At 43.3% G+C, this 72,089-nt stretch overlaps 1 protein-coding gene across 1 annotated transcript; it reads right to left on the reverse strand.

Annotated features, from left to right (window-relative positions):
• Positions 1-25,201: 25,201 nt before the first annotated feature.
• On the reverse strand, positions 25,202-26,177 carry LOC123412147 (NDR1/HIN1-like protein 1). The gene has a single exon (XM_045105098.1). It carries the CDS (start codon positions 26,067-26,069, stop codon positions 25,281-25,283), a length of 789 nt encoding a protein of 262 aa, XP_044961033.1. The 5' UTR covers positions 26,070-26,177; the 3' UTR covers positions 25,202-25,280.
• Between the last annotated feature and the right edge of the window lie 45,912 nt (positions 26,178-72,089).

Genomic DNA, 72,089 nt, shown 5'->3' on the forward strand with positions numbered 1-72,089 from the left:
TTTCTAGTCGTCGGCTTCAGCCCCCTGTAGATGCTATCAGGGGTGTTTCCGGCTTCCAAATTTTTACCCTTAGCCAACGTCTTGGTGCTCTAAGGCGGTAGTGCGGGAGGAAACAAGGCAAACATACTATGTGGCTTTAATTCTTTCACTTAACCATAGGAGCTTGACAATGGGGACTAGTTAAGAGCCCCCTTGTAGTTTGTGATGTTCGGATATACTGAGGTGTAAAAAACTATTATTATTTGGTTCGTATAACTCCAAACCCTCCGCATAACATGGTGAACCTCTAGCATCTCTTAATTTAATACTTGTCATCGGATCACAGACAAGTTCTCGCTTATTATGAGAGTCATCCTTCGGCTTTCTCCGCTGAGGTACTTAACGAGACGAGCTAGAAGCATAATCGCAGTGGTTCTCCCTTTATCCTTTTAGCCAAACAAGCGGAACGTAAAGGAGTAAGCACAGGAGCCGGGCAACCCAAACTATTGACCCAAGACATAATTCGGAATCGATGCGTATAACGCAATATCCAAGACGCCGCACACACGTAATACAAAATAGTGTCGGAATGATGCTTAGGGTGAGCGTGTAACCCAAGCACCCGGTCGATTTAACCATTAGCATCTAACATGTGTATCAAACAAACTTGTGATGATGTTGAAAAAGAGATCGGAAAAAGGAGAAAAAAGAAGTAAAAATGTCAACAAACCATAAAGAGTGATCTTTATTTCGGATTAACTCATGGTATCTATACATACAATCGGAAGTGCCCAAGAAATGGTTATGAATATTGAAAATAAATTTACAAAGGAAAGGTTTATACAGGGTCTCTTGTGGATGGCTTGATGTCCTTTACGGTTCCCTGCTGCGAGTATGCGCCTTTACTCTTTGGGAAGTACTCCTTTATAGGGGGAATAGTTGGCACAATCCCAAACGCGAGGTCGGGGAGGGGACCCGAAGTCGAGGCTTTGGGATTTCTAGGCTCTTCGGACGAAGCCAAGAACCCAGCGAGGGCCAGATCGCCTTGGGCATCGGCTAGGTCGCCGAACTTGATTCGCTCGCCCGGGACAAATCCGTCGATCTGGCCATGGTGACAAGTTGCTTTGACATGCGAGACAATGCGGCCGAACACAAAGAGTTGGTCGCGGACAAAGATGTCCCTGTTGCTAATGCCTTCGCTAGTGACCAAGCAAGCCATCGATCCTTGTGATGGTCCCTCAGTGAAACTCTCAATGAAAGCACCAATGTCGGTGTCAAAACTGGTGGATCTCGGGTAGGGAGTACGAACTATCTTGGACCAATGAGTAATTGGAGACAAAGGAGACGGTATTTACCCAGGTTCTAGCCCTCTTGATAGAGGTAAAACCCTACGTCCTGGTCTTGTTCATATTGTGTGTGGAGTAGCGAGTACAAAGTTGATCTACCTCGAGATCGTATGTTCTGGTCTAAACCCTAGGAATAATGATCTTCACATGTCCTATGAACTAGAGCCCTCTATTTTATATATACCAGGGGTGCTAGTGTTACACAAGTCCATTACATTAGAGAGGAAATATGCCAATTACCACGCGGTCGTGGGGTGCACACCAAGTCTTCAGAAGAGTTCATATTGAATACAACATTGCTTTATTTATCTAGAGTCCGATAATGATAATAGGACAACTCACGAGTCCGACCCATAGAAATACCTAAGAAGGCCTGATGACCCACAAGTATAGGGGATCAATCGTAGTCCTTTCGATAAGTAAGAGTGTCGAACCCAACGAGGAGCAGAAGGATCTGACAAGTGGTTTTCAGCAAGGTAAAATCTGCACGCACTGAAATTGTCGGTAACAAGTGATTGTGTGGTGAGATGATTCATAGCAAGCAACAAGTAACAAAAGTAGCAACGGTGCAGAAAAGTGGCCCAATCCCTTTTGTAGCAAGGTACAAACCTGAACAAAGTCTTATAGGAGGAAAAACGCCCCCGAGGACACACGGGAATTTCTGTCATGCTAATTTCATCATGTTCATATGATTCGCGTTCGTTACTTTGATAGTTTGATATGTGGGTGGACCGGCGCTAGGGTACTACCCTTACTTGGACAAGCATCCCACTTATGATTAACCCCTCTCGCAAGCATCCGCAACTACGAAAGAACAATTAAGACAAAGTCTAACCATAGCATTAAACTAGTGGATCCAAATCAGCCCCTTACGAAGTAACGCATAAACAAGGGTTTAAGCTTCTGTCACTCTAGCAACCCATCATCTACTTACTACTTCCCAATTCCTTCCTCTAGGCCCAAATAATGGTGAAGTGTTATGTAGTCGACGTTCACATAACACCACTAGAGGAAAACAACATACAACAGATCAAATTACCGAACGAATACCAAATTCACATGACTACTATTAGCATGACTTATCACGTGTCCTCAGGAACAAAAGTAACTACTCACAAAGCATAATCATATTCATGACCAGAGAGGTAATGAGTAGCATAAAGTATCTGAACATAAACTCTTCCACCAAGTAATCCAACTAGCATCAACTAAAAAGAGTAATCAACACTACTAGCAACCTTACAAGTACTAATTGGAGTCGCGAGACGGAGATTGGTTACAAGTGATGAACTAGGGTTTGGAGATGAGATGGTGCTGATGAAGATGTTGATGGTGACGAGTCCTCTCCGATGAGAGGAGTGTTGATGATGATGATGGCGACGATTTCCCCCTCCAGGAGGGAATTTTCCCCGGCAGGATCGTCCTGCCGGAGCTCTAGATTGGTGCTGCTCAAGTTCCGCCTCGTGGCGGCGGCGAAACCACGAAAAAGCTCCTCCTCGATTTTTTTCTAGATGGCACCCTTCATATAGCAAAAGAGGGGGGCAAGTGGGCCAGCAGGTTGCCCACAAGCCCTCATGGCGCGGCCTGGGGGGTGGCCGCACCGTGGAGGCTTGTGGCCAACCCCTAGCGCCCCTCTGGCACTTCTTCTGCCTAGTATTTTTTATAAATCCAGAAAAAAAATCCTCGTTGATTTTTACGGTGTTTGGAGTTGCGCAGAATAGGTATCTCAACTTTGCTCCACTTTCATGCCAGAATTCCAGTTGCCGGCATTCTCCCTCTTCATGTAAACCTTGCAAAATAAGAGAGAAAAGGCATAAGAATTGTACCGTGAAGTGAAATAACAGCCAAAGAAGCGATAAATATCAACATGAAAACATGATGCAAAATGGACGTATCAAGTCCCCCAAGCTTAGACCTCGCTTGTCCTCAAGCGAAAGCCTAGCTCAATAAATATGTCCACATGTTTAGGGAGAGAGGTGTCGACAAAACAAGATACGAACATGCATGCATCATGATCATGATCAGAACAGCCATACCAACATATAATCTCTCATGCTAAAGTGATAATTCCTTCACGAAGTAAAGCATGGATCAAGAACCTTACCGAGAAGTAACAACCGATAGACTTTAGTCATTGAAGCAATTGCAATTTATCACAACATCAGAAAGAGTCAAATAAGAGCTTGTAAAGCAAATCCACATACTCAATCATTCTTTCGTTCTCTACAATTGCTACAACTCACGTGGTACTCATGAGATCAAAGTTTCAGCTGGACACAGAGAAAGACGGGGTCTTACAGTTTTGCCTCCCAACTGCTTACCTCAAGGGTAATGTCAACAATAATAATTCATGAATACTTACCTCCAAGTTGACATATGATAAAAGATCTTTCCCAAGCATATGATGTTAGCCAAGATAAAGGCGAAATAAGGAATTGGTGAAGATCACCATGACTCTTTCAGGGACAAAAAGTAAAGGTACAAGATAGGCCCTTCGCAGAGGGAAGCAGAGGTTGTCATGCGCTTTTGAGGTTTGGATGTGTGTACTCTTAGTGCGGAGGAACGTCACTTTATATTGCCTCCTGTGATAAAGAACTTTATTATGCAGTTTGTCGCTTTTATGTCTTCCTCATCACAGGTTCGTATAAAGCTTATTTTACACACACTAATAGATCATACATATTAGAGAGCAATTTTTATTGCTTGCACCGATGACAACTTACTTGAGGGATCTTATTCAATCCATAGGTAGGTATGGTGTACACTCATGGCAAAACTGGTTTGAAGGTTTATAGATGCACAAGTAGTATCTCTACTTGGTGCGGGAGTATTGGCAAATATGAGGTGGAAGCAATCGTCACATGCTAAGGGATCTCTAGTCATTTAACATTGTTCGGAACCAAGCAAACACAATTCATTATGTTGTCTTCCTTGTCCAACATCTACTTCTAAGCATGTAATAGTTTAGTGAGTGTTCACAATCATAGATGGTGTCAGAGAAGATATATTTATATGTGAACCTCTCCTTCTTTATCACTTCCTATTAATTGCAACTATGACCAAGGTCTACGTTTGCTTACCCTCAACAAGTTTCAATCCTCATTTTTTTATATGTGAAACCATCACTTCCCATAAGATCATTACATGATCTTTCGTGCTTTTGTTCTATTCTCACTCTTTTGATCATGGCAAGAGGCAAAGCCCTTCAACTAAGACACTCTTTATTATATGTCTCACGAGCTCACATACATCGGGGGTGACACAAAGCAAAACTCAAAACTAAAACACTAAGACTTTTAAACTACTAGAGAAAAAAAACTGAAAAGGAAAACTAAAACAAAGGTAAAGGCAAAAGATGTGATGGTGATACGATACCGGGGCAACTCCCCCAAGCTTGGCACAAGCCAAGGGGATTGCCCATACCAGTGCTCAGTTGTCTTACTTTGGTGCTGAAGGTGGAGGAGTTGTTGCAGAGGTCTTGAGCTTGTTTAATTTCCACTTGAGCATAAAATTTTGCTCCCTCAGATCATCATTTTCCTATTCAAACTGCAACACCCTTTGGCATAATTCCTGCTTACTCTCCTGCAAGAAACGAGAAGGGATAGACAAGGTCTTAGGCTTCTTCCTTGAGTCAGGGAGGCTCGACTTCTTGAACTCCACATGCGTGTGTCCAGGTTGAGGTAGAGGAGCCTCCTCTTCATCGGAACTTGTTTGTTCCTTCCCCTTTGGATCATAATATTCTTCCTCATCAGTGGTCCAGCCATAAGGATCCAAGTCCCCATAGATTAGCAAGGTAATCTACCACAAAGCTCTCCCCCTCTGAATCTTGAGAAGACATCTTGCCCTAAATCTGCGGCAGAAAACTGGCTCGAAAGGAAAAACAGAAGAGATCTGTGTGATGCAGGGGTCAGACCAAACGGGATATATATAATGATTTTTTTCAGACCAGAAGAAGAACCCCACACGGAAACGGAGTCCGGGAGGCGCACGAGGTGGCCACAAGCCCTGAAGGCACGGCCAGGGGGTGGGCCCGCGCCGTGCAGGCTTGTCGCCTCCTCCGCACTTTCCGGACTACTTCCAATTTTTGTATTTTTTTAAAAAAATCCAAAACGGAGAAAATTTCCTACTGGAAAAGTTTTGGACTGTGTTTTCTTACCGAATCACATACCTCTTCATTTTCGGAGTCTAAAACAGGCTGATAAATGTCCCTTAGGTATTCTTCCGGAGTTATGGTATTGATGATATTGCTTTCAACATTTATGGGGGTACGTGAGATATAATGCTTGATTCTCTGCCCATTTAAAACTCTCGGACAATTACCTTCCGTGTTGTTGATCTTGATAGCACCGGAACGATATACTTCCTCAACAACATAGGGACCTTCCCATTTAGAGAGAAGCTTGCCTGCAAAGAATCTTAAACGAGAGTTATATAGCAAGACATAATCACCTACATTGAACTCACGCTTTTGTATCCTCTTATCATGCCACCTCTTAACCTTCTCTTTCAACATCTTGGCATTCTCATATGCCTGAGTTCTCCATTCATCAAGCGAGCTAATGTCAAATAACCTCTTCTCACCGGAAAGTTTGAAATCAAAGTTGAGCTCTTTGATTGCCCAATAAGCTTTATGCTCTAGCTCAAGAGGTAAATTACATGCTTTACCGTACACCATTTGTACGGAGACATGTCCATGGGATTCTTATAGGCAGTTCTATAAGCCCACAGTGCATCATCGAGCTTCTTAAACCAATTCTTTCTAGACATGTTGATAGTCTTTTGCAGAATTAGTTTAATCTCTCTATTACTTAGCTCTACTTGACCACTGGACCGAGGGTGATAGGGAGACGCAATTCTATGGTTGACATCGTACTTAGCAAGCGTTTTACGGAAAGCACCATGAATGAAGTGTGAACCGCCGTCGGTCATTAGATATCTAGGGACTCCAAATCTAGGGAAGATAACTTCTTTCAGCATCTTGATAGAGGTGCTGTGATCTGCACTACTAGTGGGGATAGCTTCTACCCACTTAGTGACGTAGTCAACAGCAACTAGGATGTGAGTATACCCATTGGATTTTGGAAAAGGTCCCATATAGTCAAAGCCCCAAACATCAAATGGTTTAATGACAAGTGAATAGTTCATAGGCATTTTCTGACATTTGCTAATATTACCTATTCTTTGACATTCGTCACAAGACAAGACAAACTTACGGGCATCCTTGAAAAGAGTGGGCCAATAGAAACCTGATTGCAATACCTTGTGTGTAGTTCTATCTCCCGCATGGTGTCCTTCGTAGGCCTCGGAGTGACACTTCTGTAGGATCTGTCCATGTTCATGTTCAGGTACACAACGTCAAATAACACCCACAACGTCAAATAACACCATCTACTCCTTCCTTATAAAGGTGAGGATCATCCCAAAAGTAGTGTCTCGAGTCAAAGAAGAATTTCTTCTTTTGCTGGTACGTGAAACTAGGTGGTATATATTTGGCAACGATATAGTTTGCATAACCAGCATACCTCGGTGCACTACATGCAGCATTGATGACATTCAATTGCTCATCAGGAAAGCTATCATCAATAGGTTGTGGGTCATCAAGAACGTTCTCCAACCTAGACAAGTTATCTGCTACTGGGTTATGAGTACCCTTTCTGTCGACAACGTGCAAATCAAATTCTTGTAGCAAGAGAACCCATCTGATAAGTCTAGGTTTAGCGTCCTTCTTCTCCATGAGGTACTTAATAGCAGCATGATCAGTGTGAATAGAGACTTTGGAATCAACTATGTAAGACCTGAACTTTTCACATGCAAACACGACTGCTAAAAATTCCTTCTCCGTAGTGGCATAGTTTCTCTGGGCACTGTCTAGAGTTTTACTAGCGTAGTGAATAACATTCAACTTCGTATCGACTCTTTGCCCTAGAACAGCACCAACAACATAATCACTAGCGTCACACATGATTTCAAAAGGTAAGTTCCAATCAGGTGGTTGAACAATAGGTGCAGTTATCAAAGCCCTCTTAAGTATTTCGAAGGCTTCCTCACAATCATCGTTAAAAACAAAAGGAATATCCTTTCGCAAGAGATTGGTAAGAGGCCTAGAAATATTAGAGAAGTCTTTGATGAACCTTCTATAGAAACTAGCATGACCAAGGAAACTTCTTATACCTTTGATATCTGTGGGGTATGGCATTTTGTCGATTGCATCAACCTTACCCTTATCGACTTCAATACCTCTTTCGGAAATTTTATGTCCTAAGACGATGCCTTCATTAACCATAAAGTGGCACTTCTCCCAATTCAAGACAAGATTGGTGTCTTTACATCTCTGTAAGACTCGATCAAGGTTGCTGAGGCAATCATCCAAGGAAGACCCATAAACGGAGAAGTCATCCATGAAAACCTCAACAATCTTTTCACAAAAGTCAGAGAATATAGCCATCATACATCTTTGAAAGGTGGCAGGTGCATTACATAAGCCAAAAGGCATACGCCTATAAGCAAAGGTAACGAAAGGGCAGGTGAAAGTGGTTTTCTCCTGATCAGATTGTGCAACTAGAATTTGGGAGAAACTAGAATAACCATCTAGAAAGCAGAAGTGTGTGTGTTTAGACAGCCTTTCTAGCATTTGGTCGATAAAAGGCAAAGGGTAATGATCTTTCCTAGTGGCTTTATTCAATTTCCTAAAATCGATCACCATCCTATAGCCAGTAATAATCCTCTGTGGGATCAATTCATCCTTATCATTAGGGACAACGGTAATGCCTCCCTTCTTAGGGACGCAATGCACCGGACTCACCCAATCGCTATGAACAACATGATAGATGATACCTGCTTCCAGTAGCATTAGTATTTCTTTTCTCACTACTTCTTCCATCTTAGGATTTAATATCCTTTGATGATCAGCAACTGGTTTGAAGTCAGGATCAGTTTTAATCTTGTGTTGGCATAGAGTAGGACTAATGCCCTTAAGATCATCAAGAGTATATCCAATAGCAGCACGGTGCTTCCTTAGAGTTTTTAGTAACTTCTTTTCTTCATGCTCTGAGAGGCTAGCACTAATAATAACAGGATATATCTCTTTTTCATCAAGATAGGCATACTTAAGAGTATCAGGCAACTATTTAAGCTCGAACACAGGATCACCCTTTGGTGGGGGTGGATCCCCAAGCAGTTCAACAGTCATGTTATTCTTAAGGATAGGATATTGTTCTAAGACAACTCTATCTATCTCATCCCTTTCATCCATATGCATATCATTTTCATGCTCAAGCAAGTATTGCTCTAAGGGATCAGTAGGAGGCACGGCAATAGAAGCTAAAGCAATAGTTTCATCCCTACTAGGCAACTCCTTTTCATGAGGTTGTCTACCAAACTTAAAGAAATTGAACTCATGTGACACACCTTCAAAGCCAACAGTGACAGTTTGCTTCTCACAGTCAATATGAGCATTGACGGTATTGATAAAAGGTCTATCAAATATGATGGGACAAACGCTATCTTGTGTGGTAGAAAGAACGAGGAACTCACTAGGATACTTCGTTTTACCACACAAGACTTCAGCATCCCTAACAATTCCCAGAGGGCAGATAGTATCTCTATTGCCAAGCTGAACAGTGACATCAATAGGCTCTATCTCAACAGGTGCAATCTCATCTTTGATTTCATCATATAAGGATTGAGGTATTGCACTAACACTAGCACCCATGTCACATAAGTCATGATAACAATGATCTCCTATCTTAACAGAAACCACAGGCATGCCAACAACATGCCTATGTTTGTCTCTAACGTGAGGTTTAGCAATTCTAGCAGCATATTCAAAAAAGTGAATATTATGTCCCTCAACATCGTCAGACAGAAGATCTTTGATAATAGCAATGCTAGGTTCAACTCTAATTTGCTCAGGGGGTGTAGGTGTTCTAATATAGCCTCTACGTATCACAGTTGAAGCTTTATAATCATCCTTTATCCTAACAGGGAAAGGTGGTTTCTCAATGTAAGCACTGGGAACAACAGGATCATTATAGGCAATGACTTTCTCTTCAACTGGAGTGGGTTTCACTACATTGACTTCTAAAGGAGGATGATATTTAAACCACTTCTCTTTGGGGAGATCAATATGAGCAGCAAAGGATTCACACAATGAAGCTACTATCTCAGAGTCAAGTCCATACTTAGCGCTAAAGTCACAAAAAGTATTTGTCTCAACAAAGGATTTAACGCAATCAAAGCTGAAACTCATACCTAACTCCTTACCTTCTTCAAGCTCCCAATCTTCAGAGTTGCGTTTAATTCTCTCCAATAAATTCCATTTGAAGTCAATATCTCTCTTCATAAAAGAACTGGTACAAGAAGTGTCAGCATGGTGTGATCATCATGAGAAAGTCGAGCATAGAAGTTCTGAATGATAATTTCTCTCGAGAGCTCATGATTGGGCCATGAATATAGCATTGATTTAAGCCTCCCCCAAGCTTGAGCGATGCTTTCTCTGTCACGAGGCCAAAAATTGTAAATATAATTTCGATCACGATGTACTAAATGCATAGGATAAAACTTTTGATGAAATTCCAATTTCAACCGATTGTAGTCCCATGATCCACTATCATCACATAGCCTATACCATGTCAACGCCTTATCTTTCAAAGATAAAGGAAAGACCGTATTCTTGACCTCATCCTTAGGCAAACCTACAAGCTTAAATAAACCACAAACTTCATCTACATAGATTAGATGCAAGTCTGGATGTGATGTTCCATCTCCTGTAAAAGGATTAGCCAGCAGTTTCTCAAGCATACTGCTACTATAACAAAAGACCTTCCAACGGCGCCAGAAATCCTTCTACTACGGCTACGCCTTAAGGGACTTCCTAGGAAAATATGCAAAGGATTTCCCCCGTGGCCTTGGAGCCTTGCGTTGGTGTTCCCTCGAAGCGGAAAGGGTGATGTAGCGCAGCGGTGTTAAGTATTTCCGTCAGTTTGAGAACCAAGGTATCGATCCAGTGAAGGAGTATCGCAAGTGCCCGCACAAGCACAAAACGCTTGCTCCCAACGCTATGAAGGGGTTGTCAATCTCTTATAGATTGTTCGCCAAGTGAGAACTGAAAGCAACAAAGTAACAAAGCAAAGTAAAAGCGAAAGTGGAAACGATATGTGTGAATAGACCCGGGGGCCGTAGTGTTTACTAGTGGCTTCTCTCATGAAAGCAAGTAGACGGTGGGTGAACAAATTACTGTCGAGCAATTGATAGAACCGCGCAAAGTCGTGACGTCATCTATGGCAATGATTATATCTATAGGCATCACGTCCAAAACAAGTAGACCGATACTTTCTGCATCTACTACTATTACTCCACACGTCGACCGCTATCCAGCATGCATCTAGTGTATTAAGTCCAAAAGAACAGAGTAACGCCTTAAGCAAGATGACATGATGTAGATGGACAATCTCATATCTACGACAAAGCCCACCTTGTTACCCTTGATGGCAACTACACGATGTGTGCCTTGCTGCCCCTACTCTCACTGGGAAAGGTCACCACACGGTAAGAACCCAAAACCAAGCACTTCTCCCATTACAAGAATCATAGATCTAGTTGGCCAAACAAAACCCAAGACTCGGAGAGACTTACAAGGATATCAAATCATGCATATAAGAAATCAGCAAAGACTCAAATGTATATCATAGATAATCTGATCACAAATCCACAATTCATCGGATCTCGACAAACACACCGCCAAAGAGGATTTCATCGGATAGATCTCCATGAAGATCATGGAGAACTTTGTATTGAAGATCCAAGAGAGAGAAGAAGCCATCTAGCTACTAACTACGGACCCGTAGGTCTGAAGTGAACTACTCACGAGTCATTGGAGGGGTGATGATGTTGATGTAGAAGCCCTCCAACTCCAAAGTCCCCTCCGGAGGCCACCAGGAAGGGTCTCCAGATGAGATCTTGCGGAAACGGAAGCTTGCGGCGGCGGAAAAGTATTTTCAAGGATTCCCTGATTTTTTCTGTATTTTAGGGAATATATAGGCGAAGGAGCTAGGTCAGGGGGGCACCAGGGAGGCCACAAGCCTGCTGGCCGCCGCCCCCCTGGTGGCGGATAGGGGGCTTGTGGGCCCCGTGTAGCCCTCCTGGCTTGGCCCTCAAGCCCCCTGATCTTCTTCCGTTCGGGAAAAATTTATTTCGGGGATTTTATTCCGTTTGGACTCCGTTCCAAAATCCGATCTGAAAAGAGCCAAAAACACAGAAAAAACAGGAACTGGCACTTGGCACTGAATTAATAAGTTAGTCCCAAAAAAGATATAAAAGGTACATAAAACATCCAAAGATGACAAGATAACAGCATGAAAGATACGTTTGAGACGTATCACATACCCGAAGGAAATTCAAAGCAAATATTTTCAGTAGGTGCAACAGGTTGAGGCGCAACTCTTTGTGCTTCCGTTCGAGGTGAAGATACCCCGAACAAGCCCCTCAAAGGATTAGTATCCATAGTGACCAGTGACAATAAATTTCAGCACACTACATGAATGTTTCCTTACCAAGTTCCACTTACCAAAGGCGCTTCACTCCCCGGCAACGGCGCCAGAAAAGAGTCTTGATGACCCACAAGTATAGGGGATCAATCGTAGTCCTTTCGATAAGTAAGAGTGTCGAACCCAACGAGGAGCAGAAGGATCTGACAAGTGGTTTTCAGCAAGGTAAAATCTGAACGCACTGAAATTGCCGGTAACAAGTGATTGTGTAGTGAGATGATTCGTAGCAAGCAACAAGTAACAAAAGTAGAAAACGGTGCAGAAAAGTGGCCCAATCCCTTTTGTAGCAAGGGACAAGCCTGGACAAAGTCTTATAGGAGGAAAAACGCTCCCGAGGACACACGGGAATTTCTGTCATGCTAGTTTCATCATGTTCATATGATTCGTGTTCGTTACTTTGATAATTTGACATGTGGGTGGACCGGCGCTTGGGTACTGCCCTTACTTGGACAAGCATCCCACGTATGATTAACCCCTCTCGCAAGCATCCACAACTACGAAAGAAGAATTAATACAAAGTCTAACCATAGCATTAAACTAGTGGATCCAAATCAGCCCCTTACGAAGTAACGCATAAACTATGGTTTAAGCTTGTGTCACTCTAGCAAACCATCATCTACTTACTAGTCCCCAATGCCTTCCTCTAGGCCCAAATAATGGTGAAGTGTTATGTAGTCGACATTCACATAACACCACTAGAGGAAAAACAACATACAACATATCAAATTACCGAACGAATACCAAATTCACATGACTACTATTAGCATGACTTATCCCATGTCCTCGGGAACAAAAGTAACTACTCACAAAGCATAATCATATTCATGACCAGAGAGGTAATGAGTAGCATCAAGGATCTGAACATAAACTCTTCCACCAAGTAATCCAACTAGCATCAACTACAAAGAGTAATCAACACTACTAGCAACCTTACAAGTACCAATCGGAGTCGCGAGACGGAGATTGGTTACAAGTGATGAACTAGGGTTTGGAGATGAGATGATGCTGATGAAGATGTTGATGGTGACGAGTCCCCTCCGATGAGAGGAGTGTTGGTGATGACGATGGCGACGATTTCTCCCTCCGGGAGGGAAGTTTCCCCGGCAGGATCGTCTTGCCGGAGCTCTAGATTGGTTCTGCTCAAGTTCCGCCTAGTGGTGGCGGCGAAACCATGAAAAAGCTCCTCTCAATTTTTTTTCTGGATGAACCCTTCATATAGAAAAAGAGGGGGCCAAGTGGGCTAGCAGGTTGCCCACAAGCCCTCATGGCGCAGCCTGGGGGGTGGCCGCGCCGTGCACGCTTGTGGCCAACCCCTCGCGCCCCTCTAGCACTTCTTCCATTGGGAAACATCGCATGGGAAACAAAAAATTTCCTACGCGCACGAAGACCTATCATGGTGATGTCCATCTACGAGAGGGGATTTCCGATCTACGTACCCTTGTAGATCGCACAGCAGAATTGTTAAGAAACGCGGTTGATGTAGTGGAACGTCCTCACGTCCCTCGATCCGCCCCGCGAACCGTCCCACGAACCGCCCCGCGATCCGTCCCACAATCCGATCCGATCTAGTGTCGAACGGACGGCACCTCCGCGTTCAGCACACGTACAGCTCGACGATGATCTCGGCCTTCTTGATCCAGCAAGAGAGACGGAGAGGTAGATGAGTTCTCCGTCAGCGTGACGGCGCTCCGGAGGTTGGTGGTGATCTAATCTCAGCAAGGCTCCGCCCGAGCTCCGCAGAAACGCAATCTAGAGGAAAAAATGTGGAGGTATGTGGTTGGGCTGCCGTGGCAAAAGTTGTCTCAAATCAGCCCTAATAGCTCCATATATATAGGAGGAGGGGAGGGGAGGCTTGCCTTGAGGCTCAAGGAGCCCCAAGGGCTGCGCCACCAAGGGAGGAGGAGTCCTCCTCCAATCCTAGTCCAACTAGGATTGGAAGGTGGAGTCCTTCTCTCCTTTCCCACCTCCTTTTTTTCTTTTCTCTTTGATTTTCTTCCTATGGCGCATAGGGCCTTCTTGGGATGTCCCACCAGCCCACAAACGGCTGGTGCGCCACCCCCAAGGCCTATGGGCTTCCCCGGGGTGGGTTCCCCCCCCCCCCCCCCCCGGTGAACACCCGGAACCCATTCGTCATTCCCAGTACATTTCCGGTAACTCCGAAAACCTTCCGGTAATCAAATGAGGTCATCCTATATATCAATCTTCGTTTCCGGACCATTCCGGAAACACTCGTGACGTCCGTGATCTCATCCGGGACTCCGAACAACATTCGGCAACCAACCATATAACTCAAATACGCATAAAACAACGTCGAACCTTAAGTGTGCAGACCCTGCGGGTTCGAGAACTATGTAGACATGACCCGAGTGACTCCTCGGTCAATATCCAATAGCGGGACCTGGATGCCCATATTGGATCCCACATATTCTACGAAGATCTTATCGTTTGAACCTCAGTGCCAAGGATTCATATAATCCCGTATGTCATTCTCTTTGTCCTTCGGTATGTTACTTGCCCGAGATTCGATCGTCGGTATCCGCATACCTATTTCAATCTCGTTTACCGGCAAGTCTCTTTACTCGTTCCGTAATACAAGATCCCGTGACTTACACTAAGTCACATTGCTTGCAAGGCTTGTCTGTGATGTTGTATTACCGAGTGGGCCCCGAGATACCTCTCCGTCACACGGAGTGACAAATCCCAGTCTCGATCCATACTAACTCAACGAACACCTTCGGAGATACCTGTAGAGCATCTTTATAGTTACCCAGTTACCAAACAAAGCATTCCTCCGGTGTCAGTGAGTTATATGATCTCATGGTCATAGGAACAAATACTTGACACGCAGAAAACAGTAGCAACAAAATGACACGATCAACATGCTACGTCTATTAGTTTAGGTCTAGTCCATCACATGATTCTCCTAATGATGTGATCCCGTTATCAAGTGACAACACTTGCCTATGGTCAGGAAACCTTGACCATCTTTGATCAACGAGCTAGTCAACTAGAGGCTTACTAGGGACAGTGTTTTGTCTATGTATCCACACAAGTATTGTGTTTCCAATCAATACAATTATAGCATGGATAATAAACAATTATCATGAACAAATAAATATAATAATAACTAATTATTATTGCCTCTAGGGCATATTCCCAACATCTTCGGCCCAGTATTTTTTATAAATCCGGAAAAAAAATCCTCGTTGATTTTTACGGCGTTTGGAGTTGCGCAGAATAGGTATCTCAACTTTGCTCCACTTTCAGGCCAGAATTCCAGTTGCCGGCATTCTCCCTCTTCATGTAAACCTTGCAAAATAAGAGAGAAAAAGGCATAAGAATTGTACCGTGAAGTGAAATAACAGCCAAAGAAGCGATAAATATCAACATGAAAGCATGATGCAAAATGGACGTATCAAGGCCCGACGACCCCTTAGTCCCGGACTCCCTCACGGGGTATCAACGACGCGCCTCAGGAAGGTCCAGCTGAACCCATGGGTGTAGCCGCACCGGAGTCGGACGAGCCGTGAGGGATTGATCCCGCCCCGAAACAACCACCACCACCCTGGACAATCGGAAGTGCACCGCCCAACATTTCGCCCACCAGCCTGTGCCACCACAGTCACCGCACCAACTTTGTCGTCTCATTGAGGCCACCAACACGAGAGTGGAGGGAGGACGAGGAGACACCGTGCTTGGGGGCAACCACAAAATAGCTGGCCGGAGGGGACAACCTCCACCGTCGTGCGAAGCAGCCTCTATAGGCACGATCGGACCCCAAGGGTGCGGACCGTCCTTGCAGCCACACTGCAGCATGCAAGCCGCTCGAGCCATCACCACCTGCAGCCACAGATATCTCGGCTCCAACCAGGGAGTTATGCCGCCACGCCCTGAACCATCGGCCCGCCCCAGCCGAGCTGGGGCCTGAAAGGGCCCAGATCTGGGTCGAGCGGGCACCGCCAGTCGGTAGCACACCACGCCACCCCACAGCCAACGACCACTCCGCCGCATCGATGGCGCTCGAGGCCCACGGCACCCCGATGTCGAGCCACACTGCCATCAACCGAGTCGCACCAACATTAGGCAGGATAGAGCCTCGACTCCACCACCGAGCGCACGGGGAAGGAACCTCCGCCGCCACTGGTGCCTCCCGGTCTATGTGGGCGGCCTTTGCACGCGATGGAGAAGGGAGAGGGAGGAAGAGGGGGTCGAAATGGAGTGTTGGGGTAGTGGCGCACCGCCGCCTCGGTGGTTGATGGGAGCACACTATGAGTTACCGGTCCCAAAGTGCAAATAACCTAAATGAGTGGACATGATTGAACCACAAGCTCCTACTTATTAGAACGCTGCAACCAACTCAGCCACCTCATTTTTTTGTTACTTATAGAGTTTTATTATTTTTATTCTTGCTTTTTTCCTTTTTTTCCTTTTACTTGGATCGGTTTTGTTCTTTTTTTATTTTTCATTTTTCTTGGAACAATCTTTTTTCTTCTTTTCTCTAAATGACTGAACTTTTTCTTCTAATTTGAACTTTTTCCAACAGATTTTCTTTTTCAAAATTGATGATCTTTTTTCAAAACTGATGAACCTCTTTCCGAACGAGTGAACTTTTTTCAGAATCGATGAACTTTTAAAAAATGGATGGACTTTTTTCAAATAAAATGTACTTTTTATAATTTTGATGAACTTATTTTCAAAACCGATAAACTTTTTTATAATTTCAATGAACTGTTTCAAATTCGATAAACTTGTTAGAAATGCAAGAACTTTTTCATTTTTGTGATTTGTTCCAATTTACTACAAACCTTTTTGAAAATATTTGATTTCTTTCAATTCATGGTTTTTGTGAATGGTTTCCAAATTTATGTTTTCTTTACTCAGATAACTATAGTGGGCATATAATACTAGTAGATGTTTAATGTTTTGTACTGGATGATGGTTAAAAGAGTCGTGTTTCCTTTAGAAATCAACAAACTAAGCTTGTTCAAGCGGTTAATGTGTTTGTGCATTCACAATGGCTTTCGGGGTTTGAATACCACTTCTCGTGAACTTTTATTTTCCTTCGTGGTTTGCTTTTTGTGTCTAGTTGATTTGATGGGCCGACCCAATTTGCATTGTCTTCGAGCGCCATGATCGTGAACGGGCGCGTGCAGCGCCATATATAAGTGTCACTCTCATTTAGATATAGATATGGACGGATACAACTTCCTTATATTCAAATCACATACCCATAAAAACTTTCTATACCCACACACTTCAAAATCCATGGGCATTAAATGATACCATGCCCATACTCATCAACTTTCTATACCCACACACTTCAGTATCCGTGGGCATTAAATGATACCATGCCCATACTCACCGGGTATCCAATGGGTACAATATATAACATTTAAATTTTTAATACGTAGAGAAATGAGTCTAAAATTCAACTCACGATAAATGATCGGTATATCACTGATGTGGCCTCCTCCAATATGTGGCCTCTTGGAGGCATCAATGGAGTATGAGGAGCGGTTGGTGGAAGCCCGACGCAATGAGAGCGTGCGATTGGATTTGGGGTTGTTGGATAGCAAGTTGGACCGGCGTACGGAGGCGATGAGCTGAGATTTAATTCGAAGAGTCACATATGATGCAGATGGAGTGTTGAGCGAGTAATTGCGGGCCTATGCGCTATGGCTAGTTTAGGAAATAGTAAATACATGAATAATGTTGGTCCAAAGGAGTTAGATGTTGACCTCATATGTCATAGGAGTTATTTTCTTTTTTTTATATCCATTGGGTTACCATGGACACACTTTCAGACCCATGTCCTATCCATATATTTTGTGCGTATGGATACGTATTACCCAAGGGTACAAAGTCTCGCCAAGTCTTACCCATGGCCACTATTTTTTGATAGGGTACGTGCGGGTACCCATACCCATGGGCAAATTTGCCATCCCTACTCCCATTATCCCAAGTTACGACAAGTATCACATTGCATGTGCGTTATTTGTCGCAGCCTGAGAGTTCTGTTTTTTCATCGATTTGTTTTTCCAAACGTTTTATCTCTCAAACTGTTCGTCTAAACTCGAACCGTCTTCACCGTTCGATTCTTCCCATTGAGATCTTCAAAACTAGATCTCATGTTGATAGGTTTAAACAAACCTCTTTAAGAAAGAACAGGACAAAAATCCCGAAGCGAAAGCACTTTCTTTCCCTTTTCGAGAGGCACAACCCCCTCGCGGAAGCAAATCCATGCCGCTCGCACAAAAACATGGTTTCCCCTTTTTCGAGAGGCATGGCCGTGCCTCTCACAGAAGCAAATCCGTGCCTCCATGAGAAGCAAAACTACGACTCTCATAGAAGGGAAAGAAAATAAAACACATTTTTTTTATTTTTTCGAGAGGCGTAATCGTGCTCTCACAAAAACAAATTCGTGACTTTTGTGGAAAAAAATGTGTTTTCCCTTTTTAGAAAGGCACATCCGTGCCTTTCGCGAAAGCAAATCCGTATCTTTCGTGGAAGGGAAAAAATAAAACACATTTTTTCCCTTTCCTTACACGCATGCCCATGTCTCGCAGAACCAAATCCGTGCCTCCATGAGAAGCAAATCCGTACCTCTCACGAAAGAAAAAAATACACGTTTTTTGTTTTTCAAGAGGCACGCCCTTGCCTCTCGCAGAAGCAAATCTATGACTCCATGATAAGAAAACCGTGCCTCTAATGAAAGAAAAAATATGTGTTTTGCCATGCAACTTTTTATTGGTCCAATCCTAGAAAAAAAAAGGGGGGAAACCTAGAAGCCCAAAAACCAGATAAATAATCATCTAAAACCAAAAACGTGTATGAAAAATAAAAAATAAATGCGAGGGAGCGCCCACAGTGTGACAAGTACTCCTCAAATAGTTGCTCCCCCATAGATCTCTCGCTTCATTTGGGCTGGGGATAGCTTCCGACTGCAAGGTGGTGAGTAGACCTCGCTAGATGGGTTGGCACATACGGCATGGCCTAAACAAGACAGACACAACACAACCCACACAAGCGCACCTAATATGCGGGCTATGCCGGGCCGACACTCGTGTCGCGCTCGTTAGCCTAGCACGACACAATAGGAAAATGGACCGGCTGACCAGCACCTTTAGCCCACTAGGTGAGGGGGTCATGGACTACCGGGTCCTAGGCGAGGTTGGTTAGTCCATGGCCAGGATGGGGGCATCAAGGAGAAGGACCCTGAACAAAGTGTGGATGCTCTGGATTCTATCAAGGCTTGGTGTGCACTTCAAGGAAGGGCTCATTCATTGGGCACGTAATCTATAGGTGATAACCGACATTTATGTAACCCTAGATACCCCCGGTGCCTATATAAACCGTGGAGTTTAGCCCGTAGAGGATATCTATACATAACATCTCAACCCCTAGGGTTTAGCCCACAATCTCGTGATCTCGAGGTAGATCAAATTTTTAATTATTACAACATCAATACAACAGAAGCTTGACGTAGGGTTTTACATTATCGAGAGGGTCCGAACCTAGGTAAAAGCCCTAGTCTTCTTTGTCTCCTGTTATCCTCGATCTGATATCACAGCTCGCCCCCTACCCGAGGTCTGTCAGTTTTGACACCAACATTGGTGCTTTCATTGAGAGCCCGCTGTGTGATCATCAGGATTGAAGGCTTCCCCCATTGGTGATCGGAACCCCTTTGAGGCTTTCATCATTCCTACAACCTCTTTTCATGGGTCACCCGAAGAAACATTGGATCTAGAGGTGACAGATCTGGAGTCCAGCCCTGAACATCACACTTCATCGAATGATTCAGACAATAGTTCTACTTTCAAGGAAACCTCGGATTCGAACCCTCCTTCAAGGAACAAACGTCGGACTAGTCAGCCTACGAGGATGGATGTTCTAGATTATGATCCGGACCCCATACAAGTCTCCTACAACAAAGATGGGAGCACGATAGAGTCCCCCATGATCGGTTTAGGATTTATTTTCCGCCCCCCTCCCACATTGGATACTGCCCGGATAATCTGAGACCAACTGATGTATGGGACCTGATCTACATAAAACAACAAGCGGGGAGACCGTTCGGCAATTTGGTTCAAGATTTTTGTCAATCGAGAACAAAATAGCCAATTGCGAGGTCTATGAACTGCTCACTACCTTCTGCCACAACTGTAGCAATCGCAGGGGTACTAAATGCCCTCACTCCGTGTCGAGTCCCAATATTCGCCGAACTCCCCGATCTAGTGACCAAATTCTGCTTGATGGAGGACACTTGGATGGCCGAGTAGCCCGCCAGATCTAACAAACCCGCATACACGGCTCTGTAGAAAGACACTTTGAGGCTCTCTACCCGTTGCACCATCACAAAAGAGAAATAAAACAAAAGAATGGACTACCCACAGCAAACTGTTGGACATACCCTGTCATATACACTCAACGCCGCCGAACCCCAACCCAAATCACAGCCTTCGAGCTTGTTGGCTCATCAGGCACGTAGCCAAGTATGGTGAACCGCTCCTTCGTGGTAATAACACTAGCAGCCACCAGACGGACAGTCTGGATGACGCCGAAGTAATGATGATTTACCAAACATACAAATCGAGCAACCAGCGAAATCGGGCTTTACGGGACCTCGTCCCTCCAAGAGTCGAAGCACCATCGACTGCATGGTTAGACCCGCCGATTACATTTGAGCAAACTAATCTGTTGACTGATGACCTAAGCCGATGCCCTGTTGCCCTAGTCCTCAAACCCATAATAGACGGATGCCACCTATGAAAAGTCCTGATGGACGGAGTTAGCAACCTAAACCTCATTTACAAGAGCACGCTTGACAAAATGGTGTTCGATATAGATCTCATTCGATAGAACTCCACTATTTTTCGCGGGATTGTCCCCGGGAAACAAGCACGACGAATGGGAGAAATTATCCTTGATGTGGTCTTTGGTACCCCCGAGAACTAACGTCCCGAGGAGTTAACATTCTATGTTGTATCTTCCCGAAGTGACTATTACGCCCTCCCAAGACGAGACACATTTGCAAAATTTCATGCCATACCTCACTATGGCTATATGAAGCTAAAACTGCCAAGCCCTAATGTAGTAATCACCATTGTGAGCAACCCGGATGTAGCACTCAGGGCTAAGAACAAAACGGCCTCCCTAGCGCTAGATTCATTGGCCGAGGCTTATGTAGCCGAAGAGATAATGGAACTCTGGGCCACTGTTGACCAGGATGATCTCATTCCGGAAAACGCACCAAATCAAACTTATTCAAACCAGCAAACGAAATCGTCAAATTCCAAGTAGACCCGACGGATTCAAATAAAACAGCGACCATCGGCGCAAAACTAGGTCCAAAAATTGACGACGCCCTTAGGAACTTCCTTCGAGACAATTAGGACATTTTTGCCTTACACCCTTTGGATATGTTAGGAATCCCAACGAACCTCGCCGAGCACAAGCTAAACCTAATAAAAGGATTCAAACCAGTCAAGCAGGCATTACGAAGATTCTTTGAGGCCAAGCTTAAAGCCATGGGTGAAGAACTGACCAAATTATTGGAGGTCGGATTCATTCGAGATGTCAAGCACCCCGAGTGGCTCGCTAATCTTGTAATTGTACCAAATAAAGACAAATCATGGCGGCTATGTATCAATTTCAAAGATGTTAACAAAGCTTACCCCAAGGATCCCTTTCCATTACCACACATAGACCAAATCATTTACGCTACGGCTGGGCACGACACCCTTTGTTTCCTAGATGCATACTTCGGATATCATCAGATCAAAATGAAAGAATCCGATCAAGAGGCAACTTCATTCATCACGCCCTATGAGACGTTTTGTTTCAACACAATGCCAATTGATTTGTTTTGCTATTTTAGGTCTATCTTTGTTGTTTGGGGGAGGGGTTAATATGTAACAGTTTGTGACAAAATAAAATAAAAAGGTAAACATGTTGTGTCGTGACGACACTCGTGCCAACCTCACGATTAAGACACGATCCGACTATAAATGTGTCGGGCAAGCCCATCATGGGTCAAGCAAATGGGATATCGGGTCGGAACGCTACGACCGGCCCATTTGGTCACCTATGGTGGTGAGCAAATATCCATAGCAACACAGAAAAAAGAATGTAATTAGGTATAGTCAAAGAAATTATATCTACTTCACTTCAACTAGCCAGTTGCGCCTTCATCTAGCGAAGTAGGCTTGCGCCTCGCTTTGTATGAAGAGAAAACCACCACAAGCACACACAAGGTCTCACAAGGTAGCAACATACACTGAATAGAAGTACACAAATGAAGGTCCCACACAAAGGGTTTCACTGACGACACCAGCTCAACAAATCCTAAAAAAAGTGACACATGCCACGCAGAAGACTAAAGATCTAACCCGGTTCTGAAGGTGCATGCGGAAGGGGCGACACCAACCATAGAGCCAATGCTTGGAGTCCTACTGTGAGACTGTCGATAGCGCCATGGTTCGTTTCATGACTAAGAGCAAGTCTAGTAGAACCCTCAAACCCTTAAATTCTGGAAAATAACCGCTTTTTTACAGTTTTCGTCGAAAAAACGACGTAGACTAGAACCCTTAAACCCTTAAACCCGTCAAAAAATTTAGAGGTCGAGCCTGTAAACGCCCTCGCAGCCTGTAAAAGTGAGGGTTGGGAGGGCAAACCCAATCCCAACCCGCACTCCTTTTCATCTCGAGCGCGGGAGGGAAACAGCCCGTCCCAGCCGCCGCGCCATGGATCCACCGGCCGCCGCCTCCGCGCCGGCCCCGCCCGCCCCCGCGCCGGCCCCGCCCGCCCAGGCCGCCGCCCCTCCGCAGCGCCGCCCCGCCGACGCCCCGCCGCAGCGCCGCCCCGCCGACGCCCCGACGCAGCGCCGCCCCGTCCCCGCCGGCCCTCCGCAGCGCCACCCCGCCGACGCCCCGCAGCGCCGCCCCGTCCCCGCAGCGCCTCCGCAGCCCTGGCCTCCCCTCCGCCGCCGGCCGGCCGGCCCTCCGCAGCGTCGCCCCGTCCCGGCCGCAACTACCGCTACCTTGCGGCCCTCGCAGCTGCTGCCGATGAATCAAGGTATTTTCTTCCTCTTGCTGACCTTTTTCTGTATATACATTTTTTCTCTGAGATGTGAATTCCAATAGCTACCATTGAAGAAACCGTCTCAACAGTTGGTTTTCTTGTTCAGGTCAACAGCTGTATCACCGGAGTATTGCTGACATATTCTTTCTTAACTCCTAAAGAATTAACTCTATTTTGCATATTGTTCTTACTTTGCATAGTTTCATGGTATACTTAATTGATAAGAGTATGTATGTTTTTTTGGATGCATACTTTTGCATTGGAAAATTTGAATACACGTAGAGTGCCTTAAAAGAGTATGTATGTTTTTTTCTGAAAGTTAATTTTGATGTACATTGTAGTAATTTGTGTTGCTTTGTACTAGCATTACTTTTCTCATAAGTGAGCTGTTCGTCAAGTATGATTCTAACTAACAGTGATTACAAGTTTTACTGTCGGGTATCTTTGTTTTATTCGGTGTTGTAATAATAACTAGAATGATTATTGTTTTATGTTAAATGTGATTGAATTTGTGATATGTCATATGATGAAATGTGTGATATATGAATGACAGTTTTAAGGTTTGGGGTTGGGGCAAAGACTATAACCCTCAAACCCAACCCTTATAACGGAATATTCCGTTATAAGGGTTGGGTTTGAGGGTTCTAGTCTTTGCCCCTGTTTTTCAACCCTTAAAAGTGTTAAAAATGTGCAATTCTCAACCCTTAAAACTGGTTTTTGTTTTAAGGGTTTGAGGGTTCTACTAGACTTGCTCTAAACATCTTTAAGAGATGCAAAAAACCACACATTTTGTAGATGAGCCAGTCGATCGGTGAAGAGGAGACCTCTCTATGACCAGCTTGTTTGAATCGTCGATAACGTCCAAGCGAAGACCCCAACACTGAGCCACCTAGTGTGGCGGGATCCACGAGGGACGCACACAATTCTCAAATAGGTGGGAAAAGCTTGAGTGACACCACCCATCACCCACAACTTTCATAAACAGGTCCAAAGGAATTGAGCGATAACGCCATTAGAAAATGAAGAAGTGATTGGAGTCCTCGTCCGTCTCACATAAGGAGCAAATACTTTCCCGAGGGCCACTTCTTTTGAGGACCCAATTGCTCCTTCATCTCCAAAGGCCGAGAGACAAATCACGAGGCACATAGTCTCGTCAAACACGCTTTAGGATTTTCGTTAAGACAGACGTGTGGCTTTTTAACCTTGCGGACTTAAGTTGTACTAGAAGGGTTGGATGCGCTTTGCTGCGCTATTGATGTTTTTGAATTTTCATAATTTTTATACTCAACTTATCTTAAAATATAAGGTGTATTAGTTTTCTGAAAAGTAAAATCTCTTTAATTAAATTTGATCAATTTTTTATAGAAATATATCATTATCCACAATATCAAATTGGATTCTTAAATTTATCGTGAAATGAATTTTCATATTTTATTATCTAGTATTATGGATGTTGATATATTTGCATTTAGTGTTCAATAAAGTTAAAAAAGTTGACTTTTCAATAAACTACACCTTAAATTTTTAAACAGAGTGAGTATTAGGTTTGGTTAGTAAGGAAGATGATAGAATGTCTTTTCTTTTTTATTCATATAATCGGGTGTTCTAGTGTTCGCACTGTGATTTTGTTATCTGCTAATCAACTCATACTTATATGAAGAAAAATTCTGCATCGGTTGCTGCATGCACTATATTGATGTTAGAGTTTTACATGTTGACGTTATTTTTTTCTAGATGATGAGAGAATGTCTAGGATTGATAAATTATTATATTCCGGCTACTTCCAATTAGTTTAAAAATTATTGATCCATTCAAATCATGAACGAAATTCAATATTTAATTTTTCAATAAAATAAGAGATTTGGTCAAATTGGCAAACCAAGTTCAAATTGACGACCTCAATTGAATGAGAGACTTCCAATTCTAGAAAGCTTGATGATACAGTATATATTCCTATGAATTTGATCGGTAATAATAAATAAAATGTATTTGGACTAAAAAAATACTCAAAAGGATGCCATGGATGGCCATGGATTGCCGCGGATGAAAGAAGAAAACTCCAAACCGCCGATGCCGATGAGTTCAGTCACCATTGGAACTCGTAAATGTTTGCAGGTGATGTACATCTCCTGCACGTTGTCGTTGACAGCCGACTAATTGAGATCATTATGAACGTAAAACATTGCATGTTATTGGACTACATTTGTTCGACACACAAAGCACCACGCGGGGGGTGGGGGTGGGGGGGGGGGGGGGGGGCACGCGGACGCACGGGGCACGGCAAGTTTGTCTGATGCAATGTAACGACGGCGCAGGCGGGGCAGCCGGTATATCATATATCAACGTTGCAGGAGGGGTTGCCGAACAGCGGCGCCTCGGGGACACCGGAGGCGCCGACGCCCCCCGGGCCCTTCCGGACGCCGACGAGCAGGTCGCAACGCGCGTACATGGATCGCCACCCGCTCCGGAACGGCCCGGACACGAACCGCACGCGGCCGAGCAGCACCACCCGCAGCGACACCACGCCGTACGTCACGTCGTTGGCCAGGGCCGCCGCGGTCTCCGGCGACACTGGCACGGGGGTCGCCCCGCCGTCCCCGATCACGGGCGCCACCACCACCGCGCTGTCGGGGTCCTGCACCAGCGGCGGCATCTCCGCCGGGGCCGTGATGGCCTCCCCGCGGTACACCACGTACGCCGTCAGCCGGTCGTACCGCGCGGAGGAGCGCCCGCTGGGGTTGCGGATGACGAGGGCGCACTGGAACGACGCCGCCACGGCGTACGGCGCCCGGGCGCCCGCGCCGACACCGGCGGCCGGCAGGCCCGCGGAGGGGCCGGTGACGTTGGTGAGCGAGTAGACGGCGATGTTGGTGACGGTGAAGGCCGGGCTGTTGGGGCGGTACACGAGGTAGAGCACGAGCGCGATGACGCCGGCGAGGAGGATCAAGAGCAGAAGGACGGAGCAGATGGTGCGCAGGGCCCCGCGGGAGCCCGTGTCGCCGTAGTAGCTGTAGTTGTAGCGGCGGCGGCGGTGTCCGGGCTTCAGATCGTCAGCGTGGATGACGGCCTTCCCGCCTTTGTGGTGGTCGGCTGGCTCCGGCGGGAGGTGGTGTTCTCCCATGTTCGATTCGGGTGAAGTTGTAGCTACAGGTTTGGGCTCGCGAATGAGGCGTATATCAATACGTGCGTGTACGAGAGGCTGGATAGACAAAGGAGTGAGTGACGCTCCGTTTGTGTGTATCACAAGGTGCTGTGTGCGCGCGCGTCAGCCTATCTGCTGATGTATGGGCTCGCGCGGAAAGCTGGGTGTCCGATCGGTGGTCTTTGGATGGAGCGGCACTCCACCCTCCAGCTGTGTGCGCCTGCAAGCAGGACCAGCGATTTTTAGTATTCAGAAAGGGAAAATTGCGCGGTGACAGCACATAGCGGTAGATCGCTAGCCGCTCATTCCTCGTACAGATTAGTGCAGCACTGTGCAACATAAAAGGCTAACCATATTGCTTTGAGAATACGACTAGGGTGTTTTGGTGACCGAGCTCCATAAAACCTTTTATTTTTAAAAAAATCGAATTCAAATTTTTGGACTTCAATTTTTTTTGAAAAAAAAATGCAACTATACAAAGATGAAATGTATGTGTGTGCATAAAAATTCAAAATGAAATTTCTTTAAACGTGATATGTAAAAAAACATATTTCTAGACTTTGAGGATGAATATTATCATGTGTTAAAGCCTCAGTTTTTTTTGCATAGTCCTCGAGTTTCAACGAATTTCATTCTAAAATTTTACACACACGTGTGGTATGGCTCCATTTACATCTGTATTTTTTTCCAATTTTTATGAATTGTAAAAATATGAATTTTAGTGAATTTTAGGTTTTTTAAAATCCGATCTCCATAAAGGCCGAGCTCCAAAAGTCATCAAAAAGCATACTCTTGTGGACAATTCATCTATCACTCTAAGCCACCAATTGGTTTGATCATGTTTATCCTTCTTACAAAATATATCATCCCTATAAGGCATGTCTTCACAAATTTTATTCAGTGCACAAAAATTAACATGCTTATAGGGAACATGTTTATCATGATTAGTGCAATCATCATTAGTATCATGGATATTCAGGGAATTCATAGTAACAATATTAATATCATGCTCGTCGTTCCAGGGATTCACATTAAGCATTTTTATAAATTCTTTCTCTAACAATTGAGCACAAATTCCGAACCATTATTTTCACGAAAGACATTAAAAAGACGAAGCAATTGAGGAAACCAAAATTCCAATTTTCTTGTAGTTTTCTAAAATGAAACTAGTGAAAAACAAGAAACTAAAAGATTTAACTGAAAGATCTAAAGATGTACCTTGAATCACTCGCCTCCCCGACAATGGTGCCAGAAAATAGCTTGTTGTCTACTACAACTTTATTCTTGTAGACGTTGTTGGGCCTTGAAGTGTAGAGTTTTGGAGGACAACAACAAACTTCTCTCAAGTGGATGACCTAAGGTTTATCAGTCCGTAGGAGGTGTAGGATGAAGATGGCCTCTCTCAAACAACCCTGCGATCAAATACAAGAAATCTCTTGTGTCCCCAACACACCCAATACAATGGCAAATTGTATAGGTGCACTTGTTCGGCGAAGAGATGGTGATACAAGTGTAGTATGGATAGTAGAAATATATTTTTATAATCTGAATAAATCAAAACAGCAAGGTAACAAGTAGTAAACAATGAGAAAAAGATTGTATAAAAGCTCGGAAATAAGGCCTGGGGTTCATACTTTCACTAGTGCAATCTCACAATAATGCTAACATAGTACACTAGTAGAAAACAGGGCACTGTTCCATTTGAAGAAATCCCATTAGTCCCGGTTCACCCACGAGCCGGGACCTATGGTGTCATTGGTCCCGGTTCGTGAGGCCAGGGTGCCAGGAGGGCATCGTGGGCCATTGGCCCGGTTCGTGTCAACCCTTTCGTCTCGGTTCCAGACACGAACCGGGACCAATAGGTAGGGACCGTTCCTATCTCCCTTTAGTCCCGGTTGGTGGGTGAAACCGGGACCAGGTGGACCGTTCGTGTCCCCCGTTAGTCCCGGTTTGTAGAGCAAATCGGGACGAAGTGGTGGTGGCAACCGTTCGTATCACCCTTTAGTCCCGGTTGGTGGCTCAACCCAGGCCTAAAGGCCCAAAAGGTTTGCATCCCGCTTCGCAAAAGCACAACCGAAGCAGAGTCTCGCCATTTCTCTATTCTTCTTCCCCTCTCTCCTCTCTCGCTCTCTTCTTCCCCTCTCTTCTTCCCTTATCTTCTTCCACCATGCCAACTCGATTCACAGAGGTGCTCGCACATGGCAACAACAAGATCGATGTCATGTACACGAACGAGAGCAGGGAGGTGCCGCATTTTCTTAGAAAGTTGAAGGAACGGTGTCTTGACGGCGCGGTGTATCATGAGAAGTTCTTGGGGCTTGATCTGGAGTACACGGCCGATTAACGAGGTGTTGTTGTCATCCAATTATGTTTCAAACACCATGTCTTGATCTTCCAATGGGCGAGGTATGTTTTGAGGCTTCCTTTGATCCAAGGTTATGAAAATTGCATATAAATAGTGATTTCTTTAGGTTCCATTGGATAGCAAAATGCAGTTTCTATATATGTTCCATTGGATAGTTAATTGAGGGCTTCTTGATCAGTTCATAGGATATGAAAATTGCATAGGATCGATAGCTATATGTTACATTTTGGAATCCTATAAAGATCAATTTCTCTTCGGATGTAGTGAAACAATTTTATGTGGCGTTCTTTGATCCAAGGTTATGAAAATTGCATATAGCTAGTGATCTCTCTAGGTTCCATTGGATAGCAATATGATATGTCATAGTTACGAAAATTGCATATAGCTAGTGATCTCTCTAGGTTCCATTGGATAGCTATAGTGATCTCCCTAGGTTCCATTGGGTAGCAATATGCAATATATCTAGCTTGTTGCATATTTGCAAAATCGTGGGAGAATATATATATATATGTCATAGTTAATTTACGGTTTCTTGATCAATTCATAGGATATGAAAATTGCATAGGATAGCAATATGTTCCATTTGATTCCTATGGATAATTTTCTCTTTAGTTGTAGTGAAACATTTTTCCTTGTTGCAGCAGTATGTAACAGTTGTTCCATTTGAATTTGTTGTTGTTGCAGTAGTGACAAGCATTGTCCAGAACTCATGGACTTCCTTCGCAGCGGCATCAGTTTTGTTACCGTTGACATAACGAATGACAAGCTGAAGATGAGGCACAACTTCGGTATTGAGATACCAGCTGATTGCCTCATTGATCTCCAACAGGAATTTAGGGTTCGACATGAGAGGACTTCGATGGCTCATATGGCAGTCGCCTTGATCGACGAGGAGTATGCTGATATGAAGGCCAAATTCCCAAAGTCTCAGCATAGACTTTGGGAGAAGTCCCCACTTGATCGTATCACTATTAAGTATGCATCAAAAGATGCATACGTTTCATACGAGTTGTACCGCAAGATTCGAGTCGTCAAATATGGCCGGCGTCACCTCAGAGCAGGTGGACATTCTGATTCAGACGATTCACACGAGTAGTGTTCACAACGGCGAACACTTGTATATATATCTATGCTAGCTATTATTATGTACTGTTTGGACTAGTATCATTATGTACTGCTTGGACCAATTTATATATGTCTAGTTTTTGTTTGTGCCATTATAGTTTTCAAATTTTAATGGTTTATCCCTTTCTAACTTCATTTGCTACTTTTGAATGGTTTAACCCTTTCTAACTTCATGGTATCATGCATACTGACCACATATATATACCAAAAGTCTTTAGTTCAAATAAGTTAAAAAAATGAAATCCCTTTTGTAACAGATCTATTTTTTATTAACACAGTCATTTAAAATAACCTAAAACCTACCAAATTGAATATAATGATAAAAACACAGTAATATTAAATAGCAGGAAAAAGAATCACTAAAAATTCTATTTTTTTAGTAAATTTATTCACAAAATTAAATAAATAAAGTAAAAAATGAAACATCCAGTAAATGCATGAAAAATACCAAATGAACTCAGAAAGTGTTGCAAATTTATGATGTGGCCTTGAATGGTGCATTTTGAACACACAAAAAGTCTAGAGTTCAAATAAGTTCAAAAAAATGAAATTCTTTTTGTAACAGATCTGTTTTTTATTAAAAACCGTGATACTTCGAAAGAGATTATCCGATTCGTACAGAAAGTACATCCAGTTTTTGCCGCAACCCTCTCAACTTTTTAGCACATTCTATGTGTGTGAAATGATGATATCATGCCAACTTTCAACCATTTGAGAGTTCATTTGTAGCGCTTTTCAATTTCTAGGCTATTTAGCTAAAAAAATCAGTAAATGCATGAAAAAATAGAAAATGAACTCGGAAAGTGTTGAAAATCATTGATGTGGCCTTGAATGGTGCATTTTGAACACACAAAAAGTCTCGAGTTCAAATAAGTTTAAAAAAAATGAAATCCCTTTTGTAACAGATGAGTTTTCGTAATAAACCATGATACTTCGAAAGAGATTATCCAATTTGTACACGAAGTGCATCCAATTTTTGCCGCAACCCTCTTAACTTTTTAGCACATGCTATGTGGGTGAAATGATGATACCATGCCAACTTTCAACCTATTCAGAGTTCATTTGTAGTGCTTTTCAATTTCTGGGCCATTTAGCTCAAATAATCAGTAAATACATGAAAAATACCAAATAAACTCAGAAAGTGTTGAAAATTGATGATTTGGCCTTGAATGGTGCATTTTGAACACAGAAAAATACTTGAGTTCCAATAAGTTCAAAAAAATGAAATCCCTTTTGTAAGAGATGAGTTTTGGTAAGAAACCCTGATACTTCGGAAGTGATTGTCCGATTTGTACACGAAGTGCATCCACTTTTTGCCGCAACCCTCTCAACTTTTTAGCACATGCGATGTGGGTGAAATGATGATACCATGCCAACTTTCAACCTATTTAGAGTTCATTTCTAGTGCTTTTCAATTTCTCGGCCATTTAGCTCAAAAAATCAGTAAATGCATGAAAAATAGCAAATGAACTCGGAAAGTGTTGAAAATTGATGATGTGGACTTGAATGGTGCATTTTGAACACACAAAAAGTCTTGAGCTCCAATAAGTTCAAAAAAATGAAATCCTTTTTGTAACAGATGAGTTTTCGTAAGAAACCCTCATACTTCGAAAGCGATTGTCCGATTTGTACACAAAGTGCATCCTGTTTTTGCCGCACCCTCTCAACTTTATAGCACATGCCTATGGGTTAAATGATGATACCATGCCAAATTTTAACCTATTCAGAGTTCATTTGTAGTGCTTTTCAATTTCTCGGCCATTTAGCTCAAAAAATAGTAAATGCATGAAAAATACCAAATGAACTCAAAAAGTGTTGAAAATTGATGATGTGGCCTTGAATGGTGCATTTTGAACAAAGAAAAAGTCTTGAGTTGAAATAATGTAGCGACCCGACTCAAAATGAGTCAAGCCTTTGTATAACTATATCATCCCTGGATCAGTATGCTGACACACACAGTACATCAATGTATATATCAAAGTGCAATCACATGTAAATAGCATAAAACCTAATATATACCTCAAAATCTCAGCGAAAACAGTCAAGGGAGTGGGGTCCCAATAAACACCAACGGCGGGTTGAGTGCAAACCGTAACCCTGAATCGTACTCTTACTCATCAAAGAAAGTATATGCAACATAAGACGTTGCAGCCGTGTAGGTCAGCATATTGAATATCCCGGCAAGTCACAAAAGAAAGGGGTGAAAATATCATCTATACTAAATGCATATATGGCAGGTGGGGTTGTAGTTTAAGTTTTGCGTAAAGCAAATATTTCCTACAGCAAGAGAGAGGGTAAAAGCAAAATTTACTACATTGTTGATTGTTTAATGAGAAGGTTCCACCAACCATTTCTCATACCCAAGTTATCAATATTACCCACATCAATAAGTTAATGGTGTTGAGAATTCCTGATAGTTTCAGTTCCTTTGCCTCAAGTTGTCCATGACCGTGGACATGGCTAATCGATTAGGTTTGAGTACTCTGCAGAGTTTTGCACACGTTCCCCACAAGATTTGATCGGCTCCGTTGGAGTCCTCGCACTTCAGGGTGTTTGAGAACCGGATGAGCAAGACATGGTCTTCCAACGGGTTCCTTTGAGCCATTGTCGGTGCCCATCCAATCCTACCGTTCTTCTACATCCCGTAGCACCGCCCGTCCAGAGTCACCACGTTGTCCAACCAAGCCAGAACCCATAATGACTTGTGGCTATGCAGGTGATGTCTACTACGCAACCTTGTCCTTGTATACGTTGTCGTGCCTCCAGGTGCAGAGGGTTGTAGGACAGTAGCAATTTTCCCTCAAGTGGGTGACCTAAGGTTTATCAATCCGCGGGAGTCTCTCTCAAGCAACCCTGCAACCAAATAACAAAGAGTCTCTTGTGTCCCCAACACACCTAATACAATGGTAAGTTGTATAGGTGCACTAGTTCGGCAAAGAGATGGTGATACAAGTGCAATATGGATGGTAGATATAGGTTTTTGTAATCTGAAATTACAAAAACAGCAAGGTAACAAATGGTAAAAGTGAGCACGAACGGTATTGCAATGCGTGGAAACAAGTCCTAGGGTTCATACTTTCACTAGTGAAGTTCTCTCAACAATGATAACATAATTGGATCATATAACTAGCCCTCAACATGCAACAAAGAGTCACTCCAAAGTCACTAATAGCAGAGAAAAAGCGAAGAGATTATTGTCGGGTACGAAACCACCATAAAGTTATTCTTTCTGATCGATCTATTCAAGAGTCCGTAGTAAAATAACACGAAGCTATTCTTTCCGTTCGATCCATCATAGAGTTCGTACTAGAATAACACCTTAAGATACATATCAACCAAGACCCTAATGTCACCTAGATACTCCATTGTCACCTCAAGTATATGTGGGCTTGATTATAAGATATGCATCACATAATCTCATAATCATCTATTCAACCAACACATAGAACTTGTAAGAGTGCCCCAAAGTTTCTACCGAAGAGTCAAAACGTGTGCCAACCCCTATGCATAGGTTCCCAATGTCACGAACCCACAAGTTGATCACCAAAACATACATCGAGTACTCACATGAATCCACGTGTGCCAACCCATATGCATAGGTTCCCAATTGTCACAAACCCGCAAGTTGATCACAACAGATAGACACGTGCAAGACATACATCAAGTGTTCTCAAAGACTCAATCTGTTAAGATAACTCCAAAGGGGAAACTCAATTCATTACAAGAGGGAGAGGGGGAAGAACATCATAAGATCCAACTATAGTAGCAAAGCCCACGGTACATCGAGATCAAGACATCTCAAGAACACGAGAGAGAGAGAGAGATCAAACACATAGCTAGTCGTACATACCCTCAGCCCCGAGGGAGAACTACTCCCTCCTCATCATGGAGATCGTCGGATGATGAAGATGGCCACCGGAGATGGATTCCCCCTCCGGAAGGGTGCCAGAACGGGCTCCAGATTGGTTTTTGGTGGCTACAGAGGCTTGCGGCGGCGGAACTCCCAATCTAGGTTTCTTTCTGGGGGTTTCTGAATTTATAGGAATCTATGGCGGTGGAATTACGTCGGTTGGGCCCACGAGGAGGTCACAAGCCTGCCCTGCGCCACCTGGGGGGGGGGGGTGGCGGCGTCACGGCTTGTGACTACCTCGTGGCTCTTTTGGCCTTCTTCCAAAGCTTCTGGGTCTCTTTTGGTCCAAAAAAATCATCGTAAAGTTTCATTCCATTTGGATTCCGTCTGAAAATGGGCCAAAAACACGGAAAAAACAGAAAATGGCACTTGGCACTAAGTTAATAGGTTAGTCCCAAAAAAGATATAAAATACCATATTCAGGCATATAAAACATCCAAAGTTGACAAGATAATAGCATGGAACCATCCAAAATTATAGATACGTTGGAGACGTATCAGCAGGTAAGCCTCGGGTCTTGAAGTATCCATTCATCTCTTCGTGCCTGGGTGAAGTTTTCCACAAGATGTCATGGCGCTTCCCCGTGCATCCCGGGTCATCCACTGGTTTCCCCAGGGCGCCCATCAAAACCGTCCTTCACCCAGAGGTATTGCATCATGAGGTCTTGAAAGTCTTGAAGTCTTTAGGTCTTGATTATTAAGTTCTCACAAGGCTCATGGTAAACACTCAACCAGACCCCGTCTACTAGGAGCATAGCAAATTAACGTCCTGGCCAAGTACCAAAAGTTTATGAGTGCCTACCACATGATACTACATCAAGAACCAAAATTTCCAAGTACCTACTTGCATGCAATGGGTGAAGAAGGATGATCTAATGCAATAAAACCATAGGTAAATTATGATCAAAATGAACTTGCCTGGTAAGGCTGTTGAAGATAGATATCGCTCACACAAAAAACTGGATAGAACTATTTGTCACTCTCCGATGAAATCTATATAATCAAACATAGTATTCATATAAGCAATCATACTAGCAATCATCCTAGCAATCAATATCACAACATCAAATAGAATTTATCCAATAAATCAAATCAAACAAGAATCCAAAAGAAACTTCAAAGAAAAACTCTCGAGCCTTCTACTATAACAATCACTAAATAGTTTTTGTTCTAATAAAATTAAACAGCAAATAAAACACTAAAATAGTAAAATCACAGAAAAGAAAATATAAAATTAACTAAGATAACAGAAAGTATTTTTCATAAAATGATACTATTTTGAAAGTATTTTCAAATAGGAAATAAACTAGCAACGAATCTATTTGCAAGTTATTACCAAACTAGAATTGAATTCATGCTATCAAATAAAACTAAAAAAAATTTGTGGTAGAAAACCTATTGTTAACTAACAGAAAACAAACATATAACTTTCACAGGTATAAACTAAAACAAATTAAAAACAATTATAGCAAAAGAAGTAGCAAAAATCCTAAAAAGAAATAAACAGAATCTGTTTTGCTTAAAACTCTAATCTAAAATATCCTAAAAATTCTGAAATTAAACCTACTGATAAATGAGATTACTAGTGGTCAGTAGCAAAAAGAATCAACTCAAAACCTATTTTTAAACTCAAGATAATCACAAAACAAGGTTTAACTCAAATCTGTTTAAACTCAAGATTTAAATATTCAAACATGGACAAATTTTATATCTAAAGAAACTACATAATTTTTTTGATTCAATGCAAAAATAATAATCTAATTTGGATTTATAGAATAAATTTAAGGACAAAACAAAATAGAAAGTTTCTGGTTTTAATAACAGCGACAGAAAAAAACGTGCTAGCTAGCGAACAGGGGTGCCACGTGGCGATTTGCTACTGGCTAGAAGGTGTGCGTTGCTAGGACTAATCAACAAATGGCCGCAATATAAAGGATAACGCTACGGCTAAAATATACTAAATAGAAAACCGGGGTTTTTTTCTGAATAACCGAACAGGTATGTGGGTTCTAATCTAAAGCGTACGCTAGAGATCCAACAGTGAAGGGAGAAGGATGGGGCTCGCCGCGGTTGGAGAAGCTCAGGCGAGTTGGTGGCGACGGCGGGGCCTGGGGGGACGCAGGGAGGCAGCAGGGGCTCCGGCGAGCTCGAGCTGGGGCGGAACTCCGGCGAGGCGGGGCGGGCGCTGCGGCGAGGGGAGGGGGCGGTTCTGGGGTGGAACGGAGGGAGGGGTCGAGGGGAGTATTTACAGGGGCTCGGGATGCTCGGAGAAGGAAGGAGGAGGGAGATCCGGCTCGGGATCGATCTACTCCGGCCATGGAAAGGTAGTGACAACGGTAGGAGGAAAGGAGATCTCGTGAGGAGGAAGAAGAAGATTCGGGCCAGATTCGGTACGGGTCGAGGTCAGTTTTTCCTATTAAAAACGAAATTTCCTTTTATTGAAAAATAGGAAAGAAAACCTACAAAAGGAAAATAAATCCTACTCCGAAAATATATGTATTATATACCAAAATGATCAGAAAAAAATTCCCGCAACATGGACATTTTCTTTTGCACAAAAGAAAAACTCAAAAAATATTTTTTTAAATCCAATAAAAACCAAATTTTGTCTTCTAAATTTTTTGGCACAATTTTTTTCTTCTCACTTTTTGGGGTGTCATGTTACCTCTGCTCTTTCTTGCTTGGCAAGATAATTGTCACGCATTTTGTGAGTGAAAAATCTTGTGCCAAAAATAAATGCAAATCAAATACCGAAAGTAATTCAAATGCCACCATCATTCAAATTCTTTATAGTTGAAGAAGTCATGTTGTCTTCTCACTCTGATTTTAAATGGATGAATTGAATTCATAGGAAAAGGGGAAAGTCATTTTATTCCCTCTCATTCAATTTTTTAAAAGTTTCAAATTTTCAATCAAATTCAAATCACTCAAACAAACAATCAATCAATCTAGTAATTATTATAATATACCAAAATTTGGGATGTTACAAACCTACCACACTTAAAATGAATCTCGTCCTCGAGATTCGAAGAGGCTAGAAAGAAAAGGTTAGGGTTTGGGGTCTTCTAACAAATCCAGTCTCCTGTAAGGTGGGGTGCTACCACACTTAAAATGAGAGTTATCGATCCCTCAAAATTTTAACAATAGTCTGGGGTCTTGGCATTTGACTCCTCACATTCTTCATACTAACTCCTTTGGTGATGCTCTTTCGTTATATTCATAATGTTTTCCATAAAAATCGAGTGCTCTTTCATTGATATAAGCTTCTTACGGCACTGGGTCTTCTTGTCTGACAAGTCTTGTGATCCTACTAAAGAACATATCGATGATTCTCATTGTGGTCTACCATTTGTGGTTATCCTGAAGTGAGAAGGGTCTTGGCTTCATCCTCACTGTAACAACATTCCTACGCGTGAAAACAAATGCCATGTACATGGGGCTTTCCTCATACCATTCCAAGGCTTAAACAAAAGCTTCAAAGAACGTCGTCTCTCTCTATGGGTAAGTCTCTCAGATTTACCATTCCGAATAGCAAGAGAATGATAAGAGTAAGTCGTCATGGTGGCCAAGCCCTGTCATACTGAAATCATTACCTTGTATAAGGTTTAGTGAATCTCGTATTCTAACACTTGGGCGTACTCACCAGCATTGCAGAATTTCTCTCATCCACGAACGAAGTTCGGATAAATCCAATGATTCTGTGAGCTGAACAAGCATCTATCGTTGCTTCACTACTGTGGGGTTTTCGTATGCTCCTAAGAAAACGTTTGCTGATCCATCATAGCTTTTTTCCTTCATGATCTTGGGGCAACCTACATGAAAGTCTTGGGATGCATCCTTGGTACCGATTGAATTCCTTGAACTCATTTTTCCTTACCATTGGTCTGTGTACCAATAAAATTGTTTGTTCCTCATATTAAATCTCTCCTCAAATTTCCAATTCCAAGGTACATTATTCAACTGTTGTCACCCCCATACTTTGATATGATCCAGCATTTCCTTCGATGGTATTCAATGGGTTTGGCTTCTTGGTATGCATGGTACATTCCTACTCCTTGGATCCTGTGGGTTTATCGATTACTACCACACTTAAAATGAAATATACTCATGCCTGCATAGACCATATTTTCTCATATCCTCGAAAGTTGTCAGAGATCTTTGTTCATAGAGAAACAACTCATACAATTTCAACATAGGAAACCATGACACAATAAATTTTAATTGATTCATGAAGTTATTACAATCTCAGAGACTTCTGTTACAAAAATTCAACTCCATAATCTCATGAAAAACAAGAGTGCTTCACGTTACACTTATTTCCATTGTCAAACTTATCTACTCCATTTTAGCTTTCTTCTCCTGTGTGCAATTACTAGCATAATGTCCTGCTTCCTTGCAATGAAAACAAATGAGTTCCGACAAGTCTCGGGGATTCTTGGTGTTTGCTTTTACTCCTTGGGTTTCCTGCTTCCTTCCTGGGCACATATTGATGTAGTGGCCCAATTCCTTACACTTGAAACATCTGATATGACTCAGGTCTTTATGTGTAGGGATTTGACTCTGGCTGGTGTATTTTCTCTTCTTTTCGGACTCCTTCATTCTAGCCAGTTCTTCTATTTCAAGTGGATCAAGCTCTACCTTTTCTGTCGGGAAGTCTCCCAGGTATTTATGGCTTTCGCTCATGCAATCCTGTGAAAAAATTCCTTCTTCTCCACATGAGTAACATGCACTGGAGAAAAATATGATTAGGCTCTGTCCATGAGGGTCTTCTATATTTTCCTTCATCCCAGGTTCTTCTAGAATCTTGTTCTTGAGTGTTTCTTTCATTGCTTCTTTCTGCTGCGTGACAACTTGTTGCACCTTGGGGTAAATGTGACACTGAGCTGGGTAGTGGGTGGTTTCTTCACACAAGAAGAAAGTCACCTGACTACTTGGGCACTCCTCAGTTGGGTGATTTTCTTCACAATGAGGGCATCCATCCTTGTGTTCATCCTGGTTGTGTCCTATTTATCCACAGATCTTGCATGCACAAGGCTTCTTCATCGGGTTACCATAGCACTTTTGAATCAGATGGGATCTCAACAGAGTCTTCTTGAATTCGTCCCAGGTTTCGCCCCACTAAATCCTTGTATGGCATGATGCATTTTCCACCACATTGCAGCACTTTGTGCAAAGTACTAAAGAGCGTGTGCCACTTCATACTTCCTTGAAATCAAATTGCTCCCAAAGTGATTATCCATGTTCTGAATCCATATTTCACCTTCCAGCTAGGTCATTGGTCCAGAGATTACAAGTCCAGATTCATACGTCATCTATTGGTTCCGAGGTTTTTGGGATGAGATGGGTAAGAGAGAGAGAGGAAAAGTATGAACAACTCAAAGACACAAAACTCAAGTACATACATTCATAAAGTTGAATCAATAATATAGTATCGCCACCCACATAAGGTTGGTATGGTCGATCACACAATACACAATAACGTTCATCTTTATTTCTCTCATGGTGGGGCTACTACTACTAAGCTAGCTTATATCATGTCTTCATCATCAGTGGGATTCTTCTGGTCATGCTTTATATTCTCAAGTTCTTCCGCCAGATTATCCCTGTTGACGCGGAGTTTCTGATGTCGTCCTTGTAGTTCCAGGAGTTGGCTCTTGAGCTTCTAGATTTCAACATCACCAGCATGTGCCCTGGCTTGACTATTCTTCAAGTCTTGACAGAGCTTCTGAATCTCGGGATCGTGCTTCTTCACATTGGCTACCTTCAGTTTCTCGGTCTTGAGACTCTCACGGAGTGTGTCATCCTCAAATAATTCTGAGAGAAGGTCCATCTTAAGGTTCTTGATATAATGTTCCAGTTCTTGATTATACACCAGTATAGGGGAAAACTTCACCTTCTGCTTGTCTGTCAGGATGATGTGCTCCCTCAGGCTTCTGCCATCCAAGTCTTCCAAAGTAGTGGGTACCTAACACAACACGATGATGATAGCTCAAACGTGCGATACCATCATGAATAACAATGTTCATGCCAATGTCACAGCCATGGGTCAATGTGCCATAGTTGATGTCTTCAGTCTTGGGGTCTTCTTTACATCCAAATGTTTTTGTTCTGACACCCCAAAATCCAGACTTCCTCTTAGTCACCTTGATCTCAATTAACGGTAACTTCATCATATGTACCAGTTCCATGAGAAACGGGCCTTCGAGAACATCTTCGTAGTGCTCTCTTTCGCTCAGAGTGTATCTCTCCATCTATAGTTTGGAAATAGAGAAGGTCGGTAAAAGAATCAGGAAGTATGAGAGTAGTGAAAATAAAAGTTGTTCCTATCAAGGTCTCCCTATTTCTAAGCCATTTCCCAGGGTCACGTCCTACAGTCAACATGTGCTCCGATACCATATCTGTAGCGACCCGACTCAAACGAGTCAAGCCTCTGTATAACAGTGACATCCCTGGATCAGTATGCTGGCACACACAGTACGTCAATGTATATATCAAAGTGCAATCGCACGTAAATAGTGTAAAATCTGATATATATACCTCAAAATCTCAGCAAAAACACTCAAGGGAGTGGAGTCCCAATAAACACCAATGGCAGGTTGAGTGCAGACCGTAACCCTGAATCGTACTCTTACTCGTCGAAGAAAGTATCTGCAACATAAGACGTTGCAACCATGTAGATCAACATATTGAATATGTTGGCAAGTCACAAAAGAGAGGGGGGAATATCATCTATACTAAATGCATATATGGCAGGTGGGGCTGTAGTTTAAGTTTTGCGTAAAGCAAATTTTTCCTACAGCAAGAGAGGGTAAAAGAAAATTTTACTACATTGTTGGTTGTTTAATGAGAAGGTTCCACCAACCATTTCTCATACCCACATTATCAATATTACCCACATCAATAAGTTAATGGTGTTGAGAATTCCTCATAGTTTCAGTTCCATTGGCTCAAGTTGTCCATGACCGTGGACACAGCTAATCGATTAGGTTTGAGTACTCTGCAGAGTTTGGCACACGTTCTCCACAAGATTTGATCGCCTCCGTTGGAGTCCTCGCACTTCAGGGCGTTTGATAACCAGATGATCAAAACATGGTCTTCCAACGGGTTCCTCTGAGCCACTGTCGGTGCCCATCCAATCCTACCGTTCTTCTACATCTCGTAGCACCGCCCGTCCAGAGTCACCACGTTGTCCAACCAAGCCAGAGCCCATAATGATTTGTCACTGTGCAGGTAAGCCTCGGGTCTTGAAGTATCCATCCATCTCTTCGTGCCTGGGTGAAGCTTTCCGCAAGATGTCATGGCGCTTCCCCATGGATCCCGGGTCATCCATTGGTTTCCCTAGGGAGCCCATCAAAACCGTCCTTCACCCAGAGGTATATTGCATCATGAGGTCTTGAAAGTCTTGAAGTCTTCAGGTCTTGATTACTAAGTTTTCACAACACTCATGGTAAACACTCAACCAGACCCCGTCTACTAGGAGCATAGCAAATTAACGTCCCGGCCAAGTACCAAAAGTGTATGAGTGCCTAGCACATGATACTACATCAAGAACCAAAATTTCCAAGTACCTACTTGCAATCGGCGAAGAAGGTTGATCTTATGTAATAAAACCATAGGTAAATTATGATCAAAGTGAACTTCCTGGTAAGGTTGTTGAAGATAGATATCGCTCATAGGAAAAACTGGATAGAACTATTCGTCACTCTCCGATGAAATCTATATAATCAAACAGAGTATTCATATAAGCAATCATACTAGCAATCATCTTAGCAATCAATATCACAACATCAAATAGAATTTATCCAATAAATCAAATCAAACGAGAATCCAAAAGAAACTTCAAAGAAAAACTCTAGAACCTTCTACTATAACAATCACTAAATAGTTGTTTTTCTAATTAAACTTAACAACAAATAAAACACTAAAATAGTAAAATAACAAAAAAGAAAAAAGAAAATTAACTAAGATAACAGAAAGTATTTTTCATAAAACAATATTATTTTGAAAGTATTTTCAAATAGGAAATCAACTAGCAACGGAATCTATTTGCAAGTTATTACCGAACTAGAATTGAATTCATGCTATCAAATAAAACTAATTTTTTTTGTGGTATAAAACCTACTGTTAACTAAAAAAAACAAAATATAACTTTTCACAAGATAAAATAAAACAAATTAAAAACAATTATAGCAAAAGAAGTAGCAAAAATCCTAGAAAGAACTAAACATAATTTGTTTTTCTTAAAACCCTAGTTTAAGTTATCCTAAAAATTCTGAAATTAAACATATTGATAAATAAGATTACTAGTGATCACTAGCAAAAAGAATCAACTCAAAACCTATTTTTAAACTCTAGATAATCACAAAACAAGGTTTAACTCAAATATGTTTAAACTCAAGATTTAAATATTCAAACATGGATAAAATTCTACAGAAACTACATAAAATTTGTGATCCAATGCAAAAAAGAATCATCTAATTCGGAGTTATATAATAAAAGTTAAAGCCAAAACAAAACAGAAAGTTTCTGGTTTTTTAATAACAACGGCAGAAAAAACGTGCTAGCTAGCGAAAAGGGGTGCCAAGTGGCGATTTGCTACTGGCTAGAAGGTGTGCGTTGCTAGGACTAATCAACAAATGGTCGTAATATAAAGTATAACGCTTTGACTAAAATATACTAAGTAGAAAACCGGGGGGTTTTCTGAATAAACCAAACAGGTATGTGGGTTCTAATCTAAAGCGTACGCTAGAGATCCAACGGTGGAGGGAGAAGGATGGGGCTCATCGTGGCTAGAGAAGCTCCAGCGAGTTCGCCGGTGATGGCCGAAGGTAGAGGTGAGGTCCGGGCGGTGGAGGAGAAGCTCCAGCGGCGGTTGGTGGCGACGACGGGGCCTGGGGCGACGTAGGAGCGGTTCTGGCAAGCTCGGGATGGGGCGGAACTCCGGCGAGGCGGGGCGGGCGCTGCGACGAGGGGAGGGGAGGTTTTGAGGTGGAACGGAGGGAGGGGGTCGAGGGGAGTATTTATAGGGGCTCGGGATGCTTAGAGAAGGAAGGAGGTGGGAGATCCGGCTCATGATCGATCTACTCCGGCCATGGAAAGGTACTAACAACGGTAGAAGGGAAGGAGATCTCGTGAGGAGGTAGAAGAAGATTCGGGCCAGATTCGGTACGGGCCGAGGTCAGTTTTTCCTATTAAAAACGAAATTTCCTTCTATTTAAAGATAAGAAAGAAAACATACAAAAGGACAATAAATGCTACTCCGAAAATATATGTATTATATACCAAAATGATCAAAAAAAACCCGCAACGTGGACATTTTCTTTTGCAGAAAAGAAAAACTTAAAAAAATTATTTTTAAAAAAATCAAATAAATACGAAAAAATTTCTCCTAAATTTTTTGGCATAATTTTTTTCTTCTCAATTTTTGGGGTGTCATGTTACCTCTCCTCTTTTTTGCCTGGCAAGATAATTGTCACGCATTTTGTGAGTGAGAAATCTTGTGCCAAAAATAAATGCAAATCAAATGTCGAAAGAAAATTCAAATGCCACCATCATTCAAATTCTTTATAGTAGAAGAAGTCATGTTGTATTCTCTCACTCATTTTAAATGGATGGACTAAATTCATAGGAAAATGGGGAAGTCATTTTATTCCCTCTCAATCAAATTTTCTTAAAAGTTTCAAATTTTCAATCAAATTCAAATCACTAAAACAAACAATCAATCAATCTAGTAATTATTATAACATACCAAAATTTGGGATGTTACAAACAAGTTCAAAAAAATGAAATCCCTTTTGTAACCAATGAGTTTTTGTAAGAAAATGTGATACTTCGAAAGAGATTGTCCGATTTGTACACGAAGTGTATCCAGTTTTTGCTGCTCCCTCTAAACTTTTTAGCACATGCTATGTGGGTGAAATGATGATACCATGCCAACTTTCAACCTATTCAGAGTTCATTTGTATTTCTTTTCAATTTCTGGGCCATTTAGCTCAAAAAAATCAGTAAATGCATGAAAAATACCAAATAAACTCAGAAAGTGTGGAAAAATGATAATGTGGCCGTGAATTGTGCATTTTGAACAAGTCTTGAGTTCCAATAAATCAAAGAAATGAAATCCTTTTTGTAACACATGAGTTTTCATAAGAAACCATGATACTTCGAAAGAGATTGTCCGATTTATACACGGAGTGCATCCAGTTTTTGCCGCAACCCTCTCAACTTTTTAGCACATGCTATGTGGGTGAAATGATGATACCATGCCAACTTTCAACCTATTGAGAGTTCATTTGTAGTGCTTTTCAATTTCTGAGCCATTTATCTCAAAAAAATCACTAAATGCATGAAAAATACCAAATAAACTCGGAAAGTGTTGAAAATTGATGATGTGGCCTTGAATGGTGCATTTTGAAAACACAAAAAGTCTTGAGTTCAAATAAGTTCAAAAAATGAAATCCCTTTTGTAATAGATCTATTTTTGATTAAAACATTCATTTAAAATAACCTAAAACCTACCAAATTGAATATAATGATATAAACACAGTAATATTAAATAGCAGGAAAAATAATCACTCAAAAATCTATTTTTATAGTAAAGTTAGTCACAAAATAAAATAAATAAAGTAAAAAACGAAACAAAAAATAGATTTAAAAAAATGCCACCTAATAGGCCACCAGTGCGTGAATACGACTAGAAACCCAACCACAGAGTTGGGTCAGGATTCAGGCCCGCAGAAGACCGAGTAGGCCCACAGGCAGTGACAAATTAGGCCCGAAAGCGTGTAGTTGAGAGGAGCTCGAGAGTCTCTGCGCACAAGCACTTATAAACAACTCCCGAGCTCTCTCGACTAGGAAGGTGGGACTAAACATCCAACCGCACCGCGGCTGTGGCAGGCACAGGCCTTTAGTCCCGGTTTGTGCCACCAGTCGACACAAAACACGCCCTTTAGTGTAGGTTATTGGCACCAACGGGGACTAAAGGTCTCTTCTTCCCACCCTTTGGGCAGCTGGAAATTGGCCTTTAGTCCCGGTTTGGGGCACAAACCGGGACGAAGAGAGTGCATTGGTCCCGGTTTGTGCCTCGAACCGGGACCACTAGTTTAAGCATATAGGCGGGAGTTGTCGAAATTTCCCCCAAACTCTCCATTTGCCCCCGAGCCCGTCCTCCTCATCGTTGCCGCCGTCTCGAGCCTTTCGTCCTCCTCGTCGTCGCCGCCACCCGGAGCCCGTCCTCCACCTCGTCGTCGCCGCTGCCCCTGATCTAGTCCTTCTCGTTGTCGCCGCCGTCCCCGAGCCCATCGTCGTCCCGCCCCCAAGCATGTCGTCGTCGCCGCCCCCAAGCCCGTTGTCGTCGCCCCCCGTGCCCGTCGCCGTCGTCGCCTTCCACGATCCAGTCCTCCTCGTCGTCGCTGTCGTCCCCGAGCATGTCATCGTCGCCGCCGCCGAGCACGTCGCTGTCGCCGCCCCGATGCCGTCGTCATCGCCCCCAAGCCCGTCGTCGTCGCCCCGAGCCCGTAGCCGTCGCCCCGAGCCTGTCGCCATCGTCGTCGCCCCTAGCCCGTCGCCGTCGCCTCTAGGTGATAATAGCCAAATCCCCATGTTGTTGATATATATGATAATGTGTTGTAAATGTCGATGATGAAAATGCTAGTGCTAGTCGCCATGTCATTGATGTCGATGATAATGCATTCTGAATATAGAGGATGATGAAAATGCTAGTGCTAGGCGCTCGATATGTCCTGTTTTTAGTAAAGGTCATGCCGATTTTTTTTCATGAATTTTAGCATGACTTGTGCTACAATGTAGGACATATCGAGTGCTTGTGATTTCCCAGAACAGGAATTCAATGATATTCCGACAAAACATAGGGCATTTTTTCTATGTCATTTCTCGATGTATGGAACGGGTTGACTTTACGTGTCGTGGGGGTCGCTTCTCCTTCTTTTCCTTGTGTTCTAAATAGAGGAAGAATCCTGACTGTTGTCGTGGGGGGTCGCTTCTCCTTCTTTTCCTTGTGCTAGATATTTGTAATGCACTAGGGAAAGGAGCAGTAGCGACCATCATCGACGGTCGAAATATCAGAGGGAGTGCCCACCATATACGTGAGATGAGAGTTTAGGAAGGAAAGACTCGACACACCTAAAGTCAGCCCGTTGCATATTGAGTAATAGTGATATGTGTGATCATCAGTTTTAGGAAGGAAATGTCTGACGACGAAAGGAAATTCGTTATGTGTGAATACTGCCAAGACGAGCGCGGCCTGTGCGACACGCCTCACCTAGTAGATGATAGGCGCTTCAGCATCATGCTGGATGAGGACTTTGAAGTGGATGCAGTATGTCACAACGACAAGCCTTTTTTCGTAATTAAGCATGACTTCTTTTGCTTCAACTTATAATTTTTATTTTTTACTATTCTACTAGCGTACCCCTACCATGCAAGAATTTATGTCTTGGATAAGATTGGTTTCAATACTGAAAAAACTATGGAGGTAAAGATAGTTCACTTGAGGACCGAGCATGGTTATACTTTTGCCGTAAAGTTGAACAATGCAGACACGTACTCATTTTTTGAATGCAAAACTTGGGTAGCACTTGCAAGGCTTATGCATTTGAGCCTAATATGCTTATCACCTTTGATATTCGTCCAGAAGATAAAATTGAAGGTAATATCGACATCTGGGTCGATGTGCAGATGCCTCCAGTTCTACCATTATGTGAATTTCTCAACCATATTTATTAAGTAATTTATATTGTTTATTTAAAAATAGTTGACAACTTATTTCCATTGATAGCTTATTTTCGTTCTTCAAAAAATATACAGAAGATGGTAGACAGAACCTATTACTACAATGATGAAGCAGAATTAACTTGTAAGGAGAAACATCATCTTGTCGCATTTATCAATGATCTTGAGAATTACAATACTTCACAGAAAACTCCTCCACATTATGGTCAATACGTGCTGATACGTCTCCGTCGTATTTACTTTTTCGAACTCTTTTGCCCTTGTTTTAGACTCTAATTTGCATGATTTGAATGGAACTAACCCAGACTCACATTGTTTTCAGCAGAATTGCCATGGTGTTGTTTTTGTGCAGAAATAAAAGTTCTCGGAATGTCCGGAAAATTTACGGCGATTTTTTCTGGAATAAAAGAAAAATACCTGCGCAAAGATCCACCGGAGGAGGTGGACCAGTGGGCCACAAGCCCACAGGCCGCGGCCACCCCCCTGGCCGCACCGTGAGGCCTTGTGGGGCCCACGTGGCTCCACCGCCCCCAAACTCAGCTCTATATCTTACGTCTCGCCCGGAAAAAAAATCAGAGAGAAGGTTTCATCGCGTTTTGCGATACGGAGGCGCCGCCACATCCTGTTCTTCGTCTGGAGGGCAGATCTGGAGTCCGTTTCGGGCTCCGGAGAGGGGAAATCATCGCCACCGTCATCATCAACCTTTATCCATCGACAATTCCATGATGCTCTTCATCGTTCGTGAGTAATCTCATCATAGGCTTGCTGGACGGTGATGAGTTGGATGAGATCTATCATGTAATCGAGTTAGTATTTGACGGGGATTGATCCCTAGTATCCACTATGTTCTACATTGATGTTGCTACTACTTGGCTATGCTTAATGCTTGTCACTAGGGCCCGAGTGCCATGATTTCAGATCTGAACCTATTATGTTGTCGCCAATATCTGTGTGTTTTAGATCCTATCTTGCAAGTTGTAGTCACCTACTATGTGTTATGACCCGGCAACCACGGAGTGACAATAGCCGGAACCACTCCCGGAGATGACCATAGTATGAGGAGTTCATGTATTCACCGCGTGTTAATGCGTTGGTCTGGTTCTTTATTAAAAGGAGATCCTTAATATCCCGTAGTTTCCATTAGGACCCCGCTGCCACGGGAGGGATGGACAATAGATGTCATGCAAGTTCTTTTCCCTAAGCACGTATGACTACATACGGAATACATGCCTACATTAGATTGACGAACGGGAGCTAGTCACATATCTCTCCGTGTTATAGTTGTTACATGATGAATCACATCCGTCATACTCATCCATCACCAATTCACTGCCTACGAGTCTTTTACTACTGGTCCTTGCTATGTTACTTTGTCTAGGCTTGTCCCTTGCTACAAAAGGGATTGAGCCACTCTGTTGCTACTGCTGTTACTCTGCTGCTGCTCCTACTGTTGTTCCTTGCTACTTCGCTGTGACTTGTTGCAAGATCCTTTTTCATCAACGTTGTCGGGGAAGAATAGTTCTCCGTCCACAGGCAACTTACTGGTGCCATTGATACAACAGTTAGGAATAGTCTGTCGTCAACAGATCGTTTCTGGCACCATTGCTATCATACCACTTTGCTACTTATACTTTGCTTGCAGACACTAATCTTTCAGGTGTGGTTGAATCTAACAAACTCAGCTGCTAATACTTGAGAATATTCTTTCGCTTCCCTTTTGGTGAACCAACAAATTTGGGTTAAATACTCTACCCTCAAACACTATTGCGATCCCATACACCTGTGGGTTATCAAGGCTTTTTCTGGCGCCGTTGCCGGGGAGGCACAACTATATTCTCTGAGTCGCTTCCCTCAACTACGAGGACAGGTAAGGAACTACCACCTAGCTCTGCACTTGATTCACCTTCAGTTATGAGTAAGTTTGCGACTTCACCTCCTGCTAGAAATCTTGATATGTCGCCTATGCTTGATGATGCTACTTCTGCTGCCCATGATGCTTATGATGATGCTATGCTTGATACTATGCCTGATGATGCTATGCTTGATATTATGCCTGATGATGCTATGCTTGATACTATGCCTGATGATGCTATGCTTGATACTGCTTTGCCACTTGGTGCATTCCTTGATGCACATATTGCTAGAGTTGCTGCTAGATGTGATGATACTTCTGAAATTGCTCATACTATTGAAGTAGAACGTGCTACTATGCCTGAATTGCCTGTTATGCCTAATACACGCTATGTTATGGAGGGAGAGATAGCTGAGAATTTTCTTGCGTGTAAAGATAGCTATGATGTTGAGAAACTTCTGCGCAAGTGGAAAGAAAAATCTCAGAACGCTAGGATGAAATATGACCCGAAGTTTGCCACTTCATCTATCTTTGTGACCGATAAGGATTATGAATTCTCTGTCGACCCTGAGTTAATCACTCTGGTCGAATCTGATCCTTTTCACGGTTATGAGTCTGAAACGGTTGTAGCCCATCTTACCAAACTGCACGATATAGCCACCCTATTCACTAGTGAGGAAAAGATCCGCCACTACTATATCCTCAAGTTGTTTCCTTTCTCGCTAAAGGATAATGCTAAGACCTGGTTCACTTCTCTTTCTCCTCGTTGTGTGCATAGCCCCCAGGATATGGTCTACTACTTCTCTGAAAAATATTTCTCTGCCCATAAGAAGCAAGCTGCCTTGCAGGAAATAGACAACTTTGCTCAAGCTGAAGAAGAGAGTCTCCCACAAGCTTGGGGGAGGCTCATCCAGCTACTGAATGCTTTGCCTGATCACCCTCTTGAGAAGAATGAAATACTTGATATCTTCCATAATGGACTTATCGATGCTTCCAAAGACCACTTAGATAGTTGTGCCGGTAGTGTTTTTAGGTAACAAACTGTAGAACAAGCTGAGATTCTACTGAATAACATCTTGTGCAATGAGAATGCTTGGACTATTCCCGAACCACCTCCGAAGCCAACTCCGAAGAAAAGAGGTATTCTATTCCTCAGTCCTGAAGATATGCAAGAAGCTAAGAAATCTATGCGAGAGAAAGGCATTAAATCTGAAGATGTCAAAAATCTACTACCTATCGAAGAGATCCATGGTCTTGATAAACCGATATAGGTAGTAGAAGTAAATTCTCTGCGTAGGTTTGATGAGAGTGATATTCCTTTTGATAAACCTCCTAGCTTATGCATGGATGAATTTGATAACTTCGTTGCCAAACAAGAGAGTTTCAATGATTATGTTAGAAAACAATTGGAAAAGAATGCTCGTATACTTAGTCATTTAAGTGTTTGTGTGGACAGAAACGTCAATGATCTTAAACTTCTGAGTAAACATGCCTCTATGGTTACTACTCAGGTAGAATAAGTACTTAAAGCTCAGAATGACTTGCTCAATGAGTTGAATGACAATTCCGTCAGAGTCGTTACTAGAGGCGGTAGAATGACCCAGGAACCTCTGTATCGTGAGGGTCAACCGAAGAGAATTGAACAAGATTCTCAAGGAGTGAGCACTCCTAGCAACCCTATTGCTGCTATGCCTGAGAGTCCAAACGATGTCTTTGTCTCTGATGCTGAAACACAATATGGTAATGAACATGAGCCTAATGATAATATCAAAAGTGATGTTCATGTAGATGCTCAACCTAGCAATGAAAAGGATGTGGAGATTGAACCTGTTGATCTTGATAACCCATAGCCTAAGACTAAGAGATACGATAAGAATGACTTCGCTGCTAGGAAGCATGGTCAAGGAAGGGAACCATGGGTTCAGAAACCATGCCCTTTCCTCCCAAACCATCCAAGAAAAAAGATGATGAGGACTTTGAGCACTTCGTTGAGATAATCAGACCTCTCTTTCTGCAAATGCGTTTGACAGATATGCTCAAAATGTCTCCGTATGCTAAGTACATGAAATATATTGTGACTAATAAGAGGAGGATACCTGAGGTTGAGATTTCCACCATGCTTGCTAACTATACCTTCAAGGGTGGAACTCCTAAGAAACTAGGTGATCCCGGTGTGCCCATGATACCTTGCTCCACTAAAGGTAACTACGTGAGAACTGCTTTATGCGACCTTGGAGCCGGTGTTAGTGTTATGCCTCTCTCTATTTATCATAGACTTGAACTGGATAATGTGACACCCACTAAAATCTCGCTGCAAATGGCCGACAAATCAACAGCTTTCCCTATCGGCATTTGCAAGGATGTGCCTGTTATGGTTGCTAACATCACTATCTTAACAGACTTTGTTATCTTGGATATTCCTGAGGACGATGCCATGGGTGTCATCCTCGGAAGACCCTTTTTAAACACCGTAGGGGCTGTTATAGATTGCAACAAAGGAAATGTCACTTTCCATGTCAACGTAATGAGCATACGGTGCACTTTCCGAAGAAACAATATCGAGTACATTGCATCAATGCTATCGAAAAAACTTCATCAATTCTTATTGGGAGCTTTGAATGCCCTATTCCTCGTGAAAAGATGAAGTATGATTTGCTTGTTGGGGAGATACATATCCCCATTGAGGTGACCTAGTGACTATTCTAAAATTCTCCGTCATCTTTTGCGATTCGAGAAAGTTTGTCGAGTATGATTTGATCAACCCCATTGACGGATTTCTTTCGATGACCATGAGATGGATGAATCGAGGAGTCACAAACCTCTGTTCCAAGCTTTCTGCTTTGGTTGCTTAGAGGAAAAATGATAGATTTAGTGTAGTATTCCCTGTTTTCTGTTTTAGCGTCCGGTAGAAAAGTACCCCAAAAATAAAAGTGCTCTGAACGTTGTGAAAATCAAGTATGATTTTTCTGGATTTTTTGAAAAATACTAGGACAAAGAGTCTGTCTGGGGGCCACACCAGTGGCCCACAAGCCCTAGGGGTGCGGGCACCCCCCTGGCTTGCGGGGCCCACAGGCACCCCCTCCACTCATTCTTGCTCTCATCTGGTTCTCCTACCTCCAGAAAAAATCGTTTCGCAGCTCAAACCCGTGTTCTTGCTCCTCTTGCTGGGATTTTCGATCTCTTTCCTCAAATCACCGTTCTCCGAACTGTTTTGGGGAAATTACTCCTTGGTAAGTGACTCCTCCATTGGTCCAATTAGTTTTTGCTCTAGTGCCTTATAGTCCGCGTATTTTTGCTACCTTGGTGACCCTGTTCTTGAGCTTTGCATGCTGATTTTAGCTGGTCCCAAGTAGTTTTGATGCGTAATATGGTCTCTAGGCACTTGTTGGAGTAGTTGCTACGAGTTTCGTTGAGCCTTGTTCACTTTTCCTTAGAATCACTAAAAAATTCAGAAATTTTCACAGATAGAAAAGGGAAAAGATGAGGAGGTTCTTAAGAGGATCGTCAAGCCGTGACCCCAAGGATGATGGGAGTGAGAAGAAGCCCAAGTATTTGGTCCCTCGAGTCGCAGAAGTTCGAGCGTGCGAGTGGCCAAGCGATGTGTTCTTACGCACCGCTGGAATTTATGAGGACTTTTATCACTTGGTGGAAAACGCAGGCCTTACCGCCTTCGTTGAAGACAAGTGTCTGCAATACCTCCTCCTCACTAATATCTTCGTACAAAGCTTTAACTTCTATCCGAGGAAGAATCCTCCTATGGTTGAGTTCAAACTTTATGATATCCCCCATCGCATGTCACTCCAGGATTTTTGCAATGTTTGCAAATTGCCTTTTGTTGGGGATATTCATGAACCTCGTCCACGGGACTTGGAAGCTTTCATCGGTACTATTGTTGTAGGAGAGGAGAGAAGAGTGTCTTGTGCTAGAGCTGCTAGCATTCATTTTCCCGTGCTTCGGTACTTCTCATTATTTGTGGGAAAATGTTTGATTGGCCATGGGAAAGCTGGGTCACTTAGTTCCCCATATCTTGCGGTCTAAGCACTTTATAACGATAAAACTTATAGCTTGGGCGCTATAGTAGCTCAACAGTTGAACCTGAACCGTTCTAAAGGTGTTGTCTATGGAGGTATCTGTGCTACCCGTCTTGCCAGACACTATGAGATACCCATTAGACTGGAGGAGGAAGAAGAGGTTCTTCTTCCCGAGAGATATCTAGATTACGATAGCATGGTTCACCATTACTTTCTTGATAGAGATATAAGTAGAAGGATGATTTATAACCTGGTATTAAGTCAGGGTACTTGTGAGACTATTACTTTGCCTGCTCCTTCTTTGTTCAATCTTCATGCACGCAGGTACACTATTATGCACTCGGACATCTACGCATATTGGGGCCTAGCCCAACCACAGGTGCCCGTGCCCGAGCCACCAGTCGAGTACCAGACGCCAGTTTATCAGTAGGAGCGGGAGGAGCTCACACAGCAGTGTCATCCTCAGTCCACTCCGGAGTACCTCGGAGCTGGTTATTTCAATCCTTGGGAGTAGACCAAGTTAGGCCAAAAGCCTAAGCTTTGGGGAGTACGTGTTCTCACCGACTTTACATTCTTGCTTATGCTTTCACTTTGTTAGCCGGTGTTCACACTTTGCCACTCTATCATCCATGCTAGTTTATTTTCTTTTTCTCGTTTTCTTTTTGTGTGTATGTCTAGTTTGAGAAAAACCCCCAAAAAAAAAATATTTTTCTTCTTTTGCTTGTTGGGAGCTTTCCCGTGTAGATAGTTTTCTTTTTCTTTGGGTCAAGGTAGAAGATATTGGTTACAATGTTTAGTGGCTCTTGCATGCATACCTGTTTAGCTTTCAAAGAGCCATATTACTTTGTCTTCTCCTTTGTGTTTGCCTGCAGATTCCAGCTTTAGTCCAATGCACGAGCACGCTTATTATTGTTCACTTCGTTCGGTCGTGCAAGTGAAAGGCAATAATGATGATATATGATGAAGTGGCTAAGCCTGGAAAAGCTGGTATGAACTCAATCTATTTTGTTTTCGTAAATATGACTAGCTCATCATGCCTGATTCAGCTTTGTTGTGAGAGAAACATGTTTGCAATGACAACTTAGATATCATAGTTGCTTATGCCATGCTAATTTAACTAGGAGCTTATAATGGTTTGTCTTGGTTGCCAACATGAATGTTGAGATGACTCTGATGTAGTATGATAGGATGGTATCCTCCTTTGAATGTTTCAAGTGGCTTGACTTGGCGCATGTTCACGCATGTAGTTGAAACAAAATCAACATAGCCTCTATGATGTTCATGTTCATGGTGATTTATGTCCTACTCATGCTTGCACTCAATGTTAGTTGATCTCAATGCATTTTAAGCTTGGGGAGTTGATACGTCTCCGTCGTATCTACTTTTCCAAACTCTTTTACCCTTGTTTTGGACTCTAATTTGCATGATTTGAATGGAACTAACCCGGACTGACGTTGTTTTCAGCAGAATTGCCATGGTGTTGTTTTTGTGCAGAAATAAAAGTTCTCGGAATGTCTTGAAAATTTACGGCGATTTTTCTGGAATAGAAGAAAAATACGTGCGCAAAGATCCACCAAAGGAGGTGGACTGGTGGGCCACAAGCCCACAGGCCGCGGCCACCCCCCTGGCCGCGCCGTGAGGGCTTGTGGGGGCCACGTGGCTCCACCGCGCCCATACTCAGCTCTACATCTTACGTCTCTCCCGGAAAAAAAATCAGAGAGAAGGTTTCATCGCGTTTTGCGATACGGAGGCGCCGCCACATCCTGTTCTTCATCTGGAGGGCAGATCTGGATTTTGTTTCGGGCTCCGGAGAGGGGAAATCGTCGCCATCGTCATCATCAACCTTTCTCCATCGACAATTACATGATGCTCTTCATCGTTTGTGAGTAATCTCATCGTAGGCTTGCCGGACGGTCATGAGTTGGATGAGATCTATCATGTAATCGAGTTAGTTTTTGACGGGGATTGATCCCTAGTATCCACTATGTTCTAGATTGATGTTGCTACTACTTGGCTATGCTTAATTCTTGTCACTAGGGCCGGAGTGCCATGATTTCAGATCTGAACCTATTATGTTGTCGCCAATATATGTGTGTTTTAGATCCTATCTTGCAAGTTGTAGTCACCTACTATGTGTTATGACCCGGCAACCCCGGAGTGACAATAGGCGGAACCACTCCCGGAGATGACCATGGTATGAGGATTTTATGTATTCACCGCATGTTCATGCGTTGGTCCGGTTCTTTATTAAAAGGAGAGCCTTAATATCCCTTAGTTTCCATTAGGACCCCGCTGCCACGGGAGGGATGGACAATAGATGTCATGCAAATTCTTTTCCCTAAGCACGTATGACTACATACGGAATACATGCCTACATTAGATTGACGAACGGGAGCTAGTCACATATCTCTCCGTGTTATAGCTGTTACATGATGAATCACATCCGTCATACTCATCCATCACCGATCCACTGCCTACGAGTCTTTTACTACTGGTCCTTGCTACGTTACTTTGTCTAGGCTTGTCCCTTGCAACAAAAGGGATTGGGCCACTCTGTTGCTACTGTTGTTACTCTGCTGCTGCTGCTACTGCTGTTCCTTGCTACTTCGCTATTATTTGTTGCAAGATCCTTTTTCGTCAACGTTGTCGGGGAAGAATAGTTCTCCGTCCACGGGCAACTTACTGGCGCCATTGAGACAACAGTTAGGAATAGTCTGTCATCAACAGATTGTTTCTGGCACCGTTGCTATCATACCACTTTGCTACTGATACTTTGCTTGCAGACACTAATCTTTCAGGTGTGGTTGAATCTGACAAACTCAGCTGCTAATACTTGAGAATATTCTTTCGCTTCCATTTTGGTGAACCAACAAATTTGGGTTGAATACTCTACCCTCAAAAACTGTTGCGATCCCCTACACCTGTGGGTTATCACGTGCCACTAGTGCACGTGGTGAACTACGGTAACATGCATGGAGATTGCATGGTAAGATTTTCTACTATTATGACATTCGTGCATCTTTTGCATAAATTCTTGTAAAACTAAATTACATTGCTAGCTACAAAGTTACTACTATGTTTTTCAACAGAAAATCCCGCAGGATTGTGTGGCTCATGTGATGTTTCCAAGAGGTCGCGTTGATGTTATGAGCATACAGCCAGCACGGCCAGGTCAGCCTAGGTATCTGCATCACTCCTGTCCACATCGGTTTTCTAAAACCGATGAAACGACAATCAAAGATTGGAAAAAAAAATGTTTGGTCAATCGTAGAGAGCTACTTGGAAGCAACATTATGTGTAGGCCGAGAACTGGAGACAAGATGATCTCCATTCTCCATAATGGAGAGTCACGGCCTATCTTGTTTTATGATATTCTACCTAAGAGAGGGTAGAGTAGGTCCTATGAGAGAGGAGTAGGTCCTAGGTACAATGTGCTATTATTGTGTGCTACAATGTGTTATAGTAGATGAGGAGGGGGAGGAGGAGTTGTGATTATGACTAGTGACCAACTTTTGTTATATGATGTCTCATTGACGAAAATGATGATTAAATAGTGTTGGTGGTGATGACTATGATGATTATTAGCTATAGTGATGCAAGAGTTTTTATATTAATATGATGATGATGTTGATCATGATTATCATGATGATTTGTTATTATGATCATGATTGGTTATTATATCATTGGGGGAAGGAAAGCGGATTAGATTCATGTGGACGAATCAAAAGTGACCAAAAGTTGAACTGATAGGATCGTCGTCTTACTAATTCAACTTTTGATCACTTTTGATTCATTTGGATGAATAAAATCCATGTTTCTTCCTCACAACGATATAATAATTCATCATGAACATAATGATATAACAAACTCTTAATTGGTACTGTATCAAAATTTGTATAACGGCATATAAATACACTAAAAATTAAAAATAATGAAAAACATATTACTAATAGGCGCGGGTTTGCAAGAATTCTACTAATAGTTGTCTTATCAGTAGCACTGGTATGATACACGCTACAGCTATATGTCTTAGCACTAGCACCTCTTACACGCGTTGCTGGTAAGTAATAGTGTAGCGCCTTACTAGTAGAGTGGTAACCCGCGCTACTACTAGGCTTTTCCCTAGTAGTGGACAATTCTCTCTATTAGGTAGCTAACATAATATGAAACCACGATTCAAAAAAAACCCACCTCCGTCCAGATGCTGACGCGTGGATGCCATTTGGTCCCGGTTGGTGTGACCAACCGGGACTAAATGCCCTCCTCCCTGGGCTACCCGCAGCGGCCACGTGGAGACCCTTTTGGCCGGTGATACGTCTCCATCGTATCTACTTTTCCAAACTCTTTTGCCCTTGTTGTCTCTAATTTGCATGATTTGAATGGAACTAACCCGGACTGACGCTGTTTTCAGCAGAATTGCTATGGTGTTGTTTTTGCGCAGAAATAAAAGTTCTTGGAATGACCTGGAAATCTACGATGATTTTTTGTGGAATATATAAAAAATACTGGCGCAAGAATCGACTGAAGGGATGGAGCCAGGAGCTCACAAGCCCACAAGGACCCCCCCCCTGGTCGGGCCTGGCACGCTTGTGAGCCCCTCGGGACTCCGCCGCCCCCAATTCCAGCTCTATATGTCCTCTTTCATCCGGAAAAAAATCAGGGAGAAGAGTTCATCGTGTTTTACGATACGGAGGCGCCGCCACCTCCTTTTCTTCGTCTGGAGGGCAGATCTGGAGTCAGTTCTGGGCTCCGGAGAGGGGAGATCGTCGCCATAGTCATCATCAACCTTCCTTCATCGCCAATTCCATGATGCTCTTCACCGTTCGTGAGTAATCTCATCGTAGGCTTGCTGGACTGTGATGGGTTAGATGAGACCTATCATGTAATCTAGTTAGTTTTGACGGGGATTGATCCCTAGTATCCACTATGTTCTGAGATTGATGTTGCTACTACTTTGCCATGCTTAATGCTTGTCACTACGGCCCGAGTGCCATGATTTCAGATCTGAACCTATTATGTTGTCGCCAATATATGTGTGTTTTAGATCCTATCTTGCAAGTTGTAGTCGCCTACTATGTGTTATGACCCGGCAACCCCGGAGTGACAATAGCCGGAACCACTCCCGGAGATGACCATAGTATGAGGAGTTCATGTATTCACCAAGTGTTAATGCGTTGGTCTGGTTCTTTATTAAAAGGAGAACCTTAATATCCCGTAGTTTCCATTAGGACCCCGCTGCCACGGGAGGGATGGACAATACATGTCATGCATGTTCTTTTCCCTAAGCACGTATGACTACATACGGAATACATGCCTACATTAGATTGACGAACTGGAGCTAGTTACTTATCTCTCCGTGTTATAACTGTTGCATGATGAATAGCATCCGGCATAATCATCCATCACCGATCCAATGCCTACGAGTCTTTCCTACTGGTGCTTGCTATGTTACTTTGTCGCTACTGTTGTCACTGCTGCTACTGTTACTCTGTTGCTACTGCTGTTACTTTGCTGCTACTGCTGTTACTTTGCTGCTACTGGTTACTGTTGCTACTGCTGCTATCATACTACTTTGCTACTGATACTTTGATGCAAATACTAAATCTTTCAGGTGTGGTTGAATTGACAACTCAACTGCTAATACTTGAGAATATTCTTTGGCTTCCCCTATAGTCAAATCAATAAATTTGGGTTGAATACTCTACCCTCGAAAACTGTTGCGATCCCCTATACTTGTGGGTTATCAAGACCTTTCTCTGCCGTCGTTGCCGGGGAAGCACAGCTATATTCTCTAAGTCACTTGGGATTTATGTGTGCTGGTCACTATGAGGAATCAGAAAGATCCAAGAACTAATGTCTTGCCCTCAACTACGAGGACATGTAAGGAACTACCATCTAGCTCTGCACTTGATTCACCTTCAGTTGTGAGTAAGTTTGCGACACCACCTCCTGCTAGAAATCTTGATACTTCGCCTGTGCTTGATGATGCTACTTCTGTTCCCCATGATGCATATGATGATGCTATTCTTGATACTCCTTTGCCTGATGATGCTATGCTTGATACTGCTTTGCCACTAGGTGCATTCCTTGATGCACAAATTGCTAGAGTTGCTGCTAGATGTGATGATACTTCTGAAACTGCTGATACTATTGAAGTAGAACCTGCTATGTTGCCTGCTAGAACTAGCTCTCCTAGACATGAATTGCCTGATACGCCTGAGTGTTATGTTATGGAGGGAGAGATAGCTGAGGATTTTCTTCCCTGTAAGGATAGCTATGATGTTGAGAAACTACTGCTCAAGTGGAAAGAAAAATCTTTGAACGCTAGGATGAAATACGACCCGAAGTTTGCTACTTCGCCTATCTTTGTGACCGATAAGGATTATGAATTCTCTTTCGACCCTGAGTTAATCACTCTGGTCGAATCTGATCTTTTTCACGGTTATTAGTATGAAATGGTTGTAGCCCATCTTACCGAACTGCACGATATAGCCACCCTATTCACTAGTGAGGAAAAGATTCGCCACTACTATATCCTCAAGCTGTTTCTTTTCTCGCTAAAGGATGATGCTAAGACTTGGTTCACTTCTCTTGCTCCACGTTGTGTGCGTAGCCCCCAGGATATGGTCTACTACTTCTCTAAAAAATATTTCCCTGCCCATAAGAAGCAAGCTGCCTTGCAGGAAATATACAACTTTGCTCAAGCTGGAGAAGAGAGTCTCCCACAAGCTTGGGGGAGGCTCGTCCAGCTACTGAATGCTTTGCCTGATCAACCTCTTGAGAAGAATGAAATACTTGATATCTTCTATAATGGACTTACCGATGCTTCCAGAGACCACCTAGATAGTTGTGTCGGTTGTGGTTTTAGGGAACGAACCGCAGAACAAGCAGATATCCTATTGAATAACATCTTGTGCAATGAGAATGCTTGGACTATTCCCGAACCACCTCCTAAGCCAACTCTGAAGAAAAGAGGTATTCTATTCCTCAGTCCTGAAGATATGCAAGAAGCTAAGAACTCTATGAAAGAGAAAGGGATTAAATCTGAAGGTGTCAAAAATCTACCACCTATCGAAGAGATTCATGGTCTTGATAACCCGATACAGGTAGTAGAAGTAAATTCTCTGCGTAGGTTTGATGAGAGTGGTATTCCTTTTGATAAACCTGCTAGCCTATGCCTGGATTAATTTGATAACTTTGTTGCCAAACAACAGAGTTTTAATGATTATGTTAGCAGACAATTGGAACAGAATGCCCGCATGCTTAGTCATTTAAGTGCTTGTGTGGACAGAAACGTCAATGATCTTAAGCTCCTGAGTAAACATGCCTCAATGGTTACTACTCACGTAGAACAAGTACTTAAAGCTCAGAATGACTTGCTCAATGAGTTGAATGACAATTCTATTAGAGTCGTCACTAGAGGCGGTAGAATGACCCAGGAACCTTTGTATCCTGAGGGTCATCCAAAGAGAATTGAACAAGATTCTCAAGGAGTTAGTAGTGATGCACCTAGTCATCCTAGAAAGAAGAAAGATGATAGGAGCCTGCATGCTAGCAACCCAGATGCTGATACACCTGAGAATCCAAACGATGTCTCTGTTTCTGATGCCGAAACACAATCTGGTGATGAACATGAGCCCAATGATAATAACAATAGTGATGTTCATGTTGATGCTCAACCTAGCAATGGTAAGGATGTGGAGATTGAACCTGTTGATCTTGATAACCCACAGCCTAAGGCTAGGAGATACGATAAGAATGACTTCGCTGCTAGGAAGCATGGTAAAGAAAGGGAACCATGGGTTCAGAAACCCATGCCCTTTCCTCCCAAACCATCCAAGAAAAAGGATGATGAGGATTTTGAGCGATTTGTTGAAATGATTAGACGTGTCTTCCCGCAAATGTGTTTGACGGATATGCTCAAAATGTCTTCGTATGCTAAGTACATGAAGGGTATTGTTACTAATAAGAGGAGCATACCTAAGGTTGAGATTTCCACCATGCTTGCTAACTATACCTTCAAGGGTGGAACTCCTAAGAAACTAGGTGATCCCGGAGTGCCCACTATACCTTGCTCCATTAAAGGCAACTACGTTAGAACTTCTTTATGCGACCTTGGAGCCGGTGTTAGTGTTATGCCTCTCTCTCTTTATCATAGGCTTGAATTGGATAAGTTGACACTCACTGAAATATCTGTGCAAATGGCCGGCAAATCAACTGTTTTCCCTATCGGCATTTGCGAGGATGAGCCTGTTGTGGTTCCCAACGTTACTATCTTACCAGACTTTGTTATCTTGGATATTCCCGAGGACGATGCCATGGCGGTCATCCTCGGAAGACCCTTTTTAAACACTTCAGGGGCTGTTATAGATTGCAACAAAGGCAATGTCACTTTCCATGTCAACGGTAATGAGCATACGGTGCACTTTCCGAAGAAACAATATCGAGTACATTGCATCAATGCTATCGAAAAAACTTCATCGATTCTTATTGGGAGCTTTGAATGCCCCATACCTCCTGTCAAGATGAAGTATGATTTGCTTGTTGGGGAGATACACATCCCCATTGAGTTAACCTAGTGACTATTCGAAAATCCTCCGTTCTCTTTTGCGATTCGAAAAAGTTTGTCAAGGAGACTTGATCAACCTCATTGACGGATTTCTTTCGATGAACATGAGATGGATGAATCGAGGAGTCACAGAACCTGTGTTCCAAGTTTTCACCTTTGGTTGCTTAGAAGAAAAATGATAGGTTTAGTTTAGTTTTCCTTGTTTTCTGTTTTAGCGTCCCGTAGAAAAGTACACCTAAAATAAAAGTTCTCCGAACGTCCTGAAAATCAAGTATGATTTTTTCTGGAATTTTTGAAAAATACTGAGACGAAGAGCTAGTGTGGGGGATGCCCCAGTGGGCCACAAGCCCAGGAGGCCCGGCCACCCCCCCTGGCCGGGCCTGGCAGGCTTGTGGGGCCCACATGCACCCCCTCCACTCATTCTAACTCTCATCTGCTTCTCCTACCTCCAGAAAAATCGTTTCGCAGCTCAAACCCGTGTTCTTGCTCCTCTTGCAGGGATTTTCGATCTCCTTGCTCAAAGCACCATTCTTCGAACTGTTTTGGGGAAATTACTCCTTGGTAAGTGATCCTCCATTGGTCCCATTAGTTTTTGCTCTAGTGCCTTATACTTCACGTATTTTTGTTGCATTGGTGACCATGTTCTTGAGCTTTGCATGCTAATTTTAGCTGGTCCCAAGTAGTTTTGATGCGTAATATGGCCTCTAGGCACTTGTGGGAGTAGTTGCTATGAGTTTTGTTGAGCCTTGTTCACTTTTCCTTAGAATCACTAAAAATTTCAGAATTTTTCAGAGATAGAAAAGGGAAAAGATGAGGAGGTTCTTAAGAGGCTCTTCAAGCCGTGACCCCAAGGATGATGGAAGTGAGAAGAAGCCCAAGTATCCGGTCCCTCGAGTTGCAGAAGTTCGAGCATGCGAGTGGCCAAGCGATGTGTTCTTACGTGCCGCCGGACTTTATGAGAACTTTTACTACTTGGTGGAGAACGCAGGCCTTACCACCTTCGTTGAAGATAAGTGTCCACAATACCTCCTCCTCACTAATATCTTCATACAAAGCTTTAATTTCTATCCGAGGAAGAATCCTCCTATGGTTGAGTTCGAACTTTATGATATCCCCCAGCGCATGTCACTCCAGGATTTTTGCAATGTTTGCAAATTACCTTACGTTAGGGATATTCATGAACCTCGTCCACGGGATTTGGAGGCTTTCATCGATACTATTGCTGTAGGAGAGGAGAGAGGAGTGTCTTGCGCTAGAGCTGCTAGCATTCAGTTTCCCGTGCTTCGGTACTTCTCATTATTTGTGGTAAAATGTTTGATTGGCCATGGGAAAGCTGGGTCACTTAGCTCCCCAGATCGTGCGGTCTTGCGCGAAGCCCTTTATAATGATAAAACTTATAACTTGGGCGCTATAGTAGCTCAACGGTTGAACACTAAGCGTTCTAAAGGCGTTGTCTATGGAGGTATCTATGCTACTCGTCTTGCTAGACACTTTGAGATACCTATTAGACTGGACGAGGAAGAAGAGATTCTTCTTCCTCAGAAATATCTATATTATGATAGCATGGTTCGCCATGACTTTCTTGATAGAGATATAAATAGAAGGATGATCTATAACCTGGTATTTAGTCAGGGTACTCGTGAGACTATTACTCTGCCTGCTCCTTCTTTGTTCAATCTTCATGCAGGCACGTACATTATCATGCCCTCTGACATCTACGCATATTGGGGCTTAGCGCAACCACAGGCGCCCGTGCCCGAGCCACCAGTCGAGTACCAAACGCCGGTTTATCAGTGGGAGCCAAAGGAGCTCACACAGTAGTGGCATCCTCAGTCCACTCTGGAGTACCCCGGAGCTGGTTATTTCCCTTCTTGGGAGTAGACCAACTTAGGCCAAAAGCCTAAGCTTGGGGGAGTACGTGTTTCTCACCGACTTTACGTTCTTGCTTATGCTTTCACTTTGTTCGTCGGTATTCACACTTTGCCACTGTTTCATCCATGCTAGTTTATTTCTTTTTCTCGTTTTCTTTTCGTGTGTCTGTCTAGTTTGAGAAAACCCAAAAAGATTTTCTTGTTCTTCTTTTGCTTGTTGGGAGCTTTCCCGTGTAAATAGTTTTCTTTTTCTTTGGGTCAAGGTAAAAGATCATGGCTACAATATTTAGTGGCTCTCGCATGCATATCTGCTTATCTGTTAAAGAGCAATATTACTTTGTCTTCTCCTTTGTGTTTGCCTGCAGATTCCAGCTTAGTCCAATGCACAAGCACGCTTATTATTGTTCACATCATTCGGTCGTGCAAGTGAAAGGCAATAATGACGATATATGATGAAGTGACGGAGCCTGGAAAATCTGGTATGAACTCGATCTATTTTGTTTTTGTAAATATGACTAGCTCATCGTTCCTGATTCAGCTTTGTTGTGAGAGAAACATGTTTGCAATGACAACTTAGAGATCATAGTTTCTAATGCCATGCTTAATTAGCTAGGAGCTTATAATGGTTTGTCTTGGATGCCCACATGAATGTTGAGATGACTATGATGTAGTATGATAGGATGGTATCCTCCTTTGAATGATTCAAGTGGCTTGACTTGGATCATGTTTATGCATGTAGTTGAGACAAAATCAACATAGCCTCTATGATATTCATGTTCATGGTGATTTATGTCCTACTCATGCTTGCACTCAATGTTAGTTAATCTCAATGCATTTTGATGACTGTTGTCGCTCTCTAGTTGGTCGCTTCCCAGTCTTTTGCTAGCCTTCACTTGTACTAAGTGGGAATACTGCTTGTGCATCCACTTCTCTAAACCCAAAGTTGTTCCATATGAGTCCACCATACCCACCTATATGTGGTATCTACCTGCCGTTCCAAGTAAATTTGCATGTGCCATTCTCTAAATCTTCAAGAAATAATCTGTTTTGCATGCCCGAACCGCACATGTGGTGACAGGGGGCTATCAGTATCTTCCATGCTAGGCGTGTTATCCTCGATATGTGTTTATTCACTATCATTCACAAGAAAGGGGTCGGTAATTGGAATGCCCAGTTCCATGCTCAAGTCGAAAAGATAATTGCAAACAAAACTCCCCCTGGATTGATGTTGGTATGGACGACACTCAAGTATTCGGCTAGTCGTGGAGTGTGATTGATTGGTGGTGGGGGAGTCAAAACTTTAATTTTTTGTTAGGGAACCGCCTATAGCATGTGTAGCGTGGAAGATGGTGAGAACTCTTAGTCATTGCGTTGACAATGAAAGCATGCCACCCAAAATTATTATCTCTGTTTTCAAAGCTTGAGCTCTGGCACCTCTGCAAATCAATGCTTCCCTCCGCGAAGGGCCTGTCTATTTATGTTCCTGTTGAGTCATCCTCCTCTTATAAAAGCACAAATTAGAGAGCACCTCTGTCATTTTTATGCTTTGCTTTTAACTGTGTTGAGTATGACTGTGACTGGATCTTCTTTGCCATGAATTACAATGTCTAGTCAGCCCTTGGTCTTTGAAGGTGCTCTGCATTTATGTTTTGCGGTCTCAGAAAGAGCTAGCGAGATACCATCTATTCGTACTGCTTCATGATTGTTTTGATTGAAGTGTTGATGTTTGAAACTTATTATTATTTGCTCGCTAGTTGATTATGCCATTGATATGAGTTTACCGTGAGACCTAGATGTCATTTGCTTTTGTGGTTTTCTTATGATCTTGCTGTAATTCTGGATATGAGTTAGGCATAACTGCAACAACAAGATCAAAGAGAGTTCGTAAAAGTTTTTCTTTTGTCTCTTTCAGTTTGTCAACTGAATTGCTTGAGGACAAGCAAGGCTTTAAGCTTGGGGGAGTTGATACGTCTCCGTCGTATCTACTTTTCCAAACTCTTTTGCCCTTGTTTTGGTCTCTAATTTGCATGATTTGAATGGAACTAACCCGGACTGACGATGTTTTCAGCAGAATTGCCATGGTGTTGTTTTTGCGCAGAAATAAAAGTTCTCGGAATGACCTGGAAATCTACGAGGATTTTTTGTGGAATATATACAAAATACTGGAGCAACAATCAACTGGAGGGACGGAGCCAGGAGCTCACAAGCCCACCAGCCCCCCCTGGCCGGGCCTGCAGGCTTGTGAGCCCCTCGGGACTCTGCCGCCCCCAATTCCAGCTCTATATATCCTCTTTCGTCCGAAAAAAAATCAGGGAGAAGAGTTCATCGTGTTTTACGATACGGAGGCACCGCCACCTCCTGTTCTTCCTCTGGAGGGCAGATCTGGAGTCCGTTCTGGGCTCCGGAGAGGGGAGATCGTCGCCATCGTCATCATCAACCTTCCTTCATCGCCAATTCCATGATGCTCTTCACCGTTCGTGAGTAATCTCATCGTAGGCTTGCTGGACGATGATGGGTTGGATGAGATCTATCATGTAATCGAGTTTGTTTTGACGGGGATTGATCCCCAGTATCCACTATGTTCTGAGATTGATGTTGCTACTACTTTGCCATGCTTAATGCTTGTCACTAGGGCCCGAGTGCCATGATTTCAGATCTGAACCTATTATGTTGTTGCCAATATATGTGTGTTTTAGATCCTATCTTGCAAGTTGTAGTCACCTACTATGTGTTATGACCCGGCAACCCCGGAGTGACAATAGCCAGAACCACTCCCGAAGATGACCATAGTATGAGGAGTTCATGTATTCACCAAGTATTAATGCGTTGGTCCGGTTCTTTATTAAAAAGGAGAACCTTAATATCCCGTTGTTTCCATTAGGACCCCGCTGCCACGGGAGGGATGGACAATAGATGTCATGCAAGTTCTTTTCCCTAAGCACGTATGACTACATACGGAATACATGCCTACATTAGATTGACGAACTGGAGCTAGTTACTTATCTCTCCGTGTTATAACTGTTGCATGATGAATAGCATCCGGCATAATCATCCATCACCGATCCAATGCATACGAGTCTTTCCTACTGGTGCTTGCTATGTTACTTTGTGGCTACTGTTGTCACTGCTGCTACTGTTACTCTGTTGCTACTGCCGTTACTTTGCTGCTACTGCTGTTACTTTGCTGCTACTGGTTACTGTTGCTACTGCTGCTATCATACTACTTTGCTACTGATACTTTGATGCAGATACTAAATCTTTCAGGTGTGGTTGAATTGACAACTCAACTGCTAATACTTGAGAATATTCTTTGGCTTCCCCTTGAGTCGAATCAATAAATTTGGGTTGAATACTCTACCCTTGAAAACGGTTGCGATCCCCTATACTTGTGGGTTATCACCCGGTTCGTAAGCCAACCGGGACTAAAGGTTTGGGCCTTTAGTCCCGGTTCTAGAACCGGGGCTAATGGGCCTCTGGAACTGGGACAAATGGGCCTTTTTCTACTAGTGGTAGAATCATATGTTTATCCCTCAACATGCAACAAACAATCACTCCAAATTTCCTATTAGCGGAGAACATAATAAGAAGTTGATGTAGGCAGCAAACCACCTCAAAGTTATTCTTTCTGATCAATCTTTTGGGCTATTCCTATACGTGTCACAAACATTCCTAGAGTTCGTACTAGAATAACACCTATGATACATATCAATCAACCCTAGTGTCACCTAGATACTCCAGTCTCACCTCAAGTATCTATGGGTTAATTATTCAACATGCATAAGACAATTTTAGATTCGTCATATTCAATCCAACGCAAATAACTTCAAAGAGTACCCCCAAGATTTCTATTCGAGAAGGTAAGACAAGAACGTGTATCAACCCCTATGCATAGATTACCCCATTGTCACCAAGGGAATCCGTAAGTTGAGTAGCAAGACATACATCAAGTGTTCTCAAATCCAATATTCAGTCCAACATAATAAGATATCAAAGGGAAAGATTCATTTCATCACAACAAGATAGCAAGGGACAAACACCATATGATTCCACTATATTAACAAAGCCCGTGATACATCAAGATCTTGAAATCTCAAGAACACAAGTGTGTGTGTGTGTGTGTGTGAGAGAGAGAGAGAGAGAGACATTAAACACATAGGTACTCGTACATACCCTCAGTCCCGAGGATGAACTACTCCCTCCTCGTCATGTCCTCTGCGAGGTTGATGAAGATGACCACTGGGGATGATTTTCCTCTCGTGCAGCGTATTGCAAAGGCTCCACATGGGTTTTTCTTCGCTACATAGAGTTGCAACGGTGGAGCGGAGAGTCTCGATTTACTTCTAGGGGTTTGGGAATTTATAGGATTTTTCAGCGTTGGAAACACGCGCAATGGAGCCACGTGGGCCCCATAAGCTATCAGGGCGCACCCAAGGGGGTGGGTGTACCCTGTTATCTTGTGACCCACAGGTGGCTCCCCTCCGGTGGTTCTTCGTCTGGCATTTCTTATTTCCACCAGAAAAATTCATAAAAAGTTTCACACGATTGCGAGAACTTTTATTTTCTGCACAAAAAACAATACCACGGTAGTTCTGCTGAAAACAATGTCAGTCCAGGTTAGTTGTAAGTAAATCATATAAAGTGCATCAAAGCCATATAAAAAGTATCATAAACATAGACAAATATGGCATGAATACTCCGTAAATATATTGGACGTGTATCACCCGCGTGCATCCATCATCACACATCCGTCGCCGAGTCCCTGCCGCACCACACCGCTGAGACTCCACGTCGTCGATGCATCACATGGAGTGTCGCTCCACCATTGGAACCGTCCCTTGGTCCCTTAGGCCAATGCACACCTCCAAGAATGATGCCCCCAAGGAGGGAACAACACAAGCACTCTGTTGTCATCCGATCGACTGATCTTGGGTTTCCCTCGGAGGTAGCGGAAGGAGTCGGGAGCTTCACCTCGATGATGGCATCAAGAAGGAAACAACACCGAGGGCATCACCATCACCGGCCCCAGCCATCGGTCAGAGACCGGGTTTTCACCCGGATCTGTCCCATGAGCATCCAACCGATAACATGTACACCGTCCAGACCGCCTTCAAAGCCCTAGATCTGGCCATCCAGACCCGACGACCATCCACAACCGCAGTGCTACCATGGGAGCCCTGGCACATGGGCCCCTGCATGTGTGCGTCGCTACTGCAGCCTAGGAGGAGGACCGCTACCCCACCTCCCCAAACCACGAGAGTCGTCGAGAGTAATCCCGTGGCCTCATCACAGTCGTTGATCTGATCTAATCAGGAGTCAAAGTAACTAGATCACCGACGCAGATCCGCCTTGGACAGGGACATCGCCATGCCATGACGTTGTGAGAGGAATGTGCTTCACTTGCCACCACCATCTAGGATCGCCGTCCCGGGTCACCACTGCCAAAAAATCCTCCATGCCGCCGCATCACCCACGCAGGCATCACACACCGGTGAGCCACGTCGTCACGGCGCCCTGTGCCACGCCCAGGCCCGAGGAGTCTGGCCCGTGCCGCCCCATCGCACGAGGGGAAGAAGACGCCTCACTGCCGCCCGCACCAGTTGGGCTTCGCCCGTCCGCGCCCTTAGGCGGCGGCAAGGGAGGGGGGAGGCAGGAGGAGGTGACCGACGAGGGAGATCTAAGGTCCCTCCTCATCGTCTTGCAGGGGCGGCCTGGGAGGGTTAGGTTGTGGTCGTGGGTGTTTTCGTTTTTTATGAGAGAGTAGCATGTAATGTTTTGTGGTTGTGTGTATGCTAGCAACACTGTCGAGACCTGATGTCTACCCACATAGATCTAACATGTAATGAATCTACTATCTACTACCCCTATAAAAGCAATCAGATACATCCAACTACGAGATCTAAAGGCTCCAAATCCTTTGGTGTTTAACGCAACAAGGCACGCAATTAGGATCACCGATCCTCGATCACATAAATCGATACACACCACGCCCGCACTAGGCACCCTGATCTTTCTCCCTCCATTCCTCCTCCCAACATATGCTAGCAAGGGACGCCCGCCCGCCCGCCCGCCCGCCGACTAAAACAACAGACTCCACCACGATCTTTCGCTCGATCCCAAGCTGACCTCCGCAGGGAACCCCCACGTTCAGGTGCACGCGGTCTACGAGGATGCACATGGTGGTCGACCTCTGCGTCGGGTCGGACCTGCTCGACTAGGGCCCTGTTTGTTTAAAAAGTCCTAAGACTTTTTTAATCCTAACTAAAAAGTTCCTAGTCCCTACATGTTTGGTTCGAGGGACTAAACATGGACTGGAGGTTATTAAATGACATGCTAAAAGACCATGTTACCCCTACTAATAGACTAGAGGTTATTAAATGACATGCTAAAAGCAGGGACGTTGATAAAAAAGTCCCAAAAAGTCTCAAAAAAGACTATCCCTTATAGACTTCTTTCTTTAGTTCCAAACTAGTTAGCATGCACGTGCAACGCGCACGACTAACCGAATAATTTATAAATTGCTTTTAATATTAAAATTTTAATATATATATATATATATATATATATATATATATATATATATATATTCAAACACACACGATATACACATTACTTGCACTCCATTGAAAAATTAAAAAACAAATGTATTCAATGAAATAATGGAAAAAATGTTTGGAGTAACATAAGACAAGGAGACCATGATCGGCAACAAATCATTTTGCTAAATTGGATATGATCAAGTTGAAATTTATATCTCTTTTCAAATTCCATGTAAAAAGCCACTTGAATTATATGGAAATAAAATAATTCCCCAAACAGCATCGAAAAAATGTTGCACAATTATGGAATAATCCAAAACAATTATTATTAAGAAAAACAACATCACCCTCGATGTTGGTGTGGACCCCACCATCAAAACAGAGTCATTTTTGCATTTAAAAGTGCTCTTAAATTCCATGGAAAAATCCAAACATATTTCAGTGGGCCCAATTATTTTTGTGGTCATTCAAAATACTGTAAGATATGTGTTGGACCATGTCACACATTTTTGCTATAGGGAATAGTTGCTGGAATTAAATAAAGCAGAAAATAATAAAAGAAAGCAGAAACAAAAAAAAGAAGAAAGCTACTGGGCACTTAGGCCCAGCTGGTACAGGCTGGCCCGGCCCAGCTAGGCTGGCCTTTCTCCCACCTCCCGACAGAGGCACGAGAGGCCATGGCGCCACATCCGTCCGCGCGCGGATGCCCTCGCTGGCGAGCATCCCACGACTCCCCGACGCGGATAATGCCACCCTGAGCGCCTCTCCAACCCTAGCCTCCTTTTCGCCTCGCCTCGCGCCCCCAAGGAGCTCCTCTCCTCTCTTGCCCCCTTCCCCATGTCCGGCCAAACGCCGCCATGGCCATGCTACGGTGAGCTCCTGGCCGCCGCTCGCCTCGCTCCTCTCCGTCGAGCTCAGACGCTCCACGACATCCTCCTCGACCCCCTCGAGCTCTGGATCGAACCGGAGCACGACGCAGCTTCGCCCCGTTCCTCTTCTTCAACCTCGGACCCGAGAGCTCACCGTCGTCGATCTCTTCTCTCTGACCTCCTCCGACTGCACCGGGCCTTCCCATCGACGCTGGTGAGCTCCTCTCGCCGCTCCTTCGCCTCAGTGCGCTCCCGTAGCGGTGGCATGTGGCGGCGGCGAGGAGGAAAGAGATGAGCGAGATGGAAGTGGGGAGCGAGCGCCACCGCGCCGCGAGCTCGATCTCCTTCGCTGGTGACTGTCCCATGCTCGAGGGAGGGGTGAGATCTGGTGGGATTACGTGTTGCGGGATGGGTGGTGGAGGTGGAGCACGGTCAGTCATGGGAATTTGCTAAATGCACACATAGATGTATTAGGTAAATATTGGCTGTTGGATTAGGATTTGTGAGACTAATTGTGTGATGCTGATTGCTTTGTGTATTTTGTTGTACTAATTGCTGGATGCACGTAAGAAAGTTCTCGTTTGCTTGTTTAATAGTAGTATAGATATAGATGATGCAATCTCTATGAGTTCTGATCGATATTTTTTTTGACTCATCAAAAATAGTAATTCTGACTGATTTATGGAGAACGCCGGTTTGGCGAACAAGATACCAAGTGAGACAACCAAAAGAGAAATCGCCGTTGCTGGTCACTCGCGTGACAGGCGATACCTTCTGCAATCTGGAGTAGGATCTTTGATCTTTGATTGATCCGTCTTACCAAACTGTAGGCGGCTCATCCACCTGATCTCATTCATCATCCCATCTCTGACAGATCAAAAATGGTACATCTACGGGAAGGTTCTTTCTAGCAGCCATCTTGTAGAGCTCCGGCTGGATGTCTTGATGACGCAGTATAGACACAGCCGAATTTGAAAGAGAAAAAATTGAACTCAAAAGAGAAATAAAAAGTAGGGCCGTTGCCGGGGATCGAACCCGGGTCACCCGCGTGCAGGATGGGTGGTGGAGGTGGAGCACGGTCACTCATGGGAATTTGCTAAGTGCACACATAGATGTATTAGGTAAATGCTGGCTGTTGGATTAGGATTTGTGGGACTAATTGTATGGTGTTGATTGTTTTGTGTATTTTATTGTATTAATTGCTGGGTGCACGTAAGAAAGTTCTTGTTTGCTTGTTTAATAGTAGTATAGATGCCCACTTTTAGTCCCTAAAAGTCCCGTCCGTTTGATTTAGATGAGATTAAAAGAGACTTTTTTAGTTCCTACATCAAAAAGTCTCTGTAAACAAACACCACCTAGGTTCACCTCTGCCACGGCGCGCTCATCCGAGAGCCCCATGCTGCCGCCGAGGCCCTTGAGATCTTCAACTTCCATGGCTACACTGCCAGCATGGCGACCACCACTTGAGTCCATCGATGACAGTTTACAATCTAGGGTGGCTCAAACAAGAGCAGTGATCACGGGGATGAACTGATTTCTTATATTACTGTATTTGTTCAAAACTCATTTTCACAAGCCAAGCACAGATGGTTGGTGAAGTCATCCAGGTACGTACTTTCAAGTCCCCAGTTTCTGTGTAATCAAGGTATCATTATTGAACATTAGAATGTATAATATGCCTTGACGTCAAGCCGGACAGTGTGCTCCTCGACGCATAGGACGGCGTCGACGGGCCCACATGCCTGACCAACTCAGTAAAATTTTGGGATGGGCACGCCGCACTACGTGTCACCTGAGGTAAGGCTGAGGTTTGGAGCGTCGGGGTAGTCCTGTACATGCTCCTCACCGGCGGCGCGCTGCCCTTCAGCGGCGAGACGACTTCCGACATGCTCTGGGCCCTGCTCCGTGGGAGCCCTTGGTTCCCGCCTAGGTGTTCGCCGGGGTTTTGCTGCTGGCGCGCGCCAAGGGCATGATGCGGTGCACGATGTGTTCTCATTGACTTCATATTTGTCGGCATTTAGCAAAGTTTGCTCTCTACTTTTTGGATTGGTTGTACATGGAAGACTAGCCTGCTGTTTTAGATAAATGATAAGTTTTCAGCATGTCAGAAAGGAATAGGAAGTTG

The sequence above is a fragment of the Hordeum vulgare genome, chromosome 1H, assembly GCF_904849725.1.
Source record: "Hordeum vulgare subsp. vulgare chromosome 1H, MorexV3_pseudomolecules_assembly, whole genome shotgun sequence".
Classification (NCBI taxonomy): Eukaryota; Viridiplantae; Streptophyta; class Magnoliopsida; order Poales; family Poaceae; genus Hordeum; species Hordeum vulgare.

Coding starts and splice junctions, on each gene's coding strand:
- LOC123412147 (XM_045105098.1), bottom strand. CDS start 26,069: ATGGGAGAACACCACCTCCCGCCGGAGCCAGCCGACCACCACAAAGGC.